The sequence below is a fragment of the Medicago sativa genome, chromosome 8, assembly GCF_051527215.1.
Source record: "Medicago sativa cultivar Bolivia chromosome 8, Bolivia_mono, whole genome shotgun sequence".
NCBI lineage: Eukaryota > Viridiplantae > Streptophyta > Magnoliopsida > Fabales > Fabaceae > Medicago > Medicago sativa.
In genome coordinates this window covers 62,583,137-62,655,037 of record NC_140756.1, presented here as the reverse complement: position 1 = coordinate 62,655,037, position 71,901 = coordinate 62,583,137, and the positions used below count along the sequence as shown (strand labels likewise).

At 33.0% G+C, this 71,901-nt stretch overlaps 6 protein-coding genes and 1 pseudogene across 10 annotated transcripts; 5 read left to right on the top strand and 2 right to left on the bottom strand.

Annotated features, from left to right (window-relative positions):
- The first annotated feature begins 1,587 nt into the window (after positions 1-1,587).
- On the top strand, positions 1,588-7,768 carry CAF2 (RNA-binding CRS1 / YhbY (CRM) domain-containing protein). The gene is made up of 6 exons (XM_085732746.1): positions 1,588-2,264; positions 2,874-3,001; positions 4,573-4,798; positions 5,381-5,508; positions 6,310-6,451; positions 7,180-7,768. Exons 1-6 carry the CDS (start codon positions 1,616-1,618, stop codon positions 7,626-7,628), a joined length of 1,722 nt encoding a protein of 573 aa, XP_085588872.1. The 5' UTR covers positions 1,588-1,615; the 3' UTR covers positions 7,629-7,768.
- Positions 7,769-9,879: 2,111 nt separating this feature from the next.
- On the top strand, positions 9,880-13,750 carry LOC146900323 (uncharacterized). 3 transcript variants are annotated; one of them, XM_085738433.1, is made up of 9 exons: positions 9,880-10,110; positions 10,337-10,805; positions 10,895-10,928; positions 11,220-11,438; positions 11,802-11,891; positions 12,014-12,079; positions 12,228-12,319; positions 12,537-12,584; positions 13,036-13,750. In XM_085738433.1, the coding sequence occupies exons 2-9, from the start codon at positions 10,435-10,437 to the stop codon at positions 13,151-13,153; spliced, it is 1,038 nt and encodes a 345-aa protein (XP_085594559.1). In that variant the 5' UTR covers positions 9,880-10,110; positions 10,337-10,434; the 3' UTR covers positions 13,154-13,750. The 3 variants fall into 3 exon arrangements, with proteins under 3 accessions (XP_085594559.1, XP_085594562.1, XP_085594561.1); XM_085738436.1 differs by having other exon boundaries at positions 9,880-10,805; positions 11,220-11,306; positions 11,379-11,438; XM_085738435.1 differs by having other exon boundaries at positions 9,969-10,134.
- A 4,794-nt stretch (positions 13,751-18,544) lies between these two features.
- Positions 18,545-24,266, top strand: LOC146900322 (uncharacterized). Its single transcript, XM_085738432.1, has 8 exons — positions 18,545-18,976; positions 19,293-19,326; positions 19,628-19,846; positions 22,263-22,352; positions 22,788-22,853; positions 23,018-23,109; positions 23,199-23,246; positions 23,993-24,266. The coding sequence occupies exons 1-8, from the start codon at positions 18,561-18,563 to the stop codon at positions 24,108-24,110; spliced, it is 1,083 nt and encodes a 360-aa protein (XP_085594558.1). The 5' UTR covers positions 18,545-18,560; the 3' UTR covers positions 24,111-24,266.
- Positions 24,267-29,574: 5,308 nt separating this feature from the next.
- LOC146900321 (F-box/kelch-repeat protein At1g23390-like) lies at positions 29,575-31,214 on the bottom strand. The gene has a single exon (XM_085738431.1). It carries the CDS (start codon positions 31,021-31,023, stop codon positions 29,893-29,895), a length of 1,131 nt encoding a protein of 376 aa, XP_085594557.1. The 5' UTR covers positions 31,024-31,214; the 3' UTR covers positions 29,575-29,892.
- A 12,316-nt stretch (positions 31,215-43,530) lies between these two features.
- On the top strand, positions 43,531-47,593 carry LOC146900320 (uncharacterized). 2 transcript variants are annotated; one of them, XM_085738429.1, is made up of 6 exons: positions 43,531-43,741; positions 45,589-45,678; positions 46,114-46,179; positions 46,345-46,436; positions 46,526-46,573; positions 47,320-47,593. In XM_085738429.1, exons 1-6 carry the CDS (start codon positions 43,613-43,615, stop codon positions 47,435-47,437), a joined length of 543 nt encoding a protein of 180 aa, XP_085594555.1. In that variant the 5' UTR covers positions 43,531-43,612; the 3' UTR covers positions 47,438-47,593. The 2 variants fall into 2 exon arrangements, with proteins under 2 accessions (XP_085594555.1, XP_085594556.1); XM_085738430.1 differs by lacking the exon at positions 43,531-43,741 and adding an exon at positions 43,892-45,009.
- Positions 47,594-50,050: 2,457 nt separating this feature from the next.
- LOC146900319 (F-box/kelch-repeat protein At1g23390 pseudogene) lies at positions 50,051-51,677 on the bottom strand (annotated as a pseudogene). The gene has a single exon (XR_015023834.1). The product of XR_015023834.1 is annotated as an F-box/kelch-repeat protein At1g23390 pseudogene (transcript).
- Positions 51,678-68,028: 16,351 nt separating this feature from the next.
- LOC146900318 (protein trichome birefringence-like 2) lies at positions 68,029-71,319 on the top strand. Its single transcript, XM_085733886.1, has 5 exons — positions 68,029-68,891; positions 69,252-69,444; positions 69,540-69,730; positions 70,457-70,615; positions 70,698-71,319. Exons 1-5 carry the CDS (start codon positions 68,182-68,184, stop codon positions 71,038-71,040), a joined length of 1,596 nt encoding a protein of 531 aa, XP_085590012.1. The 5' UTR covers positions 68,029-68,181; the 3' UTR covers positions 71,041-71,319.
- The last annotated feature ends 582 nt before the right edge of the window (positions 71,320-71,901 follow it).

The following is a 71,901-nucleotide window of genomic DNA, read 5'->3' as shown; positions in this document are numbered from 1 at the left end:
TTGACACTGTTTTCTATTCCTTACGTATTGTTTTAAGAGATTTATAATGAAGTTGTTGGATTTGAACTGATTATTATGTTTTAGACTATTTATGAGACTTTTATGATGAGGCCTTCGTGCCAAAGACTATTTTAGATGATGAATAATTCCGCTGCAAAGTATTAATGAATTGTTGATTGAATTTCGAAGGATAAATATTAATTTATTCTTATGATTTTTAAGAAATGTGACATTCCGTTTTGTGATGAAAAACTCTGATAATTGTTATGAAATTTTTACGTTGGGAAAACGAGATTGAATTTCGAACGATAAATATTAATTTATCCCTTTCCTCAAAACCCTCCAACACCATTTACCAAGAAAATCCAAATTAAACTCTCGCATCCTCCTAACCACCAAACCACTTTTCTCCTTATTCAAACAAAATTATATCCCATTTAATCCAAGAGATTTTTCCAAAATTCTCATTTCCCCCAACCTAAAAGAAACAATTAAATAAAGAGTCAATAGGAAATGATAGACGCGGAAGCCTTTAAAAAGGAAAGAAAGTAGACCAGAATTGAGGGCATGACATATTTCAGGAGAACCAAACGACCCCCTATAGAAATGTTACGACTCTTCCAACCCGACAATCTACCTTTTATACGATCAATCAAGGGATACAAGAAATTCAACTTGCGAGAATCCATATATTAAACTCTTATATAGAACTGCCGTGAACTAAAACCGACGTCGTTGCCGTAGATACACATTCCATAACCTAATTACGCCACAAAGTTGGGAATTTCATTTGAACCATAACATCATTAAGATAATTCCAATCCACAAAATCAGACGTTTTTCAAAATCCACTTTGAATAATAACAAGTCTTTTTTGAGGCGACGCACTTCATCCACCACCTCATTAGCTATAAGAATTCCATCAAGAATTTGCATGTCCTTGATGAATGATGATCGAGAGTCAGAAACAACACTTCCAATGACATTTCACAACCGATTAGCCGACACCTTATACAAGCATCCAACCAATGATATAGGCAAAAAATCAAATAATCTTTGAGGACTCTCAACTTTAGGAATGATGAGAACTATAAAAGTATGAGTCATGTTAACTTGTGCCCTTAGGGCACATGTTAAACAACCTAAATAGAGCAATTTTGCATTGGAAAACACAATATAACAACTTTTAAGAAGTTGAATGCACGCCTTTTGATAAGTGTATTTCTATAATGAGTATCTTAACATGGGGTCAAGATCCTCTCCATTTATAACTTTTTCCATTTGTTGCAATTTGAAGAGAGACAGACACATAAAAAATAATGATTGTGGGATCCACTTAGTGATAGGACTCACCACTTATTTTTGTGTGTCTATCTCTCTCCAAATTGCAACAAATGAAAAAAGTTATAAATGGAGAGGATCTTTACCCCTTAACATGTGCCTTGAGGGCACAAATTAACATTAGCCTAAAAGTATTGTTAATCTCTTTTGTCAATTTGTCATTTCTATGAAACTCGATAAGAAAACACATCAAATGATATTTTATATCAACTTACATAAATTATCATTTATTAACTGAAATACTCTGAACTCTCACACCTTGAAACACCTATCCATGGTGCTAGTTGCATTATCCTCTCCCCTCCCAGCTGGTAGGGGGAACCTCTTCTCCTCCTTACCACCCAACAACCCCTCATCTTCCTCATCCGCCACCCCACGTCCGCCTATCCCCATTCCCAAATACCCCCCACCTCGCAAATCACACCCCCCACCACCACCAAACCCAAACCCCGCCCTCAAACACCACCGCAACTCCAAATACTACAAACCCATCACCCACCCCACTACCATCCCTTCCTCCGACAACCGCTCCGTCATCATCGGCGAATCCGGCGTCTCCTACCTTCTCCCTGGAGCTCCCTTCGAGTTTCAGTTCAGTTACTCCGAAACTCCAAAAGTGAAACCAATTGCTATCCGTGAACCGGCTTTTTTACCGTTTGAACCTCCCACAATGCCGAGGCCGTGGACAGGGAAAGCACCGTTGAAGAAGTCGAAGAAGAATATTCCGCTGTTTGATTCGTTTAATCCTCCTCCGGAAGGGATGAAAGGTGTTAAGAAAGTTGAAATGCCGGGGCCGTTTCCGGTTGGGAAGTTTCCTGAAGAAGGGGTGAGTAGAGAGGAGATACTTGGTGAGCCGCTTAAGAAGTGGGAGGTGCAAATGCTTGTTAAGCCTATGATGGCCGATAATCGCCAAGTTAATCTCGGTGAGTTGGAATTTAAGGGTAGTTTTGTTTTTGATCCTTGATATTGTCGATCATTGTTGCCTAATGTAGCTGCCTATGATGCACCGACATTTCTGATTGAAGGCATTAGATGTAGGAAGCACCAACACAGACACAAACACAAACACCAGACTTGACGCCAACACGTTGACACCAGGACTAATTTGAGAACATGACAGAATTGAATGTAATCACATGTGTCGGTATTGGACATAGCACCTTCGATCAGAAGTCTCAATTGATACAAAGCATTAGAAACGCGTGATTACATTAAATTACTTCCATTTCTCAAATTAGTATTGGTGTCTGTGTGTCAATGTCGTGTTTGATGGATGTTAGTGTGAGTGCTTCATAGGTCAAAGCAGCTTCAGTTGCAGCTGTGTATTCAGTTTTTACAACATAAAAATCGCTATATAAATGATTCAGATTGTGGTCGTAAAACTTTATTCAAAACCTTAGAACTAGTGCAAGTGCAAGATTGCACATGTTATTCTGGAATACCATTTTAGAATAGATAGATATATTGTGAATTGTGGAAGGTGAAGGATTGTATTGTGTTAATGATGTTTGGTTTTTGATTTTATGATTCAGGAAGGGATGGATTAACGCATAACATGTTGGAGTTAATACATTCCCATTGGAAGCGTCGCCGAGTCTGTAAAATTCGTTGTAAAGGCGTTCCTACTGTTGATATGGATAATGTTTGCCGCCATATCGAGGTTTGAAATTGATTCATAATCTTGTTTTCTTCGTTGTCATTTTGATACCAACATAAAAACACTTGCATAATATCATTCTTGGCTGAGTATAGGATTGTGCACAATGGGTTATGATCTTGAAATGAAAATAATATTATGTCAACTAGTAGTTTGTGCAGAAGCTGTTTTTAGTGGATTCCTTCTGATGATCCTGTACAGAAAATCCTATTCATGCAAATGCATGAAGTTCCATCTTCGCAAGGTTTGGTGACAATATATACCAACCCTTCACAAATGGGCAATTGACCCTATTTTTTGACGACAATGTAACCCCCTCTCATTCTCGATCTCTGCTTGAGAAAGACATTATTACTTCACCCAAAATCCTGTAGTCTCAAACAACCAAAGCTTGAACTAGACACCAGCCATCCTTAATACCAACATGCCTAATACTCCATATCATAACATCTATAAAATTACTGTCATCAACTACTATTTGATGGCACCGGAAAGTCCAATAATTTTAGTCATAAAAATGACTAAAATTACTGCCATCGACTAATATGTAAAACTATGTAGGACAGTTGTGTAGTTCATCATGCAGGACAGAAATGTAGCAGTTATATATATAATCATGTCAAACAGTTATGTATCAAATTAGGCAGACATTTTATAGCAATTTATCCGTAGTATATGACATAAGTAGGGGGCTAAGAGGTTCTCACGATGTGTATTCGGTAGTTTTGGACAGAGTATATTCTCTTTAGGATAGTTTTGGACAAAGTATATTCTCTGCAGGAGTTCATCAACTCTGGGACAGCATCTTTTCTGTAGTTTTTGTAATTTATATGTATAACTATAATAAACATCCATTTGGAAGGTATACTCCAGAAGAATGTACACCATAGGATGTACAACTTTGTGAAACACCCGCCATAACTACTTCCTGATCTCCTACTTACATCCTAAGCTAGAAATTCATTACTGGTACTAATGGTCTGCATAATAGTTACATAAGTGCTACATTACTGTCCTATGTCACTACCTCATAACAGAGTTATACAGATTATCAAAATTCAAAGGGAACAGGAATGGTTGGGAGATGATCAACAAGAAGTCTCTCAAAATGGGAATCCCCAAATCCCATCTTGAGGGCAAGGTGGAGCTTCAAGTTGAATGTATTGTTAGGGTATCTCATTTAAGGTCAAACAAAGACAGCTAGTAGTCTGTCAGTTCATTAGTTAGGTAAATAGCGGAAATCAGATTGGGGAGGGATCGACCCATATAATTTATAACTTGTGACTGAAAGGAAAGATCCATTGTGAAGGGAAAAACCCTTTGGCGTGATTCTATTCCCCATTTTTTGTTTAGACTTTATAGTTCATTGTTCAATACCACAACTCCCATCCTTTAATTCTTTCGATCTGGGTTTCGATCTCATTTTGTGAGTTCTCAACAGATATAGATTTCATTGATGCTTTTACTTTTCTTTTTCTTCTCTTGAATCAATCACTGAGCCGTGCATTAAAGTTGATTGTTGCATATGATCACTTTTTTTGCTTTGAAGTTAAATGTTTATACCGTCATGACAGGAGAAAGCAGGGGGGAAAATAATTCATCGAGCTGGCGGTGTAGTTTATCTTTTCCGTGGCAGAAATTACAACTACCGTACTCGTCCACAGTATCCAGTGATGCTCTGGAAGCCAGCTGCTCCTGTTTATCCAAAACTTATACAAGATGCTCCAGAAGGATTAACGAAAGCTGAAGCAGATGAATTACGGATGAAAGGGAAAAGCCTGTTGCCAATATGTAAATTAGGTAACCATCTATTAACTTTTAGATCTCTCTTTCTAATTTCCAGACAACACACTGCATGAATTTTTTTTGAAAAGTTGCATAGAGTAATTGCAGTCACAAGGTGTGGCTAGAGTTTCCTTAGATTCAAATCTTTAGGTTTACTATTTAAAAAGGTTGGATTAATTACAATTTGATGCAATTAATAGCTGTCAGTCTGGTAATATACATGTCATTAGACTTGAGTGTCAAGCACTCTTGCCCAAATAAAAAGATTTGACCATATGAGATGCTTTTGACTTCTTAAGGGGATTGTCAAGAAGGAACATCTTTTGTTTAGTAGAGTAAGGTATTGTAAATAGAATATTCAATGCAAGTAAACCAGCAGAAGATTTGAGTGCAAAATCTTAGTTAGAGGAAAGATAATCAAAATCAAGTAAAATAGGCTTGTCATTATGTTTTTTAATTTCTTATTGATCTGCATATTTATTCCATAAAGTACTCTTATAATGTTGTATTGCATTCTACTTTAGGGGTAATCACACTTTTTTTTTGTTGCTTTTATTTCTTAATTTAAACATCTCATTTACTTGTGTGGTGTTGCAGCCAAAAATGGAGTATACACAACACTTGTAAAAGATGTCAGAGATGCTTTTGAAGGAAGCCATTTGGTTAAGATTGACTGCAAGGGATTGGATCCCAGTGATTATAAGAAATTAGGTGCCAAGCTTAAGGTACTAGACAACTAGCTTTCTTCGTCTTGGACACTGCTTCTTTTATCTCTACTCTTTTTGCCTGAACTAAATAATTTTGATGTCTGTACTTTGTATTAAGTTAATAGAATTAATTCAAAGTGTAGAGGGAACCTACATTATGCTCAAAGGATGTAGAAAAAATGTACATACTTGGGCTTTGCAGCTGAAAACATTATGTGTAATCCAAGTGTTTGTTCTCTATCCAATATAAACGTTAAACTTATTACATAAAGGGGGTTCTGTAGTTGATTAGTTTGGTACAAGCTAGCAAAGTTCACATGAAGGGTATGATTGAGGATTCATCAGTTTGATTTTTTTCATATTTTCATCTCTCTGGTTATGCTAAAAGTGATCATTAGGTCTATCTTTAAATTTCAAGGTACCCTTACCAAGGAATGATTATTTCACTATAAATTTTTCTGGTTGCCACTACCAAAATATTTCATTTTCTATATGTGAGTGTTGAGACTTGTGTCACAGTTTTGTACACTGGCGCAATAATTAGTCTGGTATTAGCTTACTTTTGTTGTTAGGCTTTTCTATATTTTGGATCTAGGGAGGAGGGAATTGTTACAATTTGTTACTACTTACTGCAACAAAATATGCTTTGGACTTTGTAATTGATGTCTATGATGAATCTGTTTCATAGAACATAATAATAAGAAAACAGGTCATGTGCAGTGTACAATAGCATGCATCATCTTTGTATCCTTAAGTATTGCTGCAATTATTATCTAGTAGTATTATACAGCATGCAATTTGATCTTTTTGCTTTGGCAGGATTTGGTTCCTTGTGTGCTATTGTCTTTCGATGATGAGCAAGTATTGATTTGGAGGGGCAAAGATTGGAAATCAATGTACCCTCAAGCTCCAGTTTTTCCTCCTGCTGAGGCTACCATTACAAGTGATTTAGAAAACAAAGGTATGTGTTTGAGAAAGAAAAAAAATTGGTTGCATCATTTTTGTATTGAAAGTCTTGTCCGAATGGAACTCTTCTACAGTATACATATATATAACTGATATAAGTGTCTATATTGTGAAATATTCTTAGTGAAGATATAAATAATTTGTATTTTGTGTTTACAATGTGGTGATTATAAGCAATCCCACATCTAGGTAAGAAATGGTCTGTTCTTAAAACAGAGTAGGGGTTTAGAACATATTTGACGCATTTCTCAAGCTGATAATACAAAGTAAATTTTTAAATATTTTTTTGTATGGATTTCTTCTACGGTGACCATGAATAGAAAGATTTATTCTAGAAATGCATTTGTGCATTGAGGTTTTGGTTAATTTTCTCGAGGTAGTTGGAAGTATAGAATGGCTGAATTAGATTATGAAGAGTTTGGTTATACATACAATGACAATTGTTTGGGAACCTTTATAATGTGATGGTGGGGGGAATTGAGGAATAGAAGTTTCCCAGACAGGGAGTTCCAGTGAATGAAGTTTCTTCGAAATTTCTTCGACATGGATTTTCCTCTCTGGGAATGGATAATATATTCCCTCCGATGTCATAGATGATCATGTATGATAGCCTATCTGTTTGTGTTATAATTGGTTTCTATTTTGTATCATATATGGTAAAATATATAATTGGTTGATAACATTGGTTATGCAACATCATCATGATTTTACAATGTTAATCAGGCGAGGTGGCTGATAATCAATCTAAGCACATCAGCAAAATGGTCAGCACAAGCCCAAAAATGTTATCTCTGTGGAAGAGTGCAATTGACTCAAACAAAGCCTTATTGCTAGAAGAATTTAATATTGGTCCTGATGCTCTCTTGGAGAAGGTAGAAGAATTTGAGGGTATTTCACATGCCACAGAGCACTCCTATCCAGCATTTACTTCAAGTGAAGATGCTTTTGAAGGTTCAAATGTATACCTTCAAGATGGTACAGAAAACAGCTATTCAAGTGATGGCGTAGATGATGTCGATGATTATGATAATAACAGTGATGATGAAGATGATTATGATTACTACAATGACGAAGACGATGAGTTTAATGATATAGTGGATACATCAGCTGAACCCGGATCGTTACCAGTTGATTTGCTTGTTGGTAAGATCAAACTAAGACAAAAGGAGTAAGACTTGAAAAAAAAAACTATAATAACTTGTGAAGAGCTTGTGTAAATTAGCAAATAGCTGGTATAAAATGTAAACTTGCTAATGATGAAAGAAAATAGTTAGTTGTATATAATTAATTGGTCATTTTTTCTCAAGAAAAATAATTACGTGCTTTGATAATTTCACGAGTCATGCAATATTTGTTATAAAATTTTGTTTTGTCTCAATATGTAGTTTTTTAATTTTAAGAAAATACTATTTACATTTTTAGTAATACTCTTTGTTTCAGAACTTTGATTGTTTAAAGCATTTCTTCATTTTGTCATAAAAAAATGTATTTATAGACATGGAATAATAAATCATTGAATTGATATGTAGTATTAATTTTAACATTAAACATTTTTAAAAATTCACATATGTGCTCCCCGTTTTTATTGCAATTTTATTAAAAAAAAGCTTAAATATAGAAATGATTATGCAAATATAACAAATTTGAGTTTTGGTCATTGTAATTACCAATCCTTTTAATTTTATCATGTAAATATAATCACTTTTAATTTGGTCCTTGGTGGAACACTAGTTGAAATTGAAAGAGTAAATACAAGTCCCATTAGATAGAATTAGTGTTTGTGTGAATTGAAAAACTGTCCCACATAGGAGAGGACAAACACACCAGTAGTGTTTAGATAAGTGAGCTGAGTGGAAGTTAAAATAGTAAACACAAGGTTTCATTTGATAGAACTAGTGTTATATGAAATTCTTAAATGAATTTTTATCATTATCTCTGAATCTGAAAGTGCTTTCGTAACAAATGAATTTCGTTAAAATCTAATAAAAAAAATCTGGATATATCCGCTCGTGAAACGATCAGCAGGTTGCTTAATTTTGAAGTTTGTTTAATATTGAGTTTGTTACTGATTAAGTGACTCCAAATTTGTTACGAACTCTCTCTATAAAAGAAGCTCGCCTAACTCATAAGTACACCGAAAAATATTATGAAACTTTGAGTATTTTTCTTCTCTCTCCCTTTTCGTCGAGTCCTTTTCTTCTACTCCTTCTGTCCCTTCGATTTCGAGTGGTATTTGTACCATATCATACTGATTTTATACCATAGCTAATCGCACGGTTTGAACCGAGTTGTTTTATTCTGTAAGCGACGTGGTTGATCATGCCGCAAAACATAGTGATCTGATGGTGACTCAACCCGATAATCTCTTGGACGGTGATTTCTCTTTTTAAAAGGTATGTTTTCTAAATCGAGAACCAACAGTTCGGTCAAAAAAAAAAAAATCGAGAACCAACAGTCCCTCATTCAATTTTTTTTACTGAAGTGGCATGTTTATGCTGACGTGTCAATGTTTATATTTTTACCGAAATAAAAAAAATGCCTTAGATCTTCATCGTCGCTTCTCTTTCCGTTTTCCTCTAGATTGAAAAAGCGGGTGAAGCATAAAAGCATTTAACCAAGGAAATGCTTAAAAAAAATGGTTTGGTTAATAAGAGTTGTATTTGTGGATTTAGAGATTTAGATTCTGATACTGTATTGCAAGTCGAAGAAGAAGAACTAGATTGATTGAGGGGTATAATAGAAAAATCAAAATTAATATTTTATAAATTGTGTACAATGACATAATTTAATTCTATTAAAACAACTTAAGTTTTGAGACGGCTTGAGTAAGAATTAAGAGGTATCATCAACGTGGTTTGAAGGAGTAATGTAGATTTTTTTAGACAAGTATGAATCTGACTTGTACAATAGTGACAATGTATAATAGTTGCAAGTCGAAGAAGAAGAACTAGATTGATTGAGGGGTATAATAGAAAAATCAAAATTAATATTTTATAAATTTTGTACAATGACATAATTTAATTCTATTAAAACAACTTAAGTTTTGAGACGGCTTGAGTAAGAATTAAGAGGTATCATCAACGTGGTTTGAAGGAGTAATGTAGATTTTTTTAGACAAGTATGAATCTGACTTGTACAATAGTGACAATGTATAATAGTGACAAACATGTGAGAACCAAAGGATACAAACCTTGAAACCGATAAGAAAAAAAATAAACGAGCATATTGTTCTTTTGAGACCATAAATAAGCATATATATTGTTAGGAAAATCTTATTGCTGTGCCTTTTGTGGTTATGAATATTCTATTCTTCACCTAAGGTGTTTCCAATATGGTGAAAATTTTGATCACCCCACAAATCCAAAAGGCATCTTATGCCATTTATCTTTCTCTAAATTCCTTGTGCTGGAAGTTATACTCTTCACACAAATTATACTCTCTCTCTCTCTCTCTCTCTGCCTCTCTCTCTCTCTCTCACCATAAAATGATGAAGCAAAGCATATATGCTCTCTGAACTTCACTTGTCAACAGTGAATGCCAAACCTTTCTTTCCTATTTTTTTTCTTATATAAATTTATTTATTTATTTCATTTTAATGAAGTATTGAACTTTATGTATTTTTGTCTAAGTCCATCTCAAGCAAGGAATATAAGTGTGAGTGTCTTAAAAAATTGATGAGTAAGCTCAATTTTTTTAGGCTCATTTTTGGCTCATATCAAAATTCTCTCCTTCTAACAACAATCTTTAGCATTTTAGTTTGAAAAAACTTTTATACATACTTCTTTTTCTTGCTATAGGAATTCATACAATTTGCACATTTTTTTAGCATTAAGGTAATCTTTGTGATGTCTCACTATCATTCTTTTTTCCATTGTGTTAGAAATGAATGAAGAGAGAATTTTGGACACTCTTGATTAATTTTCATTAAAAGAGTAACCATTGCATCAAGATTCAAGAATATTAGCATAGACATTACTCATGGGTTTCATAACATGGTCACCAAGCCATACATGGCAACCAACAATGACAACAGATACAACTGCATCAAGTTATTGGTTGAATTGGAGATTCTTCTTTTGTGCACTATGGATTTTCATTTCAATGACATTAGCATCATATTTAATATTCAAGTATGAAGGATTCAACAAACAAAGATCTTCTGAGAGAGATGAAAATCATCAAGAAGCACAAGGATTGTTATATGAAGATGAAGCTTGGAACACATGCGTTGAGGGAATTGACCCTTCATGGTTACTTGTTTATAGAATCATTTCTTTTGTTGTTCTCTTGGCTTTGATCATTGCCAATGTTGCTACTGAAGGAGCTGGCATATTATACTACTACACTCAGTAAGTTAATTACATTAAGCATATTTGAATAGTTTGGTCTTCATTTTAATTAATCTAATTTTATTTTGCTTTTTTCTTATGTTGAACAGATTGACCTTCACTTTGGTCACTATTTACTTTGGGGTAAGGCTTTAAATTTCACAATCTTGTACATTATAGTAAAATATAAATTAACATGAAAATGTGATATATCTCACTAATAAAAAAAGCAATTATTGAGGGAAATATAGAAAGGGAAAACGTGAAATCCTTCTCTGATTCCATCACTAAATTTAGTGACGAGGAAATTAGAGAGGAGTTTTATTTTTTCCGCAACTAATTTTAGTTTTTCTAGTAGTAGTGTCTATTTTTTTAAAATGTTTTAAGTAGTTCATATATTATTTAAGTGACATATACTCTTAATTTTACTTTCAGCTTGCATCATGTTTCTCACTATATGGATGTTTATTTAAACACAAAAAATTTGGTGGAAGAACAGTCAATGGTGCTTCTTTAGATGCAGTAAGCAATTATATGGCTCCAGGTCTTGAAAGGGTTTTAGATATTCCAGAACTGACTAAAAGTCCTGATCAGGAATTTCATACCAGGGAAATTGCTGGTGTATGTGGTTACATTTTCCAAATAATTTATCAGGTAATTTAATTTAGTGATTCAATTTGTGTATATGAATCTCTTGAGAAATTATCTTCGAGATTTTAAATAAAGATATGTGATCGTGATCTGTAACGGTTTTCGATGTTTCTAAAATGGCAATGTGACCGAAATTGAGGTTGCATCGGTCACATTTGGCTACAATTTTCTACAATATCAAGGATTGTGACATGGTTTCAACCGTTAAGACGACTTCTATTTGAAACCTCTGATTAGGTCAACTAATGTAGAACTTAATTTGGATTTCAGTATTTGATTAACTTGTTTAACAAGTTTCAATTGCTTCTTATCAAATTCAGGAGGCAATCTATTGATATAATTATTTTTTTCTCATTTTCATTATAGACTTGTGCAGGTGCTGTGTTTCTCACTGATTTTGTATTTTGGTTTGTCCTTTATCCAGTGAGAACATCCAATCATTACAGTCTTGATTTTGTAAGTATCATCAACATTTTCACTGGTCACTAAATTAATTTGAGATTTGCATTGAATACATATCAATGTCATAAGATGTTTTTCTTTCATTTGAAAGTATTTGCACTTTTCAATTCTTGCAGTTGATTTTTTGTATGCACACCATTAATGCTGTTTTCCTCCTTGGTGACACATCATTGAATTGTATGGTGAGTTTTTTTTATAGCAGTTAATAGTTTATAATTTTTTAAAATTTTGTATCAAAGATGAAGCATGTTTTTAATTGAAAAAAAAAATTATGCTAAGAATCTAGTTCAAAACTTTAAATTAACAATTATTTTACTCCTAAACATGCAGAGATTTCCAGTGTTTAGATTTGCATATTTTGTATTGTGGACAGCTGCATTTGTGATTATTCAGTGGATAATCCATGCTTGTGTTTCAATTTGGTACAACCTAACATCCTCTTTTTTATTATTATTATTATTATTATTATTATTATTATTATTATTATTATTATTATTATTATTATTATTATTATTATTATTATTATTATTATTATTATTATTATTATTATTATTATTATTATTATTATTATTATTATAAAATATATAATACATGAATGATTTTCTTCATTTGTAATTTGATAACCTTCATTTGTCACAGGTGGCCTTACCCTTTCCTTGACTTGTCATCTTCATATGCACCATTATGGTATGTTCTCAATTTCACTTTGTCATTATTGATCAAATAATTGTCTTCTCATTGAACAGAGTTTGATGAGGTTTTAAGAGAAGAGAACCATTATAACTATAAATCTATTTTATCAGTGTTTTACAAGTGCTTCTCTTTCCTATGTGAGCATATGTTGTTACCTTACTCAGGTGAAAGTGCTCAACCTAACAATATTGGTATTGCCGGTTGAGCTAGGTCTTACGGACAATTTGTTTAAGTATTTGATGGTATTGCCGGTTGAGCTAGGTCTTACGGACAATTTGTTTAAGTATTTGAGTTACATTTTATAATGCAGTTTGATTTTCTATAATAGTTTATGAAAACCATTCACAATTTATATGGAAAATAGTTTAGTCACATTTTGTAGTTGAATAAATACTTAACTAAATTCTAATGATCATACATACCTCTTGACATTTTGGACTTTCAGGTACTTGGCAGTGGCTCTCATGCATTTTCCATGCTACGGCTTATTTATTTTGATAGTGAAGTTGAAGCATTTTTGGTTATCTAGATCATTTCCTGGATCATCAAGAATTGTACATTGATTACACATTCCAAAAATATCAATCACTGAATCATTTCCTGGATCATCAAGAATTGTACATTGATTACACATTCCAAAAATATCAATCACTGAATGAAGGCTACCATTTAGATAGCATAACAAAATCATTTTGAAGATTAGATTTAGATCATTGTTTGTAGGCTTAAATAGGTCTTTCGTCCATTCAAATATAGGTCATTTGAATTTTCGTCCCTGAAGTTACTAATCCTTCCAGTCTGCCACTGCAAAATTTAATCATTTGACTTTTGGTCCTAATTAGGTTTTTTTGCTGAGGTGGGCTGTCATTAGCGACGTGGTGCCCATGTGGCAAGTGATGATTGGGCGAGGTGGTTGGTTGGCTTAAATAGGTCTTTCATCCCTGCAAATATAAGTCATTTGAATTTTCATCTCTGAAGTTACTAATCAGATGTAATTAGAACCATTTTTCAAATGATTAATATTTGCAATGGCAAAATGGGAGTATTAGTAACTTCAGGGACGAAAATTCAAATGACCTATATTTGTAGGGACGAAAGACCTGTTTAAGCCTTGTTTGTATATGTACTACATATATTCATCTTGTTCACATCTCTTATTACATATCCTCAACTTTTTCAAAACTAAAATCTTTTAGAAGAATGCATTATAAATAAACTTACTACTTTCAGTGGCGGAGCTCTTCATGGGCTGAGGTGGACCACGGCCCACCCCCAAAAATTAAAAAATCAACGATTATAGGTCTACTTTGCGAGATTTTATACAATTTTGTGTCGGTTTTAGGTTTCGGTTGATCCAAATTTCCGTAAAGTGGTGTAGTGACTCACCCAAAAAATTTAAATAATTCAATTATAGTTCTATTTTGCGAGATTTTATACAATTTTATGTCGATTTTAGGTTTTGGTTGATCCAAAAATAAAACTCTTTTACGCGTTAAATTTGCACATGAAATAATTGGTCACTTGAATGGATAAAAAATAATTTTGGCCCACCCCCAGAATATTTTCTAGCTCTGACTACTTTTTTTTTTTGAAGAATAGCTCTGACTACTTTGACATGTCATATCTTCTTGTTTGATGTAATTTGTTCACAAACTATGGCTCGTATTATGAGGGAAATGGATTCCCACGGTTATATATCTCATCCATCCGATATAAATTAATTATCGAGATCGTTTAAAACTAACTTAACAATTTCATAATTCGAGTTGTCTAATCTAAAATCAATGCCCGAGATTCATCACCATGTGTAACCACATGGAACTTCTACAACACAGAATCCAAGTCTGTATTATGAATACTATGTATGCATACATCTCTTAAGTTTTACGAATCAAGTTCAGGTCTTCTAATTCTATAATTTCGTTAGAAATAATAAAATTAATAAAATTATTGGTAATTTGATATAACTACTCAAAATCGAACCTCTGAATCTTATTTAAGGGGCTTCATTCAAGGGTTCCTCAGTGACATATATTGATACACACAATTGAATGTATAGCCAGGAATTTTCCCTACACAATCCACCCATGGCTTCACATATTGTCTACTAATATTAAGTTCAAATCATGTTATATCTCCCCAGTTAGACCAGAAGCCTCTGCATTTCAAACTTTATTTTAGTGCTTTGTTACCGTGGGATTAGGCTCCATAAATTTCAAGCATTCAAGCATCCTTTGATGAAGATCAAACAGTCCTTATTCAAACACAATTTGAATTATAAAATTAATAAGTTGCAATTTTTTAAACCACATAAAATTAAAAAGTTGCAATTTTAAACCACTTAATTTTGATCAAACAGTCACAAATGTTTCGACTGCGTGAATGTTGAGAATCCTTGAAGGGAATATAATTTTTTTGTTGTGCTTGGTGTGTATGCTATGCAGTTACATGTTATAACACAACAATTGTGTATACCATTCTTATTTTTGAGGGGATGAAAAAAAAAGGTAAGCACCACCAATTGCACTTTAAACGAGAGATACTTTGTTAATAAATTAAACAAGAAATCGATTTAAAAAGTAGTGATTGGAAACTCCCAAGCACAAGTGAGTGGAAATTAGGATTCAACAGAAATATTTTTGTGGTGCCCGTTAACAATTAAATATGCTTAAAAGAGCAATTTTCAAACATCAGCAATGTTGTTTCCATAACACTATACCTAGTACAAGTATTATTTTCCTACAATAAAATTTCAGTACTATATTGTTTAACTTTAACATTAATTGAGAGGCAAACTCATAAAATCTGAGTTTAATCAAGCTCAACCTTATAAAATACGTATATATGATTAGAGATGTCTCTTACATATATAAAGTATAAACATATTTTTGGATCATAAATATCTAATGTAAAATTCTTAACTCTAATTTAAAAATATTTAAATACAAAATGAACACATTAAATGCAATATATAATTCATAATTTTTGTAAAAATGACAAAAAGAATACTTAAAATAAGGAACAATTAGTTTTTCTATTTGGGTGTGTATTCTTAATTTTTGTAAAAACGACAAAAAGAATCCATAAGATCCAAAAGATAGGTAAGAAGCAAAGTGACATGTTTCTTGTTTTCTAAGAACCATTCCATTATGGTACTAAAGATTATTTATGACTGGAGGTCCAATAATTTTTGCACCACAAATATTAAGCTTTGTGGGCACTCTTTATTAATTACGTGACTCCGACCTGTGCAACCCTGTAATTGATTGGTTTATCGGTGGCACATAATTTTCTCCAAAACTCTAAAAAAATAGGAGAAACATTTGTGTCATTGTGTCATTGTGTGGTTACAATTCCAAGCGTAGTTCATTTAGACATATTCATATAAATTGAAAAAGATAAAACAGAAATATTTATTAATATATATTTTTGAAACAATTAATTGATATTTTTTTTGCGCCACACGTCAAACGACCTCTTTTAAATGGAGGGAGATCATATGCGACAAGCACCGTTCCGACGGGAATGGAGGGCATGATGGTTAGCGAGCTAATTGAGGAAGGCGTGAATGATTGAAAAGTGGATATTATCAAGGAGGTGTTTAATGAGAGAGACGCCGTAATTATAATAGTCATGTCAATTATGGACAACATGGGAGAAGACAAACAATGCTGGAAATTCACAAACCACATGGAATACACGGTTAAATCGACTTGTCACTATACCATGGAGAACCTAGTGGATAACAACGAGCTGAGATGAGAAGGTGACTGGATGAAAATTTAGAGACTTCGAATACAAAAAAGTAAATGTGTTCTTGTGGAGAGCAGAAAGGGGATGTCCACCCACGAGACACATGCTTCAAACTCGCGGTGTACATCGTTGTGATTGTTCCGTGCACTGCAAGAGCTCATATGAGAATGAATGCCATGTCTTTTTCGTATGTGCAAAACTAGAGGTGTGGAAGGCAGCAGGTCTATGGCACATTATACAAGACAACTTGGATACGTCAGATGGTTTTGTAGCTCTTTTCTTTCAGTTACTATAATCTCTACAACACCAACCACTCTTTGATTTCGTAATGACCCTTTGATGCATCTGAAAATGACGAAACGACAAGTTGTGGAACGATGTAGAGACACAACCGCATATGTCAGTGTGTATGGCGTGTGATGTCTTACTTCAGTGGCAGTAGGTCCGCATAAATCAAGGAAAGGAGAGAACTAGGAGAATACCACAACAATCGAATGACAGATCATAGTCAAGAAGGGTGGATTAGACCGGTTGCCAGGGAGGTGAAGTGCAATGTCGATGCAATAATTTTTAAGGATCAAGGATGTTATGGGGTCAGAATGTGCCTAAGAGGGGAGCAAAGGGAGTTCATTGGAGCGAAGACAAATTAGTATAAAGGTCTCCCACAACCTAAAGAAGCGAAGGCAATAGGTCTAAAAGAAGAGATAAAGTGGCTTTGTACTTTGAGGTTTCCTTCGGTATCTATTGAACTTGATTACAAACAAGTAGTTGACGACATCTCTAGCAACTTCAGCACCAGGTCCATGTTCAGCGCGATCCTGAATACTTGCAAAGTTTCACCTATGAATCATCAAAACTTTAAGATAAGTTCCATTCGGAGACAAGCAAATAATACTGCCTACTTGTTAGCTATGGTGTCATTATGTTATGTTAGTTCTCAAGTTCATGATTACATGTCATCTTCTATTACAACTACTATTATTAATGAAATGAGTTGAGTTTTTTTTTTTCTGTCAAAAAGAAATGTGCACAACAAAAAAATCATTCATCTTTCTTATTTAAAACTAATAACTTAAGTGTTAGTTTTGCAACTTTAATAAAAAATATATATGTTAATTTACACCCACTTTATTATGAACGCATTTATGTACATCTCAAATAGACAATTACAAACATTAAACAATAAAAAAAGACAACACATTTTCACAACCTAAAAAGAGATTCATCCCTTAATTAACCCCAATTAATCTTAAAATAAGCACTTAACTCCCTTATCAAAATAACATATGGAGGTGTCTTGCATATTTCAATAATGGCTAAAAAAAAAAAAAAATCAAAGCGCTGCAGTTGCACTTGCACATGTTGTGGTCGAAACAAATCATCCACGAGATTTGCGTGGAAACAAAAAAAAAAGAACAGTAACTAATGTTTTTTTTTTAAATAAAATTAAATGAAATTTACATAGTTGTCTTTTTTAAAACTGATTTATAATAGAGGCAAGTGATTATCTATGTCAAAATAAAAAATTGTACATTTTTTAAATATCAACCTTCAATATTTTAGATTGATCTAAGTTAACAATATATATTTATGTTTGTAACTAAGAACCTATGAAGCGCGAATACTCTTCAGATTAGGCGTGTCCTGTCTGACACCCACACAAATAAGACATTGAATTATGTGATTTTCTCAAATTATTATCAATGTCGGTGTGTCAGTGTCCGTATTGTGTCCGTATTCGTGCTTCATAGATAAGAACTTAACACAACAACATATTTGGTTTAATGGTAAAGGCTTATCAATAGGATTTGTGCTCGTTCCCCCAGTACCTCATTTTTCCTCCAGCATGAATTTAATTATTAAGAAGAAAATATTTTGAATAAAAAAATAATAGAAAAGAAATGTAAATGTCATAAGATAAGAAAATAATAATAAAAAAATAAATAAATATCAAAAGCAAGTCAAGTCAATTATGCAAGATTCAAGATCTTTATGCCAGATGCAGTATAAAAAATTCAGGAGGTTCAAATAGAAATAAAATAAAATATAGCAGCATGTGCAATTGAAAATTCTCTGCATCCCCTCACTTATATGTGGCTCTACCACTGCCAGCCAACAAAGCATGGAGTTTATTTGACTTTTGCACTTTCTAGTTTGCATTATTGTCTCTTTTTAAAACTATCATCAATCATATTTTACTTATTTCTCTACCAATCAATGTCCAAATTACCAAAGCTCCTTTTCCTAACTGAATTAGAGATTCTTCTTGGTTATATACCAAAGAATACTGTGTTATCACTTATCAATGGACCAACAGATACAACTGCATTAAGTTATTGGTTGAATTGGAGATTCTTCTTTTGTGCACTATGGATTTTAATCTCAATGACACTAGCATCTTATTTAATATTCAAGTATGAAGGATTCAATAAACAAAGATCTTCTGAGAGAGATGAAAATCAGCAAGTAGTAGAAGGATTGTTATATGAAGATGAAGCTTGGAATACTTGTGTTAAAGGAATTGATCCTTATTGGTTACTTGTTTATAGAATCATTTCTTTTGTTATTCTTTTGGCTTTGATCATTGCCAATGTTATTGTTTCAGGAGCTAGCATATTATCCTATTACACTCAGTAAGTTAATTACATTAAGCATGTTTGATTAATTTAGTCTTTTGTTATAGAAATAACTTATGCATAAGTGCTTATATGATAAGTCTTTATAGTATAATCACTTAATTAAGTTGTTTATCCAAATAGGGCCTTCAACTTTTAGTCTTAGATTTTTCAGAATAGCTTTTCTCTTCACTATACTCATGGCAGGACATTTATGTCAACAAAGGAAAGAGCTTGTTAAGAAGTGGAATAGCTTATTATGTTCTTTTGCTTAGAGTTACAAAATGTCCTATAATTACTGATTGTATTGTGTTTTTTTCCTTCTGTTGAACAGATTGACCTTCACTTTGGTCACTATTTACTTTGGGGTAAGGCTTTCAATTTCAGATTCTTGTACATAACAGTAAACAAATATAATTTACATGAAAATGTGATATATCTCACAAATAAAATAGTTAAGTTAGTGAGGGAATTTAGAAATGGAAAACGTGAAATCCGTCTCTAATTCTCACTAAATTTTGTGAGGAGGAAATTAGAAAGGGGTTTTATTTTTTCTGCCAATAATTTTCGTCCATAATTTTAGTTTTTCTAGTAGTAGCGTCTATTCCTCTTAAAAGTATTAAGTTCATATATTATTTATGTGATTTGTGCCCTCAATTTTACTTTCAGCTTGGATCATCTTTCTCAATATATGGATGTTTATTTAAACACAATGAATTTGGGGCAAGAACAGTAAATGGTGCTTCTATAGATGCAGAAAGCACTTATATGGCTCCATCTCTTGAAGGGGTTTTAGATATTCCTGTACTTCCTAAGTGTCCTAATCAGGAATTTCATACCAGGGAAATTGCTGGTGTGTGGGGTTACATTTTCCAGATAATTTATCAGGTAATTTAATTTTCTGATTCAAATAATTTATGAGGCAACTTAATTTAGCGATTCAATTTAGAAATAGTTAATAAATGTATCTAGTAATTTGAAATGTGACGTATATTTAGGGACAAATTTTGTTTCCAAAGGAGGCCTATATTTAGTTAGGTAGTAATATGTTTGGTGTAGTTGGAAGTTTGCACACGATTTTCTAGTTTTTTTTTTTTTTATATGCTAAACAGCTGATTTTATTGAATCAAAGGAAGAGAAGGACAGACACAATTGTTCATGTTGTGAATCTTGTGATTACAGAAACATATAGGAACGATAAAAGGGGCATTCCCCTGCCAACATCTATCACCAAACCTTCTAGCTTAACAGCTAAATTGTGAGCTGCAACATTGCTTTGCCTACTGCTATATTTCACCAGAAACATTGCCTAAATTACTCATTAGAGCATGACAGTCATCCACCATGATTATCAGACCCCAGCCAGTTCTGCCATCCTCAAAACAACCGTCATCCACCATGATTCTTGTACCTTGCTGAGAGTACTCATGACCATTGCATGTATCATCTTCTCTCAGGTTAGGCTGTTTCCTGTTTGCTGCATTAAACTCCTGAATGAACGACAAAGCAGAAATTGCTATAGCAGTGGGTTTGGCAGCCTCATTTTTTAAAACAACATTGTTCCGAGCAGATCGGACGAGCCAAAGGGGTGGTACAAAACACTTGACAGCCTAGCTCTTCTTTACACTGCAGCCAGTTCAATATCCAATCGTTCAAAGCTCCTGATGTTGGCACATGGATTCCAATTTGAGAGGCAAACAAAACTGGAAAAGATGGTCAACAGACTCTTCTTCCACATTACACAGACTGCAAAGGGGATCAAGCGCAATGCCCTTCTTGCTAAGATTTTTCGTAGTAGGGAGGATATTTCAAGCCATTCTCCAAACAAAGTTCCTCACTTTATTTGACAAAGGAATATTCCAGATTGCTTTCCAGAGGGGACTATCAAATTGGTTGAGGGGCCTGGTGAGGCCAGATCCTTTGCTAGGCTGATAAGATGATACACTGATTTCACTGAATAAGACCCATCTTTTTCACAATCCCAGACAAATTTGTCTTCAAGGGGGCTGAAAGGCACTGGAATCGCCAGGGTTTTTTATTTACTTCAAAAGAGCTGAAGTGGCTTGTTAATATATCCTTGTTCCATTGTCTTGTAGCTGGATCAATCAATTCTTCAACTTTCGCATCATCTTGCAGACCCGAGCCCGGAGGTTTTGTGAGGAGATGGCCATGGTTTGTGGCCCCCTTATCTTTCCAAATCTTGACTTTGTCCCCCTTGCCAATGATCCATCTTCCACCCTGCTCAATAATATCCTTAGCAATACAAATGCTTCTCCACTGATAACTCAGATTATAGTCAGGATTTGCTTCCAAAAAAGTTCCCCTTGGGTAATATCTATCAAGTAGAGTGCTTTCACTGGAAATTAGTATCCAACAGTGTTTTCCAAGGAGAGCCTTGTTAAAATCACTGAAGCCTCTAAAACCCAGACCACCTTTATGCTTCCCCACTTAACCAGTGAATCTTTCTAGAATCCTCTCCCAATTCCCACAAAAATTTGGCTAACATAGAGAGTCTATATCTTTACAGCAGCCTTCAGGAATCTTGTAGCAGCTCATGATGTAGTTCGGGATTGCTTGGGCTACTGCTTTTATGAGGGTTTGTTTGCCAGCTCTGGACAAAAACTTTTCCTTCCACCCCTTAATCTTCTTCCACACATGGTCAATGACAAAACCAAAAATGGATTTCTTTGATCTCCCAAAAGGAACCGGAAAGCGTAGATATCAGGTGTGGCTCTCCACTGTTACTCCCATCATTTCACAAATCATATTTCTTTTGGCACATTTTGACTAAAGGAGACCTCAGACTTATCTAGATTGACCATTTGTCCGGAAGCTTGTTGGTATGTGGATAGGACTTGCAAAATTTTCTGTCCTTCACTGGCGTTTTCCCTTGTGAAGAGGAGACTATCATCGGCAAACAGGAAGTGTGATATTTGAGGTTCCGATTCAGGCCATTGATGGAATTTTTGTGGCCTCTCTGTGGATTAAACCTGACAAAACATCAGCCATAAGATAAAAAGATACGGTGAGAGGGGTTCACCTTGTCTCAACCCTCTCTCCAGGGTGAAACTGGATCTGGGCTGACCATTGAACATTATTTGATAAGAGACAAAGCTGACACATCCCATGATGGTTGCAATCATGGCCGCTAGATACCACATCTCATGATGACCACTTTTAATAGATACTGTCATATATTTTGGATTTCATTGTGTGATTAACTTGTTTGACAAGTTTCAATTATTTCTCATCAAATTCAGGAGACAAACTATTGATATAGTTATTTTTCTCATTTTCTTTATAGACTTGTGCAGGTGCTGTATTTCTCACTGACTTTGTATTTTGGTTCGTCCTTTATCCAGTGAGAGCATTCAATAACGACAAACTTGATTTTGTAAGTATGATCAAAATTGTCTCTGGTCTTTCATTTATCATTTTGACATGAAACTCATATGAAGTTAGCACAACACTCCCGATTCTAAAGAATAAAGATACGAAAAAACACAAGCAATGAACACACGATGTTTCAAAACAAAGTTCGACCAATTGTTCCTACATCTTCAACTGCAGAGTGGTTGCAGTGCTTTCAATTATTCCAAGCTTAGAGTTTACAATGTACAACTAGTTTCAAATTTAAATACTACTGTCTAGTAACTATGAGTCATACCTGAAACAGTTTCAAATTTTAAGGAAAAGTGAAGTAATTTGAAATTTGCATTGAATGTATATCAATGTCATATGATACTAGTATAAGGTCATGTCTTCCATTTTGCAGCTCATAAGATGCTTTTCTTTCATTTTGAAAACATTTCACTTTTCATTCTTGCAGATGAATTTTTGTATGCACACCATTAATGCTGTTTTCCTCCTTGGTGATACATCATTGAATTGTATGGTGAGTGTTTTTTTAGCAGTTTATGATTTGTAATTTTTTTATTTTATATATCAAACATATAAGACAAAATTACACACGTGGTTCCTTAACTTAATTTCAAGTAACAGTTTCAAGGATCAAGTTCAAAACTTCAAATTAACACCTATTTACTCCTAAACATGCAGAGATTTCCAGTGTTTCGATTTGCATATTTTCTCTTGTGGACAGCTGCATTTGTTATTAGTCAGTGGATAATCCATGCTTGTGTTTCAATTTGGTAAAAACTATCATCCTTTTTCTTTTAATTATATACATGAAGGATTTGTCATTTATATTTTGATGATTGTAATTTGTCACAACTCACAGGTGGCCTTACCCTTTCCTTGATCTGTCATCTCCATATGCTCCCTTATGGTATGTTCTCAATTTCACTTTGTCACCATTGCTCAAATATATTGTCCTCTCATTAAACATGGATTGATGAGGTTTCAAAAGAATAGATCCTGATACGTAAAATAAATTGCACTCTTCGAGTCAGTGCCAAACTCCAAATTTTACTCACTAAATACTTATTATTTCTTGATGCCTTTCAAAGTCTCTAAAGAGTTATTTATATACAAAGATACGAAACTAAATTCCCTTCACTTTTCCATCGTCTTTTATCTCTTCGCTTCACTTTAGGATCGGTTGTTATCCGTTATCCGATGTTGCTTCCTCTTGGTTAATGCTGTCAGAGCCATTATAACTATAAATCAATTTATCACTGATTTACATGTGCTTATTTTTCCCATGGGAGCATGTTGTTATTTTAGATTAAGGACACTGTTACATTGACTTGATGATTGAATGGACAAGAAGCAATTTCTCCGATTTTTTATACGGTCTATAAAAGAAGTGGCAAACACAGCCTAAATCTCTCTCACACACACACAACTACGAGGTACTAGGTTCAAACTCGGGTTAAAGTGTTCAACCTAACAATATTGGTATTGTCAGTTGAGCTAGGTCTTACGGACAATTTGTTTAAGTATTTGAGTCACATTTTATAAAGTAGTTTAATTTTCTATGATAGTTTATGATAGTTTAGTCACATTTTGTAGTTGAATTAATACTTTAATTTCTAATGACCATACTTACCTCTTGACATTTTGTATATTCAGGTACTTGGGAGTGAATCTCATGCATTTTCCATGTTACGGCTTATTTATTTTGATAGTGAAGTTGAAGCATTTTTGGTTATCTAGATCATTTCCTGGGTCATCAAGAATTGTACATTGATTACACATTCCAAAATTATCAATCACTGAATGAAGGCTACCATTTAGATAGCCTAACAAAATCATTTTGAAGATTAGATTTAGATCATTGTTTGTATATGTACTACATATTCATCTTTTCCACATCTCTTAAAACACATCCTCAACTTTCTCAAAACTAGAATCTTTTAGAAGAATACATCATAAATAAACTTAGTCAAATACTAATACATGTGACTTGTCATATCTTAATGTTTGATGTAATTGGTTCACAAACCATAACTCGTATTATGAGGGAAATGGATTCCCGCAATTACATATCGCATCCATCCGATCTAAATCATTGCCCGGGATTGTTTAAGTATGCGTTTGGAAATAACAAAACCACGGTGAAAAGGCACGGTTGGCGTAAAATTACACCAACTAGCTTCTCAATACCATGGTAAGATTGACTTTAAACGTGCGGTAGCGGTCACTCACCGCACAAACAAACAAGCACTACATCTAACTTACCAATTGTATAGTTTGTATCGACCAATCTAAAATCAATGACTAAGATTCATTACGGTGTGCAACCATATGGAACTTCTACTTTATGGAATCTAGGTTTGTATTGTGATTGCTCTGTATGTATATTTCTCTTTGCACGAGAAATTTATAATAAGTTTTATGAATCAAGTTCAATTCTTCTGATTCTCTCATTTTGTTAGAAATGATTAAAAAAAATTATGAGAAAGTATTGGTTATTTGATACCACAATGTTACTAGATCTCAATTATGGTGAAGTGTACTAGAATTCAAAATTGGGATCTAATTTAAGGGAAATCAAACTCTTCATGGACGTATGTTAATGCATACAATTAAATAAATGTATGCACCAGAATTTGGAATTATGTAGAACTTAATTAATCCTTACTTTTCCCTTCATAATCTAGCCATGGCTTCACATATTTCTAATATAAAGTTCAAATCATGCTAATTAAGACATTTCCCCGGTTAGACCAGAAGCCTATCCATTTCAAAACTTTGTATTAGTGCGCTTTATTATTGTGGTATGTCGATATCAATAACCGTTTGATCATAATCACAAGGTCCATATTCAAGCTCAATAATTTGAATTATAAATTAAAAAAAAAATCGTAATACTCCCTCCGTCTCACAATAATTGTCTCTTTACCATTTTTTCTTTTTCTCAAAATAATTGTCATTTTAGAATATCAATGCAGCATTTATTATTTTTTTCCATTATTATATCCTTATTTATTGAATCTCATTCAACTTAACTACTCAACTAATTACAATTAATAAGGGTGTTTTAGTAAATGATAATAATTTTACCATCAAAATCAACACAACTAATTATTTTCTTAATAACCGTGCGTAAACCTTAAACGACTATTATTTAGAGACGGATGGAGTATTTTTTAAGCCGTATAAACTTAATTGAACAGTCATAATGTCTCGACTGCGTGATTGCCAAAAATCCATGAAGGAAATCAAATTTTTGTTTTACGTATTTTGTTTTGCTTTGTGCATACTTGTAAGAGCCGTGCTATTTGTACAACCTAACCAGGAAATCCTTTTGCGCAACATATATCTTCCTCTCTTCAAATGGATGTTCACAAAAATCGAGGTAAGACAAAAACCATTAAAAAAAAAAAACCTATGCGAAACGAATGAAAATACGTTGTTGTTGGTTGTCACATGGTTGTTCATAGATCATGTACTTGTAATAACGAACAAATAATAACATTTTTGAAGCGAAAAAAATCCATGAGATAAGTGAGAAGCAAATGACATGATAATTACTTGTAACTTACATGATACTACTTCCGTTCCTTTTTAAGTGTCAGTTTTTAACATTTTATACAAATCAAGATATTCAATAAATGTTACTTTTTCTTATACAATAATCTATACTTTTACTATAATAGTCTTAGTCATTTAATATCTTATTTCATATATTTCTCTCCACAATAAATAAATAAGGGTAATGTTGGTAAAACAACATTTATTGTTGCATTGAACTTTGAAAGTGACAGTTAAATAGGAACAAAAAATTTCTCCAAAAGTGACACTTAAAAAGGAACGGAGGGAGTACTAATTGTTTTCTGTTTCCCACCAATAAGAGCAAGATGTTAATTAAAATGGTGTTTTTTTTATGAATCGTGGTCCAATCATTTATCTGTGAGCATTTTTGCACCACAAACAATAGCTTTGTGGGCACTACGTTACGTGACTCCGACTGATGTAACCCTATGATTGGTTTTCTTGTGGCACATATTTTCTCCCAAACAAACCATGAAAGTTACATGGATCTTATCTTAGTAACCTGTGTTTTCAGGCATATGTTAAAGAATCCATGATAGTAATTCTATTTTATAAATCGTGTATTAAATGGTTATATTTTTGAGCGGAGTGTATTTAATTATTTGAAATTTATCGATTTAATATGTCACAAATTGAATAGTACTCCAAAAATATCCGAGAATTAACGAGGCCGACGCCCTTCTACATTACAAGGATCATAAAGGCCAGCCATTAATGAGGCACAGATGAAAGCATATATATATATATATATATATATATATATATATCCACATTCAGTACCTTGTTACTTATTTCTCCTTATCCTTATAGACATTCCCATGACTTATCACTTAAACTAGTTACAAACCCGTGCTTCGCACGGGGTTCAGTAACGTATTTGACAAAATATTATATTGGAAGGATAGATTGTGAAATGACAGATAATTATAAACCATAATACAATATTTAGAGTACTCTTACATTACGGATTACAAAATTAAATCTTTAAAATGGTTTGATCACAAGTAACAAATGAAAACATATTTTGTCAGCTGTAGAAACACTTTTCCAGTAATAATTGATATCTATCTATAAACCAATGAAAACCCTATTACCAAAGCTGCCTGATTTATATCATTTTGACTTTCAGCTTCAACATATATAAATCATTTCACATGATCTACAGCAAAGACAGATATTAACTGCAATTTAGTATCTAGTTCTTTCAGGCGAACAAACTTCTGCATCAGATAGATAGCTGAAAGCCTCTCTACCTAATTTATATCATTTTGTGTTTTTAGCTTCAACGTATATAAATCTTTTCACATTATCTACAGCAAAGGCTAGGGATGTCAATGGATACCCATGGGTACGGATAATATGATACCCGTCCCCGCCCCGTTGGATAAGTATGATACCCGTGCCCGCCCCGTATCCTCGTGGGTACTCACTATACGGGTACCCGTGGGTATTGAGGTATCCATGGGTACCCATGGAGTTTTGAATTTATTTATTTTTTGGTACAAATAATAACTTTTTTTAATTACCAAAAAACTTCAACTTTTAAACATCCATACATAATCCACTCAAAATTTCATAAATCATACATAATTCATAGAAAATTCATGATTCTTATATAATCTATATGTTTTATGATGTGAATGAAGTGGAAACGGTGAACTTAATAAGATGAATTAAAAAAATTTAAAATAAAAATAGGTTATTATTGAGGATTTTTAGGTGGGGGGTAAAATTTTCTTCAATAAGGTACCAACTTTAAGTAATAAGATATGATATATAAAGATATATTAGTAATTTACTTAATTTATTATCGGGTATGGGTACCCATAGGTATGGATACAATCCAATCCGTGTCTGTGTCCAGATAATAATGGGTAGTCAAATACCCGTTTATTATACCCGTGGATACCAGTTTAGCTACCCGCTCCATACCCGTGACGGATTTTACCCACGGGTACCCGTGGGCATGGGTATTTTTGCCACCCCTAGCAAAGGCAGATATTAAATGCAATTTAGTACCACGTATATAAATCCTTTCACATGATCTACAACAAAGGTAGATAGTAACTGTAATTTAGTATCCATTCCTTTCAGGTGAACAAACTTCTGAATCAGACAGATAGTTGAATGCCTCTCTACTTGATTTATATCATTTTGCCTTTCAGTTTCAACGTATATAAATCATTTCACATGATCTACAGCAAAGGCAGATATTAACTGCAATTTAGTATCGAGTCCTTTCATGTGAATTATACGCACTTTTAAAAACTTGTTTTAAAGGAGAGATTTCAAATTACGGAATATTACCATTCTTAGTAAATTTGAGAATGAAGTTCGCATAATCCAAATATTTGTGATGCATGGTTTAAGGCATGGGGTTCAGTAACGTATTTTGTAAAAAAATTGTTCCGAAGGAAAAATGAACAAATTAATGAATATTGCACAAAAATTAAGAAACTTTATCAAAATATTTATGAAAGCTTTATCAAGAGCAGGAAAACATCATAAATTACATAATAGTTAAAATTATAAAAGTGAGCGCTACTGTCATAGAGTTACCAAAAAGGGATTAACACCAATATTTATATGACACAAAATGAACGAAAGAAACACATTAAACTCTTTAGCGTCTTGTGTAGGAACTTGTTATTAATATTTTGACCGTTAAAAAATAAAAAATCTCTTTGACGTCAAAAAAGTAATATCAACAGAGCAATATTCAGTCTCTTCACATATGCTTAGTAATATTCAGTCTGGAAGATTACATTGAAAGGATAGATGGTAAAATGACGGATAATTGTGAATCATTGTAATATGTCAAAATATAAACCTTAAAAACCATGAACCATCAACTTAGTTTTAAATAGTTAAAAATAAAAAAATTGTAAAATAGTTAAAAGTTTTTAAAAATATAAAAATTGGAAAATATTTAAAAAAATTGGTGAGGTAGCACTCAACCAAGCAACACTAAAAAAATTATATGCATTAGCGTAACAAAAAAACAGACAGACGGACATAAAATATTACTCTAAACGTTAATGTGTGTATATATTCGCGAGGTTGAAGAAAGGAGATAAAAATATTTGGGATCATTAAATGACAGCGTGAATAAAAATATTTGTGACATTGTGATGATTAAACGATATTGAAATTAAATATATAAGTGATAAAAAGATAATAAAATTCCTTTGAAAAAAAGTAATAAAATTAAATGGAATCTCCTTAAAAAATTAATGGAACGGTTAAAAAAAAATAAAGTTAAATGGAAGAAAAAAACATATTGAAATATAATATTGAAAAATAAAGAAAAAGTATCCGGCGTGAGTTGAAAAGAGGTGCTTGTGAAATAAATTGTCGAGAAGTAGTTTTTTAAAGTAACATTCAACAGCTTTTGGTCAAAGCTCATTCCATTCAATTTTACGCGTTCAAAAAAAGTACTTTTTTTAGTAAGTACTTAATTGATATTGTATTCGGCCTAACGTCTCCTTAAAAATGTAGAGAAGTTTGAAAAAAAGTCGGGTCAAACGATACCTTAATCTCCCACAACGGCAATGTAGAAGCAATTGAATTTGGGAGGAAAAATTGAAAAAATAGTTAAAAATATAAAAATTGGAAAATAATTAAATGTTATTAAAAATATAAAAATAAGAAAATAATTAAAAAAATTGGTTAGGGGCAAAAATGGAAATTCATAGGTCAAACCTTAAAAAAAAAAAACCCTCCAATAATTGAATTACCAAAATGCCCCTCATAGGGGCAAATTGGTAAATTCAATGGACATTTCCTTTCTTATATATATAAGTAGATATCACTCTCATAAGGTAAATAATAATGTGTGAAAAGAAAAACACTTACCTCCTCCCTAAGAAAATAAGTAAAATAATCTAAAAAATCAAACATATTTGATTCAAAATCTATATTTCTCTCTGTTTTTTTCGGAAGTTGATTCCTCTCTTTCAAGTTTCAACCCGTTTTCATTGTTGTTTCAATTCAAACTTACAATCTCTTGAAACCGCGCTCTTCAAATCCTCCAAACACACATCACCGGCGCACAATACAATTCTTCCCATTCTTGTCTCGTCATTCACCACTGAATTCCTCACGCTCCACCACTCACACCCTCCTCTTTCTGAAACCTCGCACGCCACCATCACCTCTGGTTCCGACGGATTATAAACATATAACATGTCTTCTATCGAAATCAACTTAATCGTATTCAACAATTCGGCGCCTCTTAGTTTCTTCACCATTTTGCTTGGCATTACACCTAATTTTTCCATTTTTAACCCTACTCCTAATTTCTCATTCACTTCCCACACTTTCACTCCTTTCACGTTTTCCACGTCACCAACTATTCCCACAACCACCAAACGATTCTTCAATGTTCCCGTCTCGTAGTGCAATACGCTCTCTTCCCCTCGTAGATCATAGGGACCTTGCCACATCATCATTTTACAATCAAATGAGTACATCGTGCCTGAGTTTTTCTCAGTCACGTACATAAACTCACTGGCAACAGCAACTGAGAGCCACGTTGATGTTGTGGTATCCTTCATCATCTCCGGCATCGATTCACACCGGATCCAATCACGAGACTCCATGTCGTAGATCTCCACTGCTAAAGGATCGTCCTCGAAGTCACACACCCCGCCAGCAACAACGATGCACTTTCCCACACGTGCAACAATGGGATCCACACGCCAAACACGTGGTGATGGCACGTGGTTCCACGTAAGGTGGAGAGAATCGAAGGAGAATGAGAATTCAGTGGGAGAGAGTGTGTAGAGGAGCGTGGAGTGTGATGATCTTAGAGCTGAGGTGTGATTGATTTGTGGCGCGTGAATTTGAATCCACGTTAAGGAGCGTGGGTCGTAAGCATAGGTTGCGGTCACGTGGGGAGCTCGGGGATTTTGAGTGTGAACCGTGAGCCACGGCTTCACGGGGTTGACGTGGCGGAGGGAGCTCAATACTGCATGGTTCCATTGCTTTGACACGTAACTGGCTGGCACCAAGTAAATGAGTGGCACGTACGAAAGTGTGGCTTCTAAGATATCTCCATGGATGGGATCTTCTACTTCTTTTTCCTGAATTATCTTTGTTGCCATTACAACTATGTATTGTGTGTGCTTTCCCCCTCTTTTATTTTAAGTAAAAGAGAATTTATGCATAACGAGTAGTGAGGTAGTGATGAGTAGGAATGGCTGCACCTTAAGGGATTTATATAGGAGAGGGGAACCGAATTGGAAGGGATGGCATACCGAGAACAAAACTTTATCTCCATATATAGAATGCCATTTGTCCTGTTATTTAAGGCTGCCCACATGTTTATAGATAAATTCAATTAGTATCTTTTTTGTTTGAAAGGATAAATTCAATTATGTAACCTCTTCGATATTTTTCAATTGTACTTTTCCAACCTTTAATGTATAAAATAATCAATACATTTTATTATTTTTAATTTTATCATTATCTTTTCCCACAATTCCCTTGATACTTTATAGTTTAGTATCATTTACACTATTCCTCTCTTTTTTTTTTAAAAAAAACATTGTAATTTATAAATAAAAAATGTTATATTAAAATTAAAAAAATATAAATAAATAGAAACAAAATTTCATCAAAAACTAAGTGCATTCGTTCCTTTTTATTGGATCATCTTACAAATATTATATATTAAAAAGGTCTTTGTACTACTCCCTCCGTCCCTTAATCTAAGCCCTCGTTGCAAATTTTACAAAGATTAAGAAAAGGTGAAAATGTAATTAATATGTTCATTTTGTGTGGGGATATTACTAAATTGTTCTTGTTTATGGTGTATTCAAATTTGACTTTTTCATATTTCAAGATATATTAGTAGTATTAATTATGGTTATGTTTGGAAAAAAATAATAAATGCATCTAAAAATTTAAAAAAAATATTATATTTAGAGACAATTTTTTTTTCAATGGGTAACTAAGGACGGAGGGAGTAATATGTAATTATACTCCCTGGTCTATTCCTTCGCAATTATACTCCCTTCTTCACTTTTTATCGTAAGCCTTTTCATATTTTAAAATAAGTTGATAGTACTAATAAAGAATACATTATACTAGATTTTGGACCCGTGCGATGCACGGAAAGTTGATTATCTCATTGACAATTAAATGTGGTAGTTGATCATGAAATGGATAATAGTTGTTGTTGAGCATGAGTTAATGCTTCCAAAAGATGACGACAACAACAACAACCAAACATTATCCTATTAAGTGGGTTTGACTACACGGATTGAAGTAAGTCATATTGTTCTATCATAAACCATATTTAAATTCAACTCCTTAATCTATAAACCTTTCCTGATAGTTTCTCTTATAGTTCTTCTAGGTCTTCCTATACCTCTTGTAATATGAATATCCTCTATTTGATCTACTCTTCTTACTATAAAATCTACAGGTTTTCTCTATACATGTCCAAACCACCTAAACCTATTTTCCACAATATTTATAATATAGGTGCTACCCCAACTATCCCTACGATGTTGCCATTTCTAATCTTATCCCATCTAATATCACCACACATCCAACGCAACATCCCCATCTCCACACACTTACTTTATTCACGCGTAGGTTCTTAACCGGCAATACTTTGTTCCATAAAACATCTTTGTTCTGACAACTGTCTGGTATTTTTTCATTTCAACTTAAACGGCACGTTGTATAACAAATTTTTCATTTCAACTTAAACGGCACGTTTGTATAACAAAAAACACATGAGGCTCTTATACATTTCAACCATCCAACTTAAATACAATGAATTACATCTGATTTTATTTCTCCATCATTTTGTACTATGAACCCAAGATTTTTTTTGTTGAAAGAATGAACCCAAGATATCTAATAAACTGTGTAACTTCTATGATATGATCTCCAACTTTCACCTCTAAGTTTGAACTACTTCGTATTTTGTTGAAGTTACATTACATATACCATGTCTTGCTTCTACTCAAACAAAAGTCTTACGCTTCTAAGACTTGACTCCAGGTCTCCGACATCCCATTCAATTCCTGCCTCGACTCTCCAATTAACACTACATCATCCACAAAACCCATACATCTTAGTGCTAGCTATTGGATGTGTTTTATAAAAACATCCAAAACTAACGTAAAAAGATAAGGGATTAATGTTGACCCTTGGTCCAATCCTTGTAATGGGAAATACATTGATAGGGATTACGGTCCAATCCTTGTTATGAAAAAAAAATCATTGATAATAGTTCCAATAGACGAATCCTAAAACCCCCGAACTAATTTAGACTTCAAGAACATTTTTGGGTCCAAAAAGATGTCTAAAAGACTTCCGAACTTTTATAAATCAGGTGACATATGTGAATTATAAGGAAACATCAAAAAATCGTAAAGGAAATATGCGGATCAACTTTTTTGGCTCCAAAAAGTTGTCCAAAAGACTTAAAACCTTTTATAAATAAGATACTTAAGACCTTTTATAAATAAGATACACGATCATTTTCTAAAAATATAAATAAACAGCAAAAAATTAGGAAGGAAAAGTGCAACAACATTTTTTGCTCCAAAAAGTTGTTCAAAAGACTTAAGACCTTTTATAAGTAAGATAAGATAAGATACACGATCATTTTCTAAAAATATAAATAAACAGCAAAAAATTAGGAACGAAAAGTGCAACAACATTTTTTGCTCCAAAAAGTTGTTCAAAATACTTAAGACCTTTTATAAATAAGATACACGATCATTTTCTAAAGATATAAATAAACAGCAAAAAATTAGGAAGGAAAAGTGCAACAACATTTTTGGCTTCAAAAAGTTGCCCAAAAGACTTAAGACCTTTCATAAATAAGATAAGATAAGATACACGATCATTTTCTAAAAATATAAATAAACAACAAAAAATTAGGAAGGAAAAGTACAACAACATTTTTGGCTCCAAAAAGTTGTCCAAAAGACTTAAGACCTTTTATAAATAAGATACTTAAGACCTTTTATAAATAAGATACACGATCATTTTCTAAAAATATAAATAAACAGCAAAAAATTAGGAAGGAAAAGTGCAGCAACATATTTGGCTCTAAAAAGTTGTCCAAAAGACTTAAGACCTTTTATAAATAATATAAGATAAGATACACGATCATTTTCTAAAAATATAAATAAACAACAAAAAATTAGGAAGGAAAAGTGCAACAACATTTTTTGCTCCAAAAAGTTGTTCAAAAGACTTAAGACCTTTTATAAGTAAGATAAGATAAGATACACGATCATTTTCTAAAAATATAAATAAACAGCAAAAAATTAGGAACGAAAAGTGCAACAACATTTTTTGCTCCAAAAAGTTGTTCAAAATACTTAAGACCTTTTATAAATAAGATACACGATCATTTTCTAAAGATATAAATAAACAGCAAAAAATTAGGAAGGAAAAGTGCAACAACATTTTTGGCTTCAAAAAGTTGCCCAAAAGACTTAAGACCTTTCATAAATAAGATAAGATAAGATACACGATCATTTTCTAAAAATATAAATAAACAACAAAAAATTAGGAAGGAAAAGTACAACAACATTTTTGGCTCTAAAAAGTTGTCCAAAAGACTTAAGACCTTTTATAAATAAGATACACGATCATTTTCTAAAAATATAAATAAACAGCAAAAAATTAGGAAGGAAAAGTGCAGCAACATATTTGGCTCCAAAAAGTTGTCCAAAAGACTTAAGACCTTTTATAAATAAGATAAGATAAGATACACGATCATTTTCTAAAAATATAAATAAACAACAAAAAATTAGGAAGGAAAAGTGCAACAACATTTTTTGCTCCAAAAAGTTGTTCAAAAGACTTAAGACCTTTTATAAGTAAGATAAGATAAGATACACGATCATTTTCTAAAAATATAAATAAACAGCAAAAAATTAGGAAGGAAAAGTGCAACAACATTTTTTGCTCCAAAAAGTTGTTCAAAAGACTTAAGACCTTTTATAAGTAAGATAAGATAAGATACACGATCATTTTCTAAAAATATAAATAAACAGCAAAAAATTAGGAACGAAAAGTGCAACAACATTTTTTGCTCCAAAAAGTTGTTCAAAATACTTAAGACCTTTTACGATCATTTTCTAAAGATATAAATAAACAGCAAAAAATTAGGAAGGAAAAGTGCAACAACATTTTTGGCTTCAAAAAGTTGCCCAAAAGACTTAAGACCTTTCATAAATAAGATAAGATAAGATACACGATCATTTTCTAAAAATATAAATAAACAACAAAAAATTAGGAAGGAAAAGTACAACAACATTTTTGGCTCCAAAAAGTTGTCCAAAAGACTTAAGACCTTTTATAAATAAGATACTTAAGACCTTTTATAAATAAGATACACGATCATTTTCTAAAAATATAAATAAACAGCAAAAAATTAGGAAGGAAAAGTGCAGCAACATATTTGGCTCTAAAAAGTTGTCCAAAAGACTTAAGACCTTTTATAAATAATATAAGATAAGATACACGATCATTTTCTAAAAATATAAATAAACAACAAAAAATTAGGAAGGAAAAGTGCAACAACATTTTTTGCTCCAAAAAGTTGTTCAAAAGACTTAAGACCTTTTATAAGTAAGATAAGATAAGATACACGATCATTTTCTAAAAATATAAATAAACAGCAAAAAATTAGGAACGAAAAGTGCAACAACATTTTTTGCTCCAAAAAGTTGTTCAAAATACTTAAGACCTTTTATAAATAAGATACACGATCATTTTCTAAAGATATAAATAAACAGCAAAAAATTAGGAAGGAAAAGTGCAACAACATTTTTGGCTTCAAAAAGTTGCCCAAAAGACTTAAGACCTTTCATAAATAAGATAAGATAAGATACACGATCATTTTCTAAAAATATAAATAAACAACAAAAAATTAGGAAGGAAAAGTACAACAACAGTTTTGGCTCTAAAAAGTTGTCCAAAAGACTTAAGACCTTTTATAAATAAGATACTTAAGACCTTTTATAAATAAGATACACGATCATTTTCTAAAAATATAAATAAACAGCAAAAAATTAGGACGGAAAAGTGCAGCAACATATTTGGCTCTAAAAAGTTGTCCAAAAGACTTAAGACCTTTTATAAATAATATAAGATAAGATACACGATCATTTTCTAAAAATATAAATAAACACCAAAAAATTAGGAAGGAAAAGTGCAACAACATTTTTTGCTCCAAAAAGTTGTTCAAAAGACTTAAGACCTTTTATAAGTAAGATAAGATAAGATACACGATCATTTTCTAAAAATATAAATAAACAGCAAAAAATTAGGAAGGAAAAGTGCAACAACATTTTTTGCTCCAAAAAGTTGTTCAAAATACTTAAGACCTTTTATAAATAAGATACACGATCATTTTCTAAAAATATAAATAAACAGCAAAAAATTAGGAAGGAAAAGTGCAACAACATTTTTGGCTCCAAAAAGTTACCCAAAAGACTTAAGACTTTTTATAAATAAGATACTTAAGACCTTTTATAAATAAGATACACGATCATTTTCTAAAAATATAAATAAACAGCAAAAAATTAGGAAGGAAAAGTGCAGCAACATATTTGGCTCTAAAAAGTTGTCCAAAAGACTTAAGACCTTTCATAAATAAGATAAGATAAGATACACGATCATTTTCTAAAAATATAAATAAACAACAAAAAATTAGGAAGGAAAAGTACAACAACATTTTTGGCTCTAAAAAGTTGTCCAAAAGACTTAAGACCTTTTATAAATAAGATACACGATCATTTTCTAAAAATATAAATAAACAGCAAAAAATTAGGAAGGAAAAGTGCAGCAACATATTTGGCTCCAAAAAGTTGTCCAAAAGACTTAAGACCTTTTATAAATAAGATAAGATAAGATACACGATCATTTTCTAAAAATATAAATAAACAACAAAAAATTAGGAAGGAAAAGTGCAACAACATTTTTTGCTCCAAAAAGTTGTTCAAAAGACTTAAGACCTTTTATAAGTAAGATAAGATAAGATACACGATCATTTTCTAAAAATATAAATAAACAGCAAAAAATTAGGAAGGAAAAGTGCAACAACATTTTTTGCTCCAAAAAGTTGTTCAAAAGACTTAAGACCTTTTATAAGTAAGATAAGATAAGATACACGATCATTTTCTAAAAATATAAATAAACAGCAAAAAATTAGGAACGAAAAGTGCAACAACATTTTTTGCTCCAAAAAGTTGTTCAAAATACTTAAGACCTTTTATAAATAAGATACACGATCATTTTCTAAAGATATAAATAAACAGCAAAAAATTAGGAAGGAAAAGTGCAACAACATTTTTGGCTTCAAAAAGTTGCCCAAAAGACTTAAGACCTTTCATAAATAAGATAAGATAAGATACACGATCATTTTCTAAATATATAAATAAACAACAAAAAATTAGGAAGGAAAAGTACAACAACATTTTTGGCTCTAAAAAGTTGTCCAAAAGACTTAAGACCTTTTATAAATAAGATACTTAAGACCTTTTATAAATAAGATACACGATCATTTTCTAAAAATATAAATAAACAGCAAAAAATTAGGAAGGAAAAGTGCAACAACATTTTTTGCTCCAAAAAGTTGTTCAAAAGACTTAAGACCTTTTATAAGTAAGATAAGATAAGATACTTGATCATTTTCTAAAAATATAAATAAACAGCAAAAAATTAGGAACGAAAAGTGCAACAACATTTTTTGCTCCAAAAAGTTGTTCAAAATACTTAAGACCTTTTATAAATAAGATACACGATCATTTTCTAAAGATATAAATAAACAGCAAAAAATTAGGAAGGAAAAGTGCAACAACATTTTTGGCTTCAAAAAGTTGCCCAAAAGACTTAAGACCTTTCATAAATAAGATAAGATAAGATACACGATCATTTTCTAAAAATATAAATAAACAACAAAAAATTAGGAAGGAAAAGTACAACAACATTTTTGGCTCTAAAAAGTTGTCCAAAAGACTTAAGACCTTTTATAAATAAGATACTTAAGACCTTTTATAAATAAGATACACGATCATTTTCTAAAAATATAAATAAACAGCAAAAAATTAGGACGGAAAAGTGCAGCAACATATTTGGCTCTAAAAAGTTGTCCAAAAGACTTAAGACCTTTTATAAATAATATAAGATAAGATACACGATCATTTTCTAAAAATATAAATAAACACCAAAAAATTAGGAAGGAAAAGTGCAACAACATTTTTTGCTCCAAAAAGTTGTTCAAAAGACTTAAGACCTTTTATAAGTAAGATAAGATAAGATACACGATCATTTTCTAAAAATATAAATAAACAGCAAAAAATTAGGAAGGAAAAGTGCAACAACATTTTTTGCTCCAAAAAGTTGTTCAAAATACTTAAGACCTTTTATAAATAAGATACACGATCATTTTCTAAAAATATAAATAAACAGCAAAAAATTAGGAAGGAAAAGTGCAACAACATTTTTGGCTCCAAAAAGTTACCCAAAAGACTTAAGACTTTTTATAAATAAGATACTTAAGACCTTTTATAAATAAGATATAATAAATAAATAAAAAATACATTATATATAATAAATAATAATTACATCTAAAAATTTATAGATAATCATATATTTAAAAAAAAAAATTATAATTAGTTTTGTAATTAAGAACGGGGGATATAATTACGATGGAGAAATTTATTTGGAGTAACATTGTAATGGTACATTGTGCTAGTAGATACTCCCTCCATCCCATAATATAAGGAAAAAAAAAAATCATTTTCTTTGTCTTAAAATATAAGCAAAAAAGACAAACTTTTGTCCTACTTAATCTTTTTTTTCTAAAAAATTTCTTTTCCAAGAAAAACTTTTCTTTATTCTCATAAAATTAAATGCAAATTACATTCAATTTTTTCTCTTTAATTTTTTTCTATAACCAATAGCTAATGAAAATTGTTTTTACATCTTCCTATAATACTTTTTTCAAAGAAAACACAAAAAACTATACTCCAAATTCTTACTATCTCCGTTTCTTTTTATAAGCAAATTTTACTTTTTAGGTTCATTCAATTAATGAACCACATACATCATTAATTGAATGAACCTAAAAAGTAAAATTTGCTTATAAAAAGAAACGGAGGAGGGAGTATATTTTAGTTTTCTTAATAAGTGTGATTTTTCTTTCTTATAATTTGGGACGGAGGGAGTAACTCTCAAATCTCGATAAAGTAAAAACAATCCGTTTCTTTTTATAAGCAAATTTTACTTTTTAGGTTCATTCAATTAATGAACCACATACATCATTAATTGAATGAACCTAAAAAGTAAAATTTGCTTATAAAAAGAAACGGAGGAGGGAGTATATTTTAGTTTTCTTAATAAGTGTGATTTTTCTTTCTTATAATTTGGGACGGAGGGAGTAACTCTCAAATCTCGATAAAGTAAAAACAATTAATAATGCGTATCACATCTCCTATTACTTGGACTCTTTTTGACCATTTGTACAAAAAAGTAAAGACTTTTTTACCATGCTTTTCATGGTCGTTAAAAGTAAGATTAAATATCTTTAAAGAAAAAATAAGATTTAAGTAGTATGTTTTTATTCTTTATAACATGTTAATTTTTTGTTTTAATCCTTTTAAAATATTTCTTTAACTTTTAGTCCTTTAAAAAATTTTCATCTTCACTTTTAGTCATTCCTTTAAAGCAAACTCATATGTAGAATTCATAATTTTGAATAAAAAATTTTCTACAATAAAATCGTTGTTGGCGTCATTAAAAAAAACTTATTATATATTTTTTGTTTCTTATAAAAAGGACAGAAGGAAGTAGGCTCGACTCTGTAAGTGAAAAGAGGTCCGTAGTAAAATAAAAAAGCATTTTTTTAAAAGAACAATGTTCTATTTAAATTTATTAAAGGATAAATACAAGGTACCGTATATATACGGTACACCCAAAGGTGAAAATCACTACCGTATACATGAGGAACCTGACACAAATAAATGGGTTGTATTCGTTTTGAGATGAAAAAATAAATTATATTGTACATTTTTAAGCCAACAATAATTGTAGATTGTCATAAGAACTACTTTAATGATAGATTTAGAACGGTATACAAGTGTAACGACAACTTACTGTAAAAGTAACATTGTTACTAGTGGGGTAGTACTTAGTAGTACTACTTGGCTGTAATATATTTTTTTAAAGTTCATACCTTAGGAAGACCCAACTCCATTGAGATGTTTTTAAAGTGCATATTGGTAAAAAAGGTAATATTTGGATGGAGAGAGTATTGAGCATATGTGTAATCCAACAAATGTTTCAAATAATTCAGCAACCAACTACACACTACAGTGGCGTTTAAAATTCAAAGGTAGGTTAGTGCAAGTTTGTCTTTTCGAAATTTAAGCTTTTGAATGATTGCAACTTTTGCTGTTAAGAGGCGAGAAAGTCGTAGCACGAGATGGGAACACGGGCGGGCCAATTGATTGATGGTGTTGTTGTTTGTTCCTTGACGGTGGTTCTGGATTAGGATCCTCTCCATTTAATAAAATAAATGGAAGTATACAATTTAAGAGAAATACCCCATCCGGTCATTATTATAAGCAAAAAACAACTTTTTAGGTTCATTCATTAAATGATGTATTTAGTCAATAATATAGACCAAATACATCATTTAATGAATGAATCTAAAAAGTTGTAGACACATAAAATAGATAGTGAATCCTACCATTAAGTGGGTCCCACTATCATTAACTCAATTTAGTTAGCTTGTGGCCCTCAAGACACAAGATAAGAAACCCAAAAATAAAAATATTCTCTCAAACTTTATGTATTTTATTTATTACAAATTCAAAAATTAAATTTAATGCACACGTTCTATAAAAAATTACTAAATTTAATTCATAAATGGCTAGAGAGAGAGAGAGAGAGAGAGCGTGGTCTAGAGAGAGAGCGTGGCGGTTATCTCCATTACCCCCGGGGACAACCGCGTCGGCATTCACCTTCGCCGGAAGTAAGGTACAAAAGGGGGGGACGGGGGCCAAGCAGGGTGCCACTAAATGGGGGGGATAGGGGAGAACGGTTCGACGTGAGATCGCGAAATTGGAAAGCGCAGGAACAGGTGGACAGACAACGGGACAGGCTTCGGGAGGTTCAGCGGCATGGAGGTTCGAGGGAGCGACGTCAACGGCAGTCTAGGGTTTCGGTGCGACATGGTTCTGTAAATTTGTATGACTCAGAGGAAGATTTTGATTTCGGTGATCAAGAGATAGGGCAAGACGGCAGGGTTACTGTACGGTATGTACGATCAGGTAGGGTTAGCGACCGCGATGCTTTGACATATGAGGACCCTCACGTGGTTCAGCCAAGGCACGTTCCAGACAACGGGAGCCTTTTGCTCACAGTCGCCCAGCTGAGGGGCGCGAGATTGATCATTCAAAACGTGGTAGGTCTGTTTCACGCAAGAAGGCACCTACGCAACGTGTTGCTCACAATAGTCCAGCTGAGGGGCGCGTAATTCATCACAATAAACATGGCAGATCAGTCTCTCGACAGAAGGCAGCAGTGCAACATTGACAGTCGGACACGGTGAACTCGAATTTTGTTTCCTTTTATTTTACAAATGTACCGCATGATATTTCGTATGTTACTTTGAGACAAGGGTTTGAGGTGTGTGGTGTTATGGAGGATGTGTATTTGGCACGTAAACGTAATGTTAATGGCGGGGCTTTTGGTTTTGTTCGGTATGGAAATGTGAAAGATGTCGATAAACTTTTGAAGGCGGTAAATAACGTGTGGTTTGGTGATTGGAGGGTGGTGGCTAAGGTGGCTAATTTTGATAGGAATGGCAACAACAGGGGTGTGAGTAGAGTACGGGGAGAGGGAGAAAAAATTATTGAGGGAGTTAAAAAACCAGAGGGAGAAAAAAGTAAGGTTGAGTGGAGGAATGGTGAGGAGGAAGAAAATAGAAAGGTTGGTGGGGTGCATGATGTAGCTGGAGGTATATCCAAGGGTGTAGGGTACGCTAATGTGGTGAGAGGTGGGGAGGTAGGTGGTGGGAATGGAGCTGGAAGAGTTGTCAGCAGTAAAGAGGTGGTGGAGGTAGTGCCCGTCGAGAAAAAGTTTGTTCCTATATATAAATCAACGGAGGATGATCTTCTGTGGGCACGTAGTGGTCTGGTGGTTACTGTTTTAAACGGTGAGGCTATCCCCATGTTACAACGTCGGATTTTTGACGCCGGTTTTGAAAAATTGGATATTATCCCTTTGGGGGCAGACAGGGTATTATTGCGCATGGAAGATGGTGGGGATGTTAGAAGTCTTCTCAAGGAAGCGGCTGATTTTTTCAATCATTTTTTCTCTAATCCGGTGCGATGGAAGAAGGAAGTTGTTGCCAGTGAAAGAGGTGCATGGGTGAGGATCTATGGGGTTCCGTTACATGCGTGGAATCCGGATTTTTTTAAACTCTGTGTCTATGATTGTGGTCGTTTGTTACGGGTGGATGACTTTACTATGGATAAAATTCGTTTTGATTATGCTCGAGTTTTGTTAGCAACCTCGTCGTTGGATATTATTAATACGGGAGCCCAAGTGATGGTGGATGGGGAACTACTTGATTTCAAAATTATTGAAGAATGGGGATTTGCATTAGGTGAAGACACTTTCTTGAGTGATGTAGAAGAGACGCAAGGTGATCATGAGTTTCCACCGGATAGTGTTCATGATGAAGGTGTCGCAAGTGGGGAAGTGGATGTTTTAATGCACCAACTTTCGGCTGATTGGCAGAATGAACATGTAGCTGTGCCTGAAAATGCAGCAGCTGTTACCAATGTCGAAACAGATAAGGAGAATTCAGTAGAGAAGGCAGCTGATATAGATGTGCCATTTACTAATTCAGAAGCAAATTGCAGCGTAGAATCACTGAAAATGCACTCAGCAGAGAAGGCAACAGCTTCGGTGATGCAAGCGGTTTCTGTAACTCAACAAAATTTGATATCTACTTCTGTCACGGTCCAGCCAATAGTTCAGCAAACGCTGGTTCATGCAGCAGATTGCAGACGCACCAGCAAGTACGGTTTGGTGCAGAATGGTGAGAAGCGACAATCCAGGCGAACTAGTTCTTGTCCTCCAGGTCGTGTGCTTTCTACATCAGCTGGTCCTTGGAGTTTAGAGTGGATGAATAAGTTTAAAAAGGACAGCATTCAAACTGTACGTGGCAAAGAATCAATAGGTAATTTGGCTTCTCATGTAGAGGCGCCTAAATTATTAAAGAAGAAAGGTAGTGGATATCTTAGACATTGTGCTCAAAATCTGAAACGTATTGCGAGACTGTCGGATAAAGATCGTAAGGAGGTGCTCCGAGCTTTACGAAAGTCACATGGTCGTAGAAAGGGGATTTCAAAGAATGTGAATGTAACACATTTTCACATAATTTAGACAGCAACATACGTGTAATCTTTATATGTTAAACAGCTGATTTTATTGAATCAAGTGAAGAGAAGGACTGACACAATTGTTCATGTTGTAAATCTTGTGATTACAGAAACATATAGGAACGATAAAAGGGGCATTCCCCTGCCAACATCTATCACCAAACCTTCTAGCTTAACAGCTAAATTGTGAGCTGCAACATTGCTTTGCCAACTGCTATATTTCACCAGAAACATTGCCTAAATTACTCATTAGAGCATGACAGTCATCGACCATGATTATCAGACCCCAGCCAGTTCTGCCATCCTCAAAACAACCGTCATCCACCATGATTCTCGTACCTTGCTGAGAGTACTCATGACCATTTCCTGTATCATCTTCTCTCAGGTTATGCTGTTTCCTGTTTGCTGCATTAAACTCCTGAATGAACGACAAAGCAGAAATTGCTATAGCAGTGGGTTTGGCAGCCTCATTTTTTAAAACAACATTGTTCCGAGCAGATCGGACGAGCCAAAGGGGTGGTACAAAACACTTGACAGCCTAGCTCTTCTTTACACTGCAGCCAGTTCAATATCCAATCGTTCAAAGCTCCTGATGTTGGCACATGGATTCCAATTTGAGAGGCAAACAAAACTGGAAAAGATGGTCAACATACTCTTCTTCCACATTACACGGACTGCAAAGGGGATCAAGCGCAATGCCCTTCTTGCTAAGATTTTTCGTAGTAGGGAGGATATTTCAAGCCATTCTCCAAACAAAGTTCCTCACTTTATTTGACAAAGGAATATTCCAGATTGCTTTCCAGAGGGGACTATCAAATTGGTTGAGGGGCCTGGTGAGGCCAGATCCTTTGCTAGGCTGATAAGATGATACACTGATTTCACTGAATAAGACCCATCTTTTTCACAATCCCAGACAAATTTGTCTTCAAGGGGGCTGAAAGGCACTGGAATCGCCAGGGTTTTTTATTTACTTCAAAAGAGCTGAAGTGGCTTGTTAATATATCCTTGTTCCATTGTCTTGTAGCTGGATCAATCAATTCTTCAACTTTCGCATCATCTTGCAGACCCGAGCCCGGAGGTTTTGTGAGGAGATGGCCATGGTCTGTGGCCCCCTTATCTTTCCAAATCTTGACTTTGTCCCCCTTGCCAATGATCCATCTTCCACCCTGCTCAATAATATCCTTAGCAATACAAATGCTTCTCCACAGATAACTCAGATTATAGTCAGGATTTGCTTCCAAAAAAGTTCCCCTTGGGTAATATCTATCAAGTAGAGTGCTTTCACTGGAAATTAGTATCCAACAGTGTTTTCCAAGGAGAGCCTTGTTAAAATCACTGAAGCCTCTAAAACCCAGACCACCTTTATGCTTCCCCACTTAACCAGTGAATCTTTCTAGAATCCTCTCCTAATTCCCACAAGAATTTGGCTAACATAGAGAGTCTATATCTTTACAGCAGCCTTCAGGAATCTTGTAGCAGCTCATGATGTAGTTCGGGATTGCTTGGGCTACTGCTTTTATGAGGGTTTGTTTGCCAGCTCTGGACAAAAACTTTTCCTTCCACCCCTTAATCTTCTTCCACACATGGTCAATGACAAAACCAAAAATGGATTTCTTTGATCTCCCAAAAGGAACCGGAAAGCGTAGATATCAGGTGTGGCTCTCCACTGTTACTCCCATCATTTCACAAATCATATTTCTTTTGGCACATTTTGACTAAAGGAGACCTCAGACTTATCTAGATTGACCATTTGTCCGGAAGCTTGTTGGTATGTGGATAGGACTTGCAAAATTTTCTGTCCTTCACTGGCGTTTTCCCTTGTGAAGAGGAGACTATCATCGGCAAACAGGAGGTGTGATATTTGAGGTTCCGATTCAGGCCATTGATGGAATTTTTGTGGCCTCTCTGTGGATTAAACCTGACAAAACATCAGCCATAAGATAAAAAGATACGGTGAGAGGGGTTCACCTTGTCTCAACCCTCTCTCCAGGGTGAAACTGGATCTGGGCTGACCATTGAACATTATTTGATAAGAGACAAAGCTGACACATCCCATGATGGTTGCAATCATGGCCGCTAGATACCACATCTCATGATGACCACTTTTAATAGATACTGTCATATATTTTGGATTTCATTGTGTGATTAACTTGTTTGACAAGTTTCAATTATTTCTCATCAAATTCAGGAGACAAACTATTGATATAGTTATTTTTCTCATTTTCTTTATAGACTTGTGCAGGTGCTGTATTTCTCACTGACTTTGTATTTTGGTTCGTCCTTTATCCAGTGAGAGCATTCAATAACGACAAACTTGATTTTGTAAGTATGATCAAAATTGTCTCTGGTCTTTCATTTATCATTTTGACATGAAACTCATATGAAGTTAGCACAACACTCCCGATTCTAAAGAATAAAGATACGAAAAAACACAAGCAATGAACACACGATGTTTCAAAACAAAGTTCGACCAATTGTTCCTACATCTTCAACTGCAGAGTGGTTGCAGTGCTTTCAATTATTCCAAGCTTAGAGTTTACAATGTACAACTAGTTTCAAATTTAAATACTACTGTCTAGTAACTATGAGTCATACCTGAAACAGTTTCAAATTTTAAGGAAAAGTGAAGTAATTTGAAATTTGCATTGAATGTATATCAATGTCATATGATACTAGTATAAGGTCATGTCTTCCATTTTGCAGCTCATAAGATGCTTTTCTTTCATTTTGAAAACATTTCACTTTTCATTCTTGCAGATGAATTTTTGTATGCACACCATTAATGCTGTTTTCCTCCTTGGTGATACATCATTGAATTGTATGGTGAGTGTTTTTTTTAGCAGTTTATGATTTGTAATTTTTTTATTTTATATATCAAACATATAAGACAAAATTACACGCGTGGTTCCTTAACTTAATTTCAAGTAACAGTTTCAAGGATCAAGTTCAAAACTTCAAATTAACACCTATTTACTCCTAAACATGCAGAGATTTCCAGTGTTTCGATTTGCATATTTTCTCTTGTGGACAGCTGCATTTGTTATTAGTCAGTGGATAATCCATGCTTGTGTTTCAATTTGGTAAAAACTATCATCCTTTTTCTTTTAATTATATACATGAAGGATTTGTCATTTATATTTTGATGATTGTAATTTGTCACAACTCACAGGTGGCCTTACCCTTTCCTTGATCTGTCATCTCCATATGCTCCCTTATGGTATGTTCTCAATTTCACTTCGTCACCATTGCTCAAATATATTGTCCTCTCATTAAACATGGATTGATGAGGTTTCAAAAGAATAGATCCTGATACGTAAAATAAATTGCACTCTTCGAGTCAGTGCCAAACTCCAAATTTTACTCACTAAATACTTATTATTTCTTGATACCTTTCAAAGTCTCTAAAGAGTTATTTATATACAAAGATACGAAACTAAATTCCCTTCACTTTTCCATCGTCTTTTATCTCTTCGCTTCACTTTAGGATCGGTTGTTATCCGTTATCCGATGTTGCTTCCTCTTGGTTAATGCTGTCAGAGCCATTATAACTATAAATCAATTTATCACTGATTTACATGTGCTTATTCTTCCCATGGGAGCATGTTGTTATTTTAGATTAAGGACACTGTTACATTGACTTGATGATTGAACGGACAAGAAGCAATTTCTCCGATTTTTTATACGGTCTATAAAAGAAGTGGCAAACACAGCCTAAATCTCTCTCACACACACACAACTACGAGGTACTAGGTTCAAACTCGGGTTAAAGTGTTCAACCTAACAATATTGGTATTGTCAGTTGAGCTAGGTCTTACGGACAATTTGTTTAAGTATTTGAGTCACATTTTATAAAGTAGTTTAATTTTCTATGATAGTTTATGATAGTTTAGTCACATTTTGTAGTTGAATTAATACTTTAATTTCTAATGACCATACTTACCTCTTGACATTTTGTATATTCAGGTACTTGGGAGTGAATCTCATGCATTTTCCATGTTACGGCTTATTTATTTTGATAGTGAAGTTGAAGCATTTTTGGTTATCTAGATCATTTCCTGGGTCATCAAGAATTGTACATTGATTACACATTCCAAAATTATCAATCACTGAATGAAGGCTACCATTTAGATAGCCTAACAAAATCATTTTGAAGATTAGATTTAGATCATTGTTTGTATATGTACTACATATTCATCTTTTCCACATCTCTTAATACACATCCTCAACTTTCTCAAAACTAGAATCTTTTAGAAGAATACATCATAAATAAACTTAGTCAAATACTAATACATGTGACTTGTCATATCTTAATGTTTGATGTAATTGGTTCACAAACCATAACTCGTATTATGAGGGAAATGGATTCCCGCAATTACATATCGCATCCATCCGATCTAAATCATTGCCCGGGATTGTTTAAGTATGCGTTTGGAAATAACAAAACCACGGTGAAAAGGCACGGTTGGCGTAAAATTACACCAACTAGCTTCTCAATACCATGGTAAGATTGACTTTAAACGTGCGGTAGCGGTCACTCACCGCACAAACAAACAAGCACTACATCTAACTTACCAATTGTATAGTTTGTATCGACCAATCTAAAATCAATGACTAAGATTCATTACGGTGTGCAACCATATGGAACTTCTACTTTATGGAATCTAGGTTTGTATTGTGATTGCTCTGTATGTATATTTCTCTTTGCACGAGAAATTTATAATAAGTTTTATGAATCAAGTTCAATTCTTCTGATTCTCTCATTTTGTTAGAAATGATTAAAAAAAATTATGAGAAAGTATTGGTTATTTGATACCACAATGTTACTAGATCTCAATTATGATGAAGTGTACTAGAATTCAAAATTGGGATCTAATTTAAGGGAAATCAAACTCTTCATGGACGTATGTTAATGCATACAATTAAATAAATGTATGCACCAGAATTTGGAATTATGTAGAACTTAATTAATCCTTACTTTTCCCTTCATAATCTAGCCATGGCTTCACATATTTCTAATATAAAGTTCAAATCATGCTAATTAAGACATTTCCCCGGTTAGACCAGAAGCCTATCCATTTCAAAACTTTGTATTAGTGCGCTTTATTATTGTGGTATGTCGATATCAATAACCGTTTGATCATAATCACAAGGTCCATATTCAAGCTCAATAATTTGAATTATAAATTAAAAAAAAAATCGTAATACTCCCTCCGTCTCACAATAATTGTCTCTTTACCATTTTTTCTTTTTCTCAAAATAATTGTCATTTTAGAATATCAATGCAGCATTTATTATTTTTTTCCATTATTATATCCTTATTTATTGAATCTCATTCAACTTAACTACTCAACTAATTACAATTAATAAGGGTGTTTTAGTAAATGATAATAATTTTACCATCAAAATCAACACAACTAATTATTTTATTAATAACCGTGCGTAAACCTTAAACGACTATTATTTAGAGACGGATGAAGTATTTTTTAAGCCGTATAAACTTAATTGAACAGTCATAATGTCTCGACTGCGTGATTGCCAAAAATCCATGAAGGAAATCAAATTTTTGTTTTACGTATTTTGTTTTGCTTTGTGCATACTTGTAAGAGCCGTGCTATTTGTACAACCTAACCAGGAAATCCTTTTGCGCAACATATATCTTCCTCTCTTCAAATGGATGTTCACAAAAATCGAGGTAAGACAAAAACCATTAAAAAAAAAAAAAAAACCTATGCGAAACGAATGAAAATACGTTGTTGTTGGTTGTCACATGGTTGTTCATAGATCATGTACTTGTAATAACGAACAAATAATAACATTTTTGAAGCGAAAAAAATCCATGAGATAAGTGAGAAGCAAATGACATGATAATTACTTGTAACTTACACCCTCCGGTCACTATTATAAGCAAAAATCAACATTCTAGGTTCATTCATTAAATGATGTATGTGATCTATAATAAAGACTACATACATCATTTAATGAATGAATCTAAAATGTTGTTTTTTGCTTATAATAGTGACCGGATGGTGTACATGATACTACTTCCGTTCCTTTTTAAGTGTCACTTTTTAACATTTTACACAAATCAAGATACTCAATAAATGTTAATTTTTCTTATACAATAATCTATACTTTTACTATAATAGTCTTAGTCATTTAATATCTTATTTCATGTATTTCTCTCCACAATAAATAACTAAGGGTATGTTGGTAAAACAACATTTATTGTTGCATTGAACTTTGAAAGTGACAGTTAAATAGGAACAAAAAATTTCTCCAAAAGTGACACTTAAAAAGGAACGGAGGGAGTACTAATTGTTTTCTGTTTCCCACCAATAAGAGCAAGATGTTAATTAAAATGGTGTTTTTTTTTTATGAATCGTGGTCCAATCGTTTATCTGTGAGCATTTTTGCACCACAAACAATAGCTTTGTGGGCACTACGTTACGTGACTCCGACTGATGTAACCCTATGATTGGTTTTCTTGTTGCACATATTTTCTCCCAAACAAACCATGAAAGTTACATGGATCTTATCTTAGTAACCTGTGTTTTCAGGCATATGTTAAAGAATCCATGATAGTAATTCTATTTTATAAATCGTGTATTAAATGGTTATATTTTTGAGCGGAGTGTATTTAATTCTTTGAAATTTATCGATTTAATATGTCACAAATTGAATAGTACTCCAAAAATATCCGAGAATTAACGAGGCTGACGCCCTCTACATTACAAGGATCATAAAGGCCAGCCATTAATGAGGCACAGATGAAAGCATATATATATATATATATATATATATATATATATATATATATATATATATATATATATATATATATCCACATTCAGTACCTTGTTACTTATTTCTCCTTATCCTTATACATAGACATTCCCATGACTTATCACTTAAATCTCACTCTCATAAGGTAAATAATAATGTGTGAAAAGAAAAACACTTACCTCCTCCCTAAGAAAATAAGTAAAATAATCTAAAAAAATCAAACATATTTGATTCAAAATCTATATATCTCTCTTTTTTTTTTTTGGAAGTTGATTCCTCTCTTCAAGTTTCAACCCGTTTTCATTGTTGTTTCAATTCAAACTTACAATCTCTTGAAACCGCGCTCTTCAAATCCTCCAAACACACATCACCGGCGCACAATACAATTCTTCCCATTCTTGTCTCGTCATTCACCACTGCATTCCTCACGCTCCACCACTCACACCCTCCTTTTCCTGAAACCTCGCACACCACCATCTCTTCTGGTTCCGACGTATTATAAACATACAACAAGTCTCCTATCGAAATCAATTTAATCGTATTTAACAATTCACTTTCGGTGCCTCTTAGTTTCTTCACCATTTTGCTCGGCATCACACCTAATTTCTCCATTTTTAACCCTAATCCTAATTTCTCTTTCACTTCCCACACTTTCACTCCTTTCACGTTTTCCGCATCACCTACTATTCCCACAACCACCAAACAATTCTTCAATGTTCCCGTCTCGTAGTGCAATACACTCTCTTCTCCTCGTAAATCGTAGGGACCTTGCCACATCATCATTTTACAATCAAATGAGTACATCGTGCCTGAGTTTTTCTCAGTCACGTACATAAACTCATCGACAACAGTAACAGAGAGCCATGTCGATGTTGTGGTATCCTTCATCATCTCCGGCATCGATTCACACCGAATCCAATCACGAGACTCCATGTCGTAGATCTCCACTGCTAAAGGATCGTCCTCAAAATCACATACCCCACCAGCAACAACGATGCACTTTCCCACACGTGCAACAATGGGATCCACACGCCAAACATGTGGTGATGGCACGTGGTTCCACGTAAGGTGGAGCGGATCGAAGGAGAAGGAGAATTCAGTGGGAGAGAGTGTGTAGAGGAGCGTGGAGTGTGATGATCTTAGAGATGAGGTGTGATTGATTTGTGGCGCGTGAATTTGAATCCACGTTAAGGAGCGTGGGTCGTAAGCATAGGTCGCGGTCACGTTGGGAGCTCGGGGATTTTGAGTGTGAACCGTGAGCCACGGCTTCACGGGGTTGACGTGGCGGAGGGAGCTCAATACTGCATGGTTCCATTGCTTTGACAAGTAACTGGCTGGCGCCAAGTAAATGAGTGGCACGTACGAAAGTGTGGCCTCTAAGATGTCTCCATGGATGGGAGCTTCTATATCTTTTTCTTGAATTTTCTTTGTTGCCATTACAATTGTTGTGTATGACACCGTGTTGGTGTGGCTGTTATTTCCCCTCTTTTATTTTAAGCAAAAGAGAATTTGGTATAACGAGTAGTGAGGTACTGAGTAGTAATGGCTGCATCTTAAGGGATTTATATAGAGGTGGGAACCAAATTGGAAGGGATAGCATACCAAGAACAAAACTTTAATGCTGCCCACAAGTTTATAGATAAATTCAATTATCTTTTTTGTTTGAAAGGATAAATTCAATTATGTAACCTCTTCGATATTTTTCAATTGTCCTTTTCTAACCTTTAATGCATAAAATAATCAATAAATTTTATTATTTTTAATTTTATCATTATCTTTTCCCACAATTCCCTTGATACTTTATAGTTTAGTATCATTTACACTATTCCTCTCATTTTTTTTATAAAAAAATTGTAATTTATAAATAAAAATGTTATATTAAACTTAAAAAATATAAATAAATAGAAACAAAATTTCATCAAAAACTAAGTGCATTCGTTCCTTTTTATTGGATCATCTTACAAAAATTATATATTAAAAAAGTCTTTGTACTACTCCCTCCGTCCCTTAATCTAAGCCCTCGTTGCAAATTTTACAAAGATTAACAAAAGATGAAAATGTAATTAATATGTTCATTTTGTGTGGGGATATTACTGAATTGTTCTTGTTTATGGTGTATTTAAATTTGACTTTTTCATATTTCAAGATAAATTAGTAGTACTCCCTCCGTTTCAAAATACATGTCCAAATCAACCACTTCACATATGCCAATGCACAATTTTGACCGTTAATATATTTAATTATCTAAAGTAAAAAATTATAAAAATTTAATATTTTAAAAATATTTGTCGAGACAAATCAAACAACATCTTACATGCTAATATTTGTATTTATATATTAGTTTAAAAGTATGGTCAAAGTAAGTCAAGTGAATAGTGCACATTGCAAAAATTGGACATGTATTTTGAAACGGAGGGAGTATTAATTATGGTTATGTTTGAAGAAAAAAAATAAATGCATCTAAAAATTTGAAAAAGATGTTATATTTAGAGACAATTTTTTTTTCGATGGGTGCTTATAACTAAGGACGGAGGGAGTAATATGTAATTATACTCCCTGGTCCATTCCTTCGCAATTATACTCCCTTCTTCACTTTTTATTGTAAGCCTTTTCATATTTTAAAATAAGTTGATAGTGCTAATAAAGAATACATTATATATAATAAATAATAATTACATCTAAAAATTTATAGATAATCTTATATTAAAAAAAAATTATAATTAGTTTTGTAATTAAGAACGGGGGATATAATTACGATGGAGAAATTTATTTGGAGTAACATTGTAATGGTACATTGTGCTAGATAACTCTCAAATCTCAATAAAGTAAAAACAATTAATAATTGCGTATCACATCTCCTATTACTTGGACTCTTTTTGACCATTTGTACAAAAAAGTAAAGACTTTTTTACCATGTTTTTCATGTTTTTATTCTTTATAAACATGTTAATTTTTTGTTTTAATCCTTCTAAAAAATTTCTTTAACTTTTAGTCCTTTAAAAAATGTTCATCTTCACTTTTAGTCATTCCTTTAAAGTAAACTCATATGTAGAATTCATAATTTTGAATAAAAAAAATTTTACAATAAAATCGTTGTTGGCGTCATTAAAAAAAACTTAGATTATATATTTTTTGTTTCTTATAAAAAGGACAGAAGGAAGTAGGATCGACTCTATAAGTGAAAAGAGATCAGTAGTAAAATAAAAAATCATTTTTTTTAAAGAACAATGTTCTATTTAAATTTATTAAAGGATAAATACAAGGTACCGTATATATGCGGTACACCCAAAGGTGAAAATCACTACCGTATACATGAAGAACCTGACACAAATGAATGGGTTGTATTCGTTTTGAGATGAAAAAATAAATTATATTGTACAATTTTAAGCCAACAATAATTATTGATTGTCATAAGCACTACTTTAATGATAGATTTAGAACGATATACAAGTGTAACGACATAGCAACTTACTGCAAAAGCAACATTGTTATTAGTGGGAAGTACTTAGTAGTACTACTTGGCTGTAATATTATTTTTTTAAAGTTCATACCTTAGGAAGACCCAATTCCATTGAGCTGTTTGCATCCCAGGTCCGGCCTACATAATATTATTTTTTTAAAGTTCATACCTTAGGAAGACCCAATTCCATTGAGCTGTTTGCATCCCAGGTCCGGCCTACATAGAGTGCACATTGGTAAAAAAGGTCTTCTAATATTAGATGGAGAGAGTATTGAGCATATGTGTAATCCAATAAATGTTTCAAATAATTCAGCAACCATCTACACACTACAGTGGCGTTTAAAATTCAAAGGTAGGTTAGTGCAAGTTTGTCTTTTCGAAATTTAAGCTTTTGAATGATTGCAACTTTTGCTGTTAAGAGGTGAGAAAGTCGTAGCACGAGATGGGAAGACGGGCGGGCCAATTGAATGACGGTGTTGTTTGTTCTTCTGGATTAGGATCCTCTCCATTTGATAAATTAAATGGAAGAGAAATAAACACATAAAATAGATAGTGGATGCTAATATTAAGTGGGTCCCACTATCATTAACTTAATTTTTTTTAGTTAACTTGTGCCTTTAAGGCACAAGATAAGAAACCCAAAAATAAAAATATTCCCTCAAACTTTATGTATTTTATTTATTACAAATTCGAAAATTAAATTTAACGCACAGACGTTCTAACAAAAAATTACTATATTTAATTCATTAACTTGTGCCCTTGGGCACAAGCTAGCATTTCCTATTTTTCGATCGAGTAAATTTTAAGCATCTCATATTTTTTTTTGTAAAAAAAAGATAGCAACTCATTTTTTTGTCAAAAAACAGTAATTCCCACTTTTACATTTTTTTAGTTGAATGAAACAATTTTTTTTTTGAAGGAAGTTGAATGAAACAATTGTTTATTCAATGCTACCGTATCTCAATTAAAATACTTTAACAAAATCATTTTGCCTCCTTAGGTCACAACAATGGATAGAAAAATAAAGACTTGAGGTTTTTGTGGTGCAAGATTGCTCACAGAATATTCACCAAAAGAAAAAATGCTCACGGAACAATGATTGAAAATTTTTGGACGTAAATAAAAAAATGATTGAACCTCATGTCATGAAAAACGCCCTTTAAAAAAAAGGGTAAAATATGCATTTCATCCCTGCAATTATAGGTCATTTGATTTTTTTATCCCTGAGCTTACTAATCCTCCCATTTTGCCCCTGTAAAAATTAATCATTTGAAAATTCGTCCCTCATCAGAGTTAATCATTGCTACGTCACGCAAAATGTCCAAAATGCCCTTAGTTGCTCCAGTTAAACAGAAAGGGACCAAAATACCCTCCTTCATCAACTAAGGGCATTTTGGTCATTTCGCGTAACGTATGAGTGATTAACTCTAATGAGGGACGAATTTTCAAATGATTAATTTTTACAGGGGCAAAATGGAAGGATTAGTAAGCTCAGGGATGAAAAATCAAATGACCTATAATTGCAGGGATGAAATGCATATTTTACCATTAAAAAAATACTAACAATTATCTGCTCTAGTTAAAGAAAGAAATATCATAAATTTTAGTTGGAATTTGTGTAGACAAACTTTTAAAAATGTAAAATAAAAACTCTTTTCAATATAAAAATCACTTTCAATTTTAATTTTCTTAATAATAATGTCGTACGATACCGGTTAGCATGATCCATTTTAATATTTTGCTCTTATTGGTGAGAATTAGACAACAATAATGTTGTTGATCAAGACTCATGTGGTGATGGATTGAAAGAGTTCTTACATAAACTAAAATACAAATCACTTTGATGGTCATTTATCGATTTTTCATTTCTTTCTTATTTAGTCTTCATTCAAGACTTTGATTAAGATGTAAGAGATCTTTTATCATCTCATATAAGACAATCTACAATGGTGTGGGTTTCACATTATTTAGTCTTCATTCAAGACTTTGATTAAGATGTAAGAGATCTTTTATCATCTCATATAAGACAATCTACAATGGTGTGGGTTTCACATATTTAGCATTATACTAAACAAACACTCATTATGTGGAGCAAATAAATATGGTGGTTGTGGAGAATAGTGGTCACCTATTAGCGTATAATGAATCAACCATAGTTAGTTAATAAGTAAACTATAGTTAGTTAGTTAGTTATGAATTAGTTAGACTCACCCATATAAATAACTCTCTCCATTGTACTCTCTTATTATTCTCCCGGTAATTCTATTTGTTATGAAAGTTGAAGAGAAGAAATGCAAGAATAACACCAACTATAATCTATGTATTGCGTGAAATCCCACCTTTATCCTTTCTTAACTAATCAATTTAACCATTGTGTTTTTCGTGTAACAAATAGCATGGCTCTTATTCTTTTATCAATCTATTCATTCTACTATGTATTTCTATGAGTATCTCCCACATGAATACTCATATACTTGCTTTTTTGTTGATCACTATGATCTCTATCCCTAGGATTCCATGATTACTAACATCACCTTCTCTCTCTTCACATTTTTATTTCTTCCTAAATAAATTGTATTAAAATAAATGGTAATTGTTGAAATTTAATGATTTAGAGTTATTGGTGTGACCAATTTAATAATATTTTGTGAGTTGTTGGGTTAGAAAGATTAGATACTTATTCAGTATTAATATTAAAAAATTATAAAACTGATGATGTGTACATGTATGATCTACTTAAGCATTCAAAATAGGTGCGCGCTCCATTGTAAAAGGTCTAAGTACTCTTGAATATAATAATTATTTATATTTAGGAAACTAATACTAGATGTATATTTGTTTTTTTTCTTCTTTCTATAGTACAATTAACTATTTACTAACCGATTAATATTTTTTATGACATAAAGGGATTTTGCCTGTCATTAATTAATTATTTTGTATAAGCTCTCTTTTTTTTTTCTTTCTCTCTTTACATTAAATAGTTAATCATGTCATTGGTAAAATAACAATTAATGTTGTATTGAACTTAAAAAATAACACGTTAATAAAAACAATTGTTTAATCATAGTTATAAGGAAAAAAATGAAGTTGTTAGATCGAATTTTGTGATTGGAGATGAATTACAGCTCCTTCACTTATGTGTAAACTTCCAATAACTATTTTCATTTTATTTATCTACAAAGAAAAATGACAAGTAAAAATTAAACAAAATGAGTATTTTCCTTTTATTGTTGAAAATATCTTTCGGTCAATATTTTATGAATATTAATAAAAATAATATTGTATTTAATGTAGGACTGTTTCTAAATTATACAAATAAAATCCATTTGGATTAGTCTGGTGGTATTGGTTTGAGATATGAGAGTGTGCTGCTCCTTGAGGTCTCATGTTCGATTTTTTGAGTGTCAATTTAGGTGGGCTAATATTTAGCTTCTTCAAAACAAGAAAAATTATACAAACAATATAAGTAACTACATGAAACTCTATTGATCCCATGAACGAAAATATATTTGGAGAAATAGACTAATGGGGCTTTCTATAACTTTTATGCGGTAAACTTGTTTGCAAGGAAATAAAATAAATCATTTGGTCTCACACCAATAAAATAAAGTTTAAAAGCAATAACAGTTTAGGAAACCAGTTAAGAAGGTTGAAAAGGTTTATAAGTTCTCAAAGAAAAAAAAACGTGATTTAAACAATGATTCAGTTATGATAGAGCTTCACCAAGGTATATAGAGATATAACTTTATGGCAATATGGTGGTCTTTATGGTCTATCGACTCAGCCATCATGTTAAGCATGTAAAGACACACCTTTTAGAGTTCAATCACAGTACTTAACATGCAACATACTAGGTTGGTCATCAGTAGCTCTCCATCCTGGGAGAGGTTGGGTCGTGGCCTATGATATTAATCCTAGATAGATCTTGGCGCATCTCTAGGCATTTTCAAGATATTGTTTAAATTAATGTAATCATTCTTGTTCCCATCACCTTTTAGTCCTTGGGGACATAACTCATATCAAACGAACATTTTCATTCCCATCTCCTTTTGATCTAAGGGATTTTGCCATTATAAATAAAAGTGACAAAGTTTTACTTTCAAAGATTTGTCATTAAAACACTTTGTTTTTAAAAAGCCTAAAGTTATAGCTCATCATGTCTAAATCACAAGAAGGGGTTTAGTTCATAATGAACTTAACCACAAAGTTGAAGATGAAATGAAACAAAAGTGTAAACTTGAATAAGCTTAATTGAAAGATAAATTCGAGTTATGAACATATTACACTCAAGAAAATAGGTGAGCTTGAAACATCACCCAATCCTATCTCTAATTCACTAAGAACTAACACTCTGTTTAATCTTGGTTTTCGGGTGTCAAGCATTGATTACGTTTGAACCTTTTAACCGGTGATATCTCATTTTTTCTTGGGAAGGGAAAAAGTAAGCAAAACCCTTGAGAATCGAGGTCCGGGAGTTGTTTTCGCTACGGGAAGGTGTTAGGCGCCCATAACGACTATAGTATCCTATAGGAACCGTCTTTACTTTCTACGCGCGCGCTTTATTTTTAAATGCTATTTGAAAAGTGATATTTACACCTAAGGGTTTTCTAAGTCAAGAATTGGAGGGAGAAGAAAGTGTTTGAATTGTTTATTTTATTTGAATTGAAGGAATATTGTCCTTGCCTACGTACCCTTTTAAGGGATCAAATCCACCGTAGTTCTCTTCCAAAAATGTTTTTTGTTTTTGTTGGTTGATTTTAAGTTTGAAAAATGGAATTTTGAAGAATGGGAGAGAGAGGCCTTAAAGGCATGAGATTTGAGAAAAATGTGGGGTTTGATTAGTTATTTTGGAAAAAAAAAAGTCAAGTATGATTAATTTTCATTGAAATTTGATTAAGAAAATAAAAGAGAAAATCAATGGGGTTTTGGACCCCAAGGTTTATTAAGAAAATCACTTGAGTGATGTTGTTCATGTTTTTTGGAAAATTGATTTTTTTCTAAGTGTAAAACCTAAACATTCATCTAAACATGCAATCCTAAACATACATCTAAACATGCATAACCTAAACATATATCTAAAAATATCTATGTGATGTGTGTGCATGTGTCGGTGCTTGTGTCGGTGTACATTATTAGAGTCCATTGTCCTTTACATCATGCCCTAGTTTACATTCTATGGTCTTGCAAGAATTTAAAAAGCATAAAGTAAAATACAAAGTTCCTAGGTCTTTACATACTAAATCTTGGCAAGAATTAAATTGCAAGAAAAATAGAGATGAATATGAGATGAGAGAAGCTTATAGGATGCATGAAATATGAAATGAAAGGGTTAGTAGCACTAGATATAATAGGATAAAGGAATAAGGCAAGAAGATGTTAAACAAAATGTGGTAAGATTAACAAGAATAAATTGTCAAAATGCTCTAAAAATTCACCATACATCTCAATATGGATATGACCTATAACTCTCTCATTCTAACAATTCTCAAGAGGTTTTTGTTGTAGCAATAATGTGAGAGTTATGAGAACATACCCTAGTCAAGAACTATGATAAATTTTTAGGTATACTTAGCACTTTATTTTCACATACACACATTTACATGACTTGTAAAACAAGAAACTAATTTCACATATTAACATACAGTAAAAACACATCAAATACAGATGTAAACTCATCACAAATTCACGTGTTACCAATCAACAATATGTTTCAAAAGTTTGGATCAAGGCCATACAATTTTCACAAGTTTTAACACTAAACATCACAAGTAAGCAAGAAAGATATCACAAAATTTTTACTAACCTTTAATATGCAAAATCATCATAGAACTATCACAAAACTAACAAGAAATATGTAGGAAATTTTTTAGAATTTTAAAGGGTTTTTTAGACTCAAAATCATACAAAAACTTCACAAACTTAACAAAAATGGTAAACAAATTAACAAAAAATACCACATATATTTCCCTCAGGTTTTAACACATAAAAATATCACAAAAATGCCCAGGAAAATGTCAAGAACATATGGAAAATTTTTAGGAATTTTTTATGAAAAATTTTGGACAGACAGGGGTGTAATTAGCAAAGAAAAGCACAAACACACTAGAGGGAGGGGGTGCACATAGCAGGATTCATGCAGGCATGGCAGTTGGGCCTAAGAAATGCAGGAAATGGATCCTGGAGCGGGTTGAACCGGTTCACAGGCCTATATAAGGCCTTGAACCGGTTTCCTCTCACCTTCCACATCTCTTTCTCTCTCTAACTCTCTCCTTCTCTCTCTAAACTCTCTGCAACGTTAACCTTGCCGAAAACTGGGGAGGACGGCGGAGGACGGCGGAGGAAGATGAAGATTCATCGGAATCTTCATCTTCTCCGACGAACTGATGCTAACTTTTGACTTAATCACCCAGAAATGTTCGTCTTCCTCCCCTGTTTACGGATCTAAGGTTATTTTTGTGAAATTGTGATGAAAACGAAGTAGATCGGACTTTGAACTTACGGTTTCTAGGGTTTTCAATCTTTTTCTAATCTTCTTGAAACTAAACCCTAATCTAACCTATTTTCTTTGCTGATGATGATTATAAACTCTGTTTTCGAAAATAAACGGTGGATCTTTGAGGATTGGTGTTCCTAGGGTTTCGTTTCCAACTTTTTTCGAATCTTTTCAAAGTTTTTCGAAAGAACAAGTTTCAAACTTGTTAATCCACGTTGTTTCACCGTTTATTTTGGCCTATGAACCTTCGATGAAGATTTAGAGTAGAAATGAGAAGGTTTTGTGCGTTACCTGGATTTGAGTGGGAGATTTGAACAAACAGATCCTTGCGAAGGCTTCTGGTGAGTTCTTGAACTGAAAATAAATCAGTTATCTTCCTCTTCTTCTCTGATTCGAATCCTTTTGATCTTTCTTCTTCTCTTCTCAAAAATCCTTCGTGATCGCGCTTGCGCTTGAATTGCGAAGGTACGAATTCGATGATGAAGATTCTTGATGAATCTCTGAGAATTCGTGCTAATTCGAACTGATTTCGTACAATCACTGATGAATTTTAGCTTTTTGTGATGAAATTGGTGTGGATTTTGATGAATTGGTGTGAATGTGTGTTTGTTGCGGTGGTTGGGATTCTGTTACGGTTGTTTTTGTGGAGGTTGATAGTTTGTTACGGTGGCTAGGGTTTTGAGGAGAGATAGAAAGTTTGTTAGGACCTTTTGATGATGTGTCAGTGATTGAATGGTGATCGTTCTGTGCATTGATGAGTTGGCCTCTATTTATAGGCCAGGTGTAATATTCTGGAGCAATGTGAGACTGCCACGTGTTTTTGGACTTGTTCTGGACTGAACTTGGCTCAAGGACCTTTCTGCAATTCTGGAAATTTAAAAGGACCAACCTGCAAATAAAAAAAAACTACAAATAAAATTGGACCAAATATGGACTGTTCTGTAATTGACTTAAAAAGACTAAAAAACAAAAAGTTTGACTTAAGGACTAAAATGTAAATTTGAAGACTTTGAGGACTTAATAAAAAAAAATTAACTCAAATTGGTTTAAAACGTAAATTGAAAATAACGTAAAGTGAGACGTTTAAAAATGACAAAACGGACTAAAATGAACCAACTACTTAAATGAGGTACTTTAAAGTAACCTCTCTCTGTCAAAATTTCGTGTGAAATGACCAAAATGCCCCTGGGAACTAAAACGACTCAAAATGACTCAGATGCAATTTTTAAAATGATTTTTTAACAGAGAACTAAAGCAAGAGTTTATACAAGCAAATTAAAAGACTCAGAGACAATTTTAAGAGATTAAACAGGGCTTTAACATATGAAAAGACTAAAATGCCCCTAGGGACTAAATTGACTTAAAATGACTTCAAATGCAATTCTTAAAATGGATTTTGACATGGAATTGAAATAAGGACTTATTCAAACCATTTGAAAAGACTCAAACAACTTTCAAGGACTAAAAGGAGTTTGAGTGCAGGAAATGACTAAAATACCCTTTTTCATGAATTTTGCAAATGACATTGAAACAAAATGCAGAGAGATATGCAACTGCTCAGAGACAATTCAGATGACTTGTAATGCAAGAAAAAGTTTTGGATGACTTGAAATGCAAGAAAACATGGACAAATACACAGTTGAAAAGATTTGTAAAGCTAAGTTGAGAGATAAAGCAGAGTAAAATGTTAGTGTAAACAATAGCAAATTGGCAATTCTTCAAGAGTAATAGACATGTATCAAAGATGAAAGAGAATTTTGAACAAGTATTTTTAGGTCCAAGATTAGGGTATAACACACTCATGTTCCTACATGAAAGAGTTGAGATGGAGGGGAAACTCTAGTGGTTGTTAACCTTAGTTGGAACTTGACTACTCAATTCAACTACGCAAATTTTAGACCCTTGGCATTAACATGTGGTTGTCCTTTTTTATTACAAGGCCAACCACTACAAGTTTTACCATTTGGTCATTGCCACTATGAGGTCACTACAAGAAACATTACCTTTTGCCAGGGGCAAAATCCCTGGGAAAAGGACAGAATCCCTGGGAAAAGGGACGTTTGTGAGGGAATTTGCCAGGGGCGGAAGCACTGGCAAAACCGCTCGTCGCTAACATTTTGCCAGGGGTTACACCCCTGGGAAAAAAACGAGGGGCTAAACCCCTGGCATATGGCCTGGCTTTGTCCCTGTCATAACCCCTGGCATATTCCCTCACTTTTTTCTGCAACTGTGCAGTCTGCTCTGACTGACGCACTGACTGACTGATGGATGGTCAAATCATATCAGATTTTGCCAGGGACATGCGAGGGGTTTAACCCCTGTCAAATGGTATATTATTTTTTTTAAAAAAAAATGTTTTATTGAATAAACTGGTTTTTTTATTAATTAATTAAATGTTTTAAAAATAATTTAATTAATAAAATGTATTTAAATTAATTAAAAAATCGATTTTTTTAAAGTTGTTTTTGAAATATAATTATTTGTTTCAAAAATCATTTTAATTAATAAAATTTATTTAAAATAATAAAAAATAAATATTTTTTTTTAAATATAATTAAAAGACATATAATTAAAGAAACATCATGTAAATAACATCCAACATCATCAACATATATCATTCTATAACATTTATTTATTTGAATTTCGGAAAAAAAAATAACAGTATATATTATTATACAATTTTTTCTCTAGCTTTAACATTTTTTCTAATATATTATTTTCTTTGACAATTTTTTTTATTAAAAAAATAGAAATTTTTTTGCTCAATAAAAATAGATCATGAAAAATTAAAACATCATATATATAAAAAAAACAAACATCATGTATTTCAAACTACTAATAAATTTGAAAATATCATATATATCAATTGTATTTAGAGGTAGATAAATAATTAATTTGTTGAAGCTTGATGAGAAGAACAAATCCAAAACCAAAAAAAATCCAAAACCAAGCTTAGCAAGGAACCACATGAGGAGGTCAACTTGGACATTGATACAATACAAAATATATATGTTAATAAGTAGCTAGTAAAGCATAAAAACACAAAATATAAGAAGTTATGAGAGATTTACCAAATTAGAGAAGTTTATTGGTGTTGAAGAAGAGTAAAGTGTATGAAAGAATGGAGTAAAATTTATATGCATGACTGGAGGAGTAAAATATATATGCAAAATTTTTTTTCTAAGTCTCAACCATTGAGAATGTGAATGACTACGGTTTGGATAGAATGGAGTAAAATATATATGCATAGAAATAAACCAGGGGTAAACCGAGGGGCTACCCCTCACATACTTGGTCAAATCTTAGCAGGTTAGGTGACAGCTATGTGTGGCAGGCCAGCTTTTCAGCTTTGCACAGTGCATAGTCAAGTCAGCTGGACTTGGGCCAGTGATTCACGGCTTTATGCAACAAGCGAGGGGCAGCCGTGTTATTTTCCCTCGGTTTTGGTCTGAAAAAGCTGATGCATGTCAGCTTGTTTGAATTTCACTTTGGCGGTTTTTTTAAAGCCAGGGGTTATGTATTTTTGCGAGGGACAAACCCCTGTGTTATTGCAAGTGGTCCCAGCTTTCCCCAATGTCGTTTGTGAGGGGTTTTTCTTGGCATTTTCCCTGGCAAATTTGCCAGGGGTTTCATGTCCCTGTCAAAATCCTTGGCAAATTGGCATTTTTCGGGGAAATAGTCACTTTAGTCCCTGAATGGGAAGCGATTCGTCAATTTAGTCCCTGAATGCAGAGAAACTTCAAAATAGTCCCTGAATGTAAACTCTGTTAGTCAATTTCGTCCCTGACGTTAAATAGGTCTGTTAACGATGACGTGGCGGCTGATGTGGCAATATGATAACTGCCACGTAAGATTGTGACTTGGCAAAACGTAAACACGTGGCAAAACGTAGTCACTTTAGTCCCTGAATCGGAAGATATTCGTCACTTTAGTCCCTGAATGCAGATAAATTGCAAAATAGTCCCTGAATGTAGACTTTGTTAGTCAATTTAGTCCCTGAATGCAAACTTCATTATTCAATTTAGTCCCTGAATGTAGACTCTGTTAGTCACTTTAGTCCCTGAAATTGACCATGCAGTGACTGTTTTGCAATTACTCTTCATTCATGGACTAAAGTGACGATTCCTCTCCCATTCAGGGACTAAAGTGACTAATTCCCCATTTGTTGCTTTGAATCTTCAGCTTTTTCAGCTTAGATTGTTGCATTGGACATAGAGGTCCACTTATGTTGGCCAACTTCAATCGGTTTGATTTCATAGTTCTCATTATGTGTGACCTTATCTCCTCTAATAAAGTCACAATCGGTTTCGCTCGGTATTTCAAAATACTTGAGTTAAACCCCTCACAAGTATTGTTGCATACATTATCAATCTTAGGATCAATACTAAAAAATGGGGAATTAGTCACTTTAGTCCCTGAATCGGAAGAGAGTCGTCACTTTAGTCCCTGAATGCAGATAAATTGTAAAACAGTCCCTACATGGTCAATTTCAGGGACTAAAGTGACTAACGGAGTCTACATTCAGGGACTAAATTGACTAACGAAGTTTGCATTCAGGGATTAAATTGACTAACAAAGTCTACATTCAGGGACTATTTTGCAATTTATCTGCATTCAGGGACTAAAGTGACGAATCTCTTCCGATTCAGGGACTAAAGTGACTAATTCCCCAATCTTACGTGACAGTTATCATATTGCCACATCAGCCGCCACGTCATCGTTAATAGACCTATTTAACGTCAGGGACGAAATTGACTAACAGAGTTTACATTCAGGGACTATTTTGAAGTTTCTCTGCATTCAGGGACTAAATTGACGAATCGCTTCCCATTCAGGGACTAAAGTGACTATTTCCCCGCATTTTTCTTGTAGTGGGTGTCATTATCTTATCTAGTCAGTACACATCATATTCTTTATTCCTCGTACTACCAATGATTGATTCTAACTCTTAGAACTTAGCCTTTAAGCAATGATAAGCGAGGACCACACGAGGTTGTACAATCGTATGACCACTTCGGAAGATCCACCACAATATATCTTTAGACCACATCCTAACGATGTATCTTCATACTTCGCCAGACTTCAGTTCCACGTTGTATCTCTATGTATATCTAGAGCATTTCGTCAACTTGATTTACAAAACATCCACCATAAGCATTGATAATTTAAAACGACTAACTAATACTAAAAACTAATTAAAAACATAAATTCCTAAATAGTCACTAATTATATATCATAGGTCATGCAATTACTCAACTTCTAATAAATTTTGGGGGATAGATGCAATATAATAACCTACAAAATTGTCTGTTATTAGATATGCACTTCTTGTGCTTCATGGATGAGAATGAGAATGGATCCTCTCCAGTGACTGGAGAGTCCAGTTAAATCTCAATCTTTAAACAAAAATAAATACTTGAAAATCTAAATGCTAAAAAATTGAAATTATGAGAGATAATAAATTTAATGGTGTAGATTCCCACACTGCAGAAAACAGGAGAAAAACACACTGGAGGAAATCCCCTCCCGATGAGAATGAACATTAATTATGGACTTCTTATAATAGTCATCATGAAGTGCTTTTGATGTCAAGTCTAAAGTTCCTTTTTATTGAAGAATTTTGTTCATCAGATTGACGTGGGATCCACTTTTGATCTTATATTTCCTTAGTCAATCTTTTTCTTCATTTTGATGTGTCCATGAGATGCTTTTAATCTTATTATGAAGTCCTTCATATCATTCTATAGTCCTTCTTAGCACTTGATGTTGTTATGATTTTTGTTTCTTATTATATCCTTACATTTGTAATATCATGTTCTAAAGAACACTAAAAGAAATTTATTAGAAAATAACACATATTAGAATCTATTTGATCTTTATGTTTAATTAAGTTTGTTTTCATTAAAACATTAATTTGCTATTACTTTGAAATACAACAATCATATGATGTTTTTTAGTGTTTAATCAAGTTTTTTGTGTTTATTTTACAACTTTGTAGATGATCTAGAATGAGTTTCACATGTTATGAAACTCATCAACAAGAAGATGAGTAGAGATGAATGAGAGAAAGAGAGAAAATAAGAGTACTCTATTATCTTATGAATGAATAATATATGAGTTAATGGCATGGTTCAATAACTAATGAAATCATAATATTTTGTACTGTATAATTTTAAATTTGAATGCATGGTCCCACGCAAGTGCACTCCAACGGGCAATGTTTTACTCCCTCCGTTTCAAAATGAGTGTCGCTTTGGCCAAAAAAATTTGTTTCAAAATGAGTGTCGCTTTCAGTTTCCAATGCAATAATAACTTTTTCTTTTCAATTGTACCCTCCAATTAATACTCTGCACACTACTTCCAAAATATTATTTTTAAAACTAACCAATAGTTAATAAGGATAAGTACCCTCCAATTAATACTCTGCACACTACTTCCAAAATATTATTTTTAAAACTAACCAATAGTTAATAAGGATAATTTGGTAAAATAACCATTCTTTTTCTTTTAATCATTGCATTTCTTAATATGTGTGTAAACACCTAAAACGACACTTATTTTGAAACGGAGGGAGTATTACATTTCGAAAACAGCGTGCTCTTAAGTTATGAAATTTCATCAAAACTCACAGAAAAAGTGCCCTGCAAAGCTTGTGCAACAACTTACACGTGCAATTCATCACTTGGGAACACTGGCGGTGCAAAACTAACACCACCGCATGCTCGCCGTTTGCATCAACATCACTGACATAAAAGCTTCTTGCTCTCTTCTTCGCCACGTTTCCCTTCTTCAACAAGCTTCTTTATGAAATTTTCTCATTTATTAGTATTTTAAAACTTTTATAGTAACATTGATAGTCAAAAAAAAAAAAAACTTTTAGTAAAATTTTGAATTTTAGACCTATTTATCATTATTTTCGACTAACATATTTTTTTTTTTTATTGTATTTCAGTTATCTAAGTATTTCATGAGTGTTATAATAATTGAAAATATTTTACCATTAAAATCTATATTCGAAATCATTTATTTAATAATCATGTAAAAACTCGAAGAAATATCTCTTGAGATAGGGAGTATCAACTTTACAGTATACCGAATAATAAGTACTCACATCGATTATATTTATAAGTCAAAAGATAATTTTTTATATTCATTAAATAAATAATGTATTTGACCTATATATAAATGAACCTAAAAAATTATTTCTTACTTATAAATGTGATCGAAGGGAGTAAACATTAAACAAATAGCACCATATTTTAAACACATCTCAAGATTGATTAAAATCTATTTTCCTTGACAAACACGAGTTAAGAGCAAAAATAGTATGCACCGTTTACATTTTTTTTTTATTTATAAAAATGAAAATGGACGTATCAACTAGTGTCTCGGAGACCAGTTAAAAGAAATAAAACATGAGAAATTCTTGCATTGGTCTCTCACCTAACACCTCATATTTAGTCTTAACCAATGAAAATATGACACATCATTTAAATTTAATGGAGTTGAACTTTCACTTGCATATCTTGGTAATGGAACTGCTTGAAAAAATGGTTGAACATGATCTAGAGAGACAAAAAAAAATTGATTTTTTAATTTTACAGTTTTTTAAAAGGTTGTGTTAACTTGTGCCTTTAAAAAACATATACTTTTTCATCGAAAACAATAATTTCTTTATTTTTAAAAAGTTAATTTTATCATTTTTTTACTACTTTTTAATGTAATATTTCGATATTGATTTTCTTAACCAGTGTTTCTGGTGTACTTTTAACATTTTTTAAATAAAATTAAAAATTAAAAAAGTGTAATTATGGCTGACTTAAAGAGGCATTTACTATTTTAGAGGTAGTCTCTTTTTTTTTTTTTTTTTTTTCCTTTGACGGGAATTAAGAGGTTGTCTTTGTCATATATACATGTGTGACATGTTTAACATTGTAATGAAACAGTTGTCACACTATACAACTTTGTGAACTAGTAGCTTCTTCAATAAGGACACAGTACTCTAAGCCTTGAAGAAGTACATGATTCAACCTCTAAGGTTTTTCATTGTTCACACAACCCAAGATTGCATGCATGTACTTTTTTCACAATGGATTCAAATAGATTCTCATTCTCAGAACCATTTTTAAAAACTAGAAGAAAACTATTTTCTGAGTTTTGTTTATGTGTTGGTGCTTCTTTGCTTTTGTGTTCTCTTTTTTTTCTTAGTAATTCCCTTAAAGTTCCTAAAAATTCAGTCTTTCTTTCAGTTTTCAACAATTCTAACACAAATTCTTCTTTAGTTTCACACCCCTTTTCTTTTAATAGTACTAATCACTCTTGTGTTTATCTGAACAATGCTTCTGAGAATTCTCTTAAGAGAATTGAAGAAGAATGTGTTATTGTTGGTAGAATTAGTGAAGTAAATGTGTCAAGTGTTGGAGATGAACTACATGGTGACATGAAGAAGAATTCTAGTTTTGTTAGTCCTAATGTGAAGAACAATGTGAATGTGACCAATGATGCTTCATACAATGGAAATAGTAGTATTGTTGAGGGAAGGAATGAAGAAGATTTGGTTAAGGATAAGAATGTAACTTTAGTCACTCATAGTGATGACCAAATGGAGAATAAGAAGGTTGGTTTATATGATAAATGTGATATCTTTGATGGAAAGTGGGTAAGAGATGATTCAAAGCCATATTATCCTTTAGGTTCTTGTCCCTTCATTGATAGAGATTTTAATTGTCACCTTAATGGGAGGCTTGATCTTGAATATGTAAAATGGAAGTGGAAGCCAAATAAATGTCACATTCCAAGGTATGTAGATGATTAAATATTTTTCACTAACAACTTTGAAATGTTATTATTTACTAGTTAAGGAAGAATATTTGTATATAAACTTATGAAGATGTAGAATAAGAAAGATATGATATTTATTATAGCAATTAAGTTTAGGGATGAAAGGCTTCTTCTAGTGAACATAATGTGAAACTTGAATAACAACATTGTGTAAAAGGGTTTGAGTTTTACTATTTATGTAGTGTTGCTAACTTTGCCTATATTGTATGGAAATGCATTGATTTGAAAAATGTTATAGTTCAATAGTATTGTAAGTTTAGCATTTTAGGCTCAATTTTGGTTTGAAGACAATTATTGATGTTATGTGATACCTATCAGTTTGAATGCAACTGATTTTCTCGAGAGGTTGCGCGGGCAGAGGCTGGTTTTTGTCGGAGATTCATTGAACAGGAATATGTGGGAATCCCTTGTTTGTATCCTTCGACAAAGCCTCCGGTACAAGAAACGTGTTTTTGAAATTTCAGGGAAAAGGGAGTTTAAAAAGAAAGGTGTCTATGCTTTTAGATTTGAGGCAAGTTTCATGTTTTTTTCTACAACATTGTGTCAAGTAAGAATCTTAATGTAATGGTATTTTAAGATACAATTTATTTTGGTTTGTTTTTTCAGGATTACAATTGTTCAGTGGATTTTGTTGCTTCACCATTCCTTGTTAGAGAATCAACTTTCCAAGGCAAAAATGGTTCATTTGAAACATTAAGATTGGATTTGATGGATCACACAACTTCAAGGTATCAGGATGCGAATATTATAGTCTTCAATACAGGCCATTGGTGGACACATGAGAAAACATCAAAAGGGTTAGTTCAGTTTTAGTCCCTATTTTTTCAATAATAATGTTAGAATGGCAAATTCGGCTCCTAAGTAATTATGAAGATAAACACTCAAGAACGCAGCGATTGATCATGGATTCTGACCAATTATGCCTACATCGCTAACAGCAAAGCGTACTTGTCTTTTATGTGTTACAATGTACATAACTTTATCAGAATACTACTGTCTAGTTTGCAAGTTTACCTTTGTTGTTAGAGACAAGAACAACTCGCTACACTTTAGCGTCTGCCTAATTATCAGCGAATATGTGTCCTACTCGAAACATAATTAAAGTGTAGGAATCCTATACTCGAAACATAATTAGGACCCAATAGGCTCTGATACCATGTAACGAATATCGAGACCTAACTCATCCCTACAAAACCGGCTTGTACGGTGAGGAGTGCCTCCTCTTTATAAACTCCTCTTGAATCCTATCTATCCGATGTGAGACTAAATCCCCTCGAGTGTTCGCCGCTAACATTAAAACCATAAATAGCAATAAAGCTACCAAAAGAAGAATAAAGAACAATATAAATTTAGCACAATATCAACTTTGAATCCTACACACCATATTATCATGTTTGCAATTTTTTCATGTGAGGTTGCTTTATTAATCAATATATTAAATACTTTTTCATATTCTGCCATATATTGATTATTGCTTTTGTTCCTAATAAGCATATGAATTAAGGTTTCTGATATTGTTACAGAGAAGATTATTATCAAGAAGGAAACCATGTATATCCAAGACTCAAAGCTTTGGATGCTTATATGAGGGCTTTGACCACATGGGCTAAATGGGTTGATCGAAAAATTAACGCCAATCATACGCAGGTTTTCTTCAGAGGATACTCAGTTACTCATTTCTGGTACTTTTCCCTCTTCCACAATTTTTTTTTTTTTAAATATTCATCTGATAAACCTTAATGTTTAAATTGTAATGCCTTGTAGGGGTGGACAATGGAATTCAGGTGGACAGTGCCACAAAGAAACTGAGCCAATATATAATGAAACTTACTTACAAAAGCATCCTTCAAAAATGCGCGCCCTAGAGCATGTCATCCAAAATATGAAAACCGAAGTGATATATATGAACATAAGTAGACTTACAGATTACCGAAAAGACGGACACCCTTCTGTATACCGAAAAGATTATAAGACATCAGTGAAGCAGAACTCTTCTTCGCTATACGAAGATTGCAGCCATTGGTGTTTGCCTGGAGTACCAGATACTTGGAATGAATTGTTATATGTCTCTCTCTTAAAATATGGAAAAGGGACTTGGAAAATCTGAGATGAGTTTCTTATAATCATTCTGCAAACCAAATTCTGATTCTTCGTGCATTTTCCATTAGTGTTTCCGATTATAGTTTGATTAGAATGACAATTTTTTCCAATGATTCATAGGGTTGTATTGTAAAAATGTATACGTGTGTATGGTGTGAGAGTTGATTTGGTTTGAGATATTTTCTTGAGGTGCTAAGCTTGTAATAGGAGATGTAGTCTCTTCATGTCACTAAAAGAAAAAGATGAAGTTACAAGATTCTATAACAGGTTCAATATTCATCTACTTAGTGTAAAGAAAATCAGGGCCTAACTCATCCTTACAAAACCGGCTTGTACGATGAGGTATAAACTCTTCTCGAGAATCCTATGTTGGTCGCTAAATGCAGGAAGCCCAACGATAGACCAGATAGGCTCTGATACCATGTAACAAAAATCGGGGCCTAACTCATCCTTACAAAACCGGCTTGTACGATGAGGTATAAACTCTTCTCAAGAATCCTATGTTGGTCGCTAAATGCAGGAAGCCCAACGGCTCTGATACCATGTAACAAAAATCATCGGGGCCTAACTCATATAACAGGTTCAATATTCATCTACTTAGTGTAAAGAAAATCAAGGCCTAACTCATCCATACAAAACCGGCTTGTACGATGAGGTATAAACTCTTCTCGAGAATCCTATGTTGGTCGCTAAATGCAGGAAGCCCAACGATAGACCAGATAGGCTCTGATACCATGTAACAAAAACCGGGGCCTAACTCATCCTTACAAAACCGGCTTGTACGATGAGGTATAAACTCTTCTTAAGAATCCTATGTTGGTCGCTAAATGCAGGAAGCCCAACGGCTCTGATACCATGTAACAAAAAT

Excerpts from the sequence above, each read along its gene's own strand:
- CAF2 (XM_085732746.1), top strand. The coding sequence starts at position 1,616 with ATGGTGCTAGTTGCATTATCCTCTCCCCTCCCAGCTGGTAGGGGGAAC. Across the intron at positions 5,509-6,309 it reads AATTAGGTGCCAAGCTTAAG|GATTTGGTTCCTTGTGTGCT; the intron begins GTACTAGACAAC and ends TTGCTTTGGCAG. Across the intron at positions 6,452-7,179 it reads AAGTGATTTAGAAAACAAAG|GCGAGGTGGCTGATAATCAA; the intron begins GTATGTGTTTGA and ends AATGTTAATCAG.
- LOC146900323 (XM_085738433.1), top strand. The coding sequence starts at position 10,435 with ATGGGTTTCATAACATGGTCACCAAGCCATACATGGCAACCAACAATG. Across the intron at positions 10,929-11,219 it reads TGGTCACTATTTACTTTGGG|CTTGCATCATGTTTCTCACT; the intron begins GTAAGGCTTTAA and ends TTTTACTTTCAG. Across the intron at positions 11,892-12,013 it reads ATCATTACAGTCTTGATTTT|TTGATTTTTTGTATGCACAC; the intron begins GTAAGTATCATC and ends CAATTCTTGCAG.
- LOC146900321 (XM_085738431.1), bottom strand. The coding sequence starts at position 31,023 with ATGGCAACAAAGATAATTCAGGAAAAAGAAGTAGAAGATCCCATCCAT.
- LOC146900320 (XM_085738430.1), top strand. The coding sequence starts at position 44,875 with ATGAGGGTTTGTTTGCCAGCTCTGGACAAAAACTTTTCCTTCCACCCC. Across the intron at positions 45,010-45,588 it reads CCGGAAAGCGTAGATATCAG|ACTTGTGCAGGTGCTGTATT; the intron begins GTGTGGCTCTCC and ends TTTTCTTTATAG. Across the intron at positions 46,180-46,344 it reads ATACATCATTGAATTGTATG|AGATTTCCAGTGTTTCGATT; the intron begins GTGAGTGTTTTT and ends CTAAACATGCAG.
- LOC146900322 (XM_085738432.1), top strand. The coding sequence starts at position 18,561 with ATGTCCAAATTACCAAAGCTCCTTTTCCTAACTGAATTAGAGATTCTT. Across the intron at positions 19,327-19,627 it reads TGGTCACTATTTACTTTGGG|CTTGGATCATCTTTCTCAAT; the intron begins GTAAGGCTTTCA and ends TTTTACTTTCAG. Across the intron at positions 19,847-22,262 it reads TTTTCCAGATAATTTATCAG|ACTTGTGCAGGTGCTGTATT; the intron begins GTAATTTAATTT and ends TTTTCTTTATAG.
- LOC146900318 (XM_085733886.1), top strand. The coding sequence starts at position 68,182 with ATGGATTCAAATAGATTCTCATTCTCAGAACCATTTTTAAAAACTAGA. Across the intron at positions 69,445-69,539 it reads TCTATGCTTTTAGATTTGAG|GATTACAATTGTTCAGTGGA; the intron begins GCAAGTTTCATG and ends TTGTTTTTTCAG. Across the intron at positions 70,616-70,697 it reads TACTCAGTTACTCATTTCTG|GGGTGGACAATGGAATTCAG; the intron begins GTACTTTTCCCT and ends AATGCCTTGTAG.